This window comes from Phoenix dactylifera, unplaced genomic scaffold (genome assembly GCF_009389715.1).
Source record: "Phoenix dactylifera cultivar Barhee BC4 unplaced genomic scaffold, palm_55x_up_171113_PBpolish2nd_filt_p 000064F, whole genome shotgun sequence".
NCBI classification, from domain to species: Eukaryota; Viridiplantae; Streptophyta; class Magnoliopsida; order Arecales; family Arecaceae; genus Phoenix; species Phoenix dactylifera.
In genome coordinates this window covers 648707-719367 of record NW_024067673.1, presented here as the reverse complement: position 1 = coordinate 719367, position 70661 = coordinate 648707, and the positions used below count along the sequence as shown (strand labels likewise).

The window sequence follows — 70661 nt, the reverse complement described above, 5'->3', positions numbered from 1 at the left end:
AATCACCGTGATTCAGGAACTGAAGAAACTAGTGGCTCACACGAGTCTTCAGAGCAATACCCATTTACATTATGTGGCAGGGCTGTTTGCCAACTGGCATTGGTTTTGGAAAGGTTCAAGAGCAAAATAAAATCACACACAATCGAGAAAAGCTCTGAGATACTCTCAGCTGCTGCTGAAAAAATACATCTGCAGCTACAAGATATTGAGACTCATATACAGGCAGATGTGTAAGTTTTTAGATACTACAAATGATAACAATTATAAACAATGTTTCCTTCCTAAATAATTTTTATTGACTAACAAAAACCTTATCTTCTTCTCTGCCTGCAGGGCAGTTCCCAGAGAAAGCAACTGGAATCTAAATTTCAAGGTAAGATACCTAACAGCAGATCTTTTGGATGATAAAAAGAGAAAATAGGCCTTCAGTAATTCTATCTAAATTTCAAGGTAAGATACCTAACAGCAGATCTTTTGGATGATAAAAAGAGAAAATAGGCCTTCAGTAATTCTATCTAGACGGTCAGCTTGATAGCACCAATTATGAAGTTAAAACCTGAAACTTATGGTCAGCAGCATGCTTTGGAATGCACACCCTATGTTACTGGATATATGCCAACAGGGCAATATGTTTTTGCTCTTTGTAGACAACTGATATGGGGCGCATGTATATAAACCTTACGACAAAAAATTATTATATATGATTGACTCAAACGAAGAGTGTTGTAGTTGAAATTCAGCCTGGGGGTGACCACGCCGGAAGGGAGTCAAGGGGATGCCGGCCGGGACGGAAAAGAAGAGCCACCTTCCTGCGCTCCGAGGGATCTGCACAAAGCCTTGGCCGGGGATTCCGACGAAGGCCCTCCGATGGATAAGTCAGTCGGGCCTTTTATGTGGAGAGGAGAGCTGTCTGAGTGCCTTTCATTGCCTCTTGTAGCTCAAAATAGCTTGTAAAAGCTTAATGATACTTGTAAAGGCCTATCATTCCTTATCGAAAGCCTTTTTCCTACCTCTCTTTTATAGGATAAGAGTTTTGGCTGTTACCTAAAATCTCGGGCTGAGCTGTAATCAGCTGGCCAAAGCTGGAGATGGCGTATGCTGGCAGGTGTGGCAGAGTATGGGCCTTGGTAGGTGTGGTAGGATATGGCTCCTAGCAGGTGTAGCAGGATATGGCCCTTGACAGGTGTGACTGGGTATGGCTCTTGACAGGTGTGATCGGATATGGCCCTAGGCATGTCATGATGTGACCAACAAGTAATGGTTCGAGGAATGGGGCTGGATAGGCTGGAATGTTTGGCCACACGTGCGGGCGTGGGCGTGCGCATGGGTGCGGCTGCGGGTGAGATCAGGCAAGCTCAAAGGCCGTGGCATGTGCTCGTCGAGATCGGGTCGGCCTCCGGCAGACTGAGGTCGGCCTAGCCTGGCTCTTGGTGGAGGCTGAGGTCTGCCTGGCTCTTGGCGGAGGCCGAGGTCTGCCTGGCTCTTGACGGGGGCCGAGGTCTGTCCCTTCAGCCTGTTCGGCTCTGAGGTTTGCTCGGCCGGAATTGAGTGACTCCATGCCGGAATAGGACCATCCATTTTGCCTCCCATCATTTGCCCTCCGACTTTTAAGTTCGAGTCGTCTCTTGGCTCGAGCGAAGAAAGTAGCCAAGTCGTCGATCAGGCGTATTCTGCTGGCGTCATGGTGAGTGATATCACACTCTTGCCATTTATATTTTTCTAAGTATTTGACCTCAGCTAATGCTTTGTTTCCGGTGTCAGCGCCTTCATGTGATTAACATGTTGGTGAACGTCGCGTCTAACTACCGGGACCGGGCGAGGTCGTCTCGATCAAGGGTGGAGGCCGCCGAGCGACAGAAGTAGGAGGCCGAGGTCCAGGCGGCGGCTACCAAGCAACAGCAGCAAAAGACCGAGGAGAGGGCGAAGACGGCCGAAGCTCAGGTTGAGGTTGGGCTCGCCCGAATTCTGGAGGCGGAGCTCGAGTGCAACCAAGCTTGTTCGGCGCCCCGAGTTGTCGGAGGTCGCATTTTTGAGCTCGAGGTTGCACTAGCTGTCCAGAAGCACTAAGCCGAGCAGCTTGCTAGGTCGGCCGAGGAGCGGGTCCGGGAGGCCGTCCAAAATTACTGCCAGTCTGAGGAGTATCTGGATGAACTGGCAGAGGGGGCGACCGATGGCCTAATCCGGGGCTTTGAGAACTGCTGCGATCAAGCACAGCGACTCTGCCTTGACGTCAACTTCAACGGCCTTCATCCACTTCTGGGTGGGGCCGCCGAGGCAACGATTATGGCCGAAGCGGGCGAACTTGCTGCATCGGACGAGCTCGTCGTCATCGAGGACGGGGATGCTCATGAGACTTCTGATGTGGCCGTTGCTGACGTCGGAGCTGGGGCGGCTGCCGAGGTCGGGCCCAAGACTGCGCAGGCCGCCTGAGATTTACCCCTTGTTTTTTTTCTTTTCTTATTATTCTTGTAAAGTAAGCCACTTAGGCTTTTTACAGTTGACTATTCTTATATTCGATCAGACCTCAAGGTCGAAATCCTTTGTACTCGGCCTTTGGCCTTTTTATATCAATAAAATGCATTTTTCTGATACTTTGTGCTTCAAAGTTTTAGCAAGTGTTTGTGCTCGTCCTGCTTTAAGTCTTGTGTTGACTTTTTGTGTTCGGCTAACAGGATCCGAATTGCATAACTTAGGTGCTGGCTCAGCTTTCATATAACCAAGTAATTTTGGCTAAGTTACTATGCTCGGCACTCGTACCCTTAAACTTTTTCTGAGGTCAAGGAAGCCTTAGGCTTGCGGCCGACACTGCAGGGTGCCCCGATCTCTGGTCGGGGCTCGGTCCTCAGTGGGAACCGAGGTCGGCTCTGGCCGAGGTTGGTTCTGGCTGAGGTCAGGACGTCGTTGTTCCTGCAGCCGAGGGAACCTCTTCGGCTCACGATTGACACTGCAGGGCGCACCGAGCTCTGCTCGGTGTGTACCTACGGTCAAGGAGCCTCCTCGACTCGTGGTCGACACTGCAGGGCGTTCCAAGCTCTACTTGGGGCGTCATTATACCTACGGTTGAGGGAGCCTCCTCGGCTTGCGGTCGACACTGCAGGGCGCTTTGCTCGGGGCGTCGTTAGACCTATGGTCGAGAGAGCCTCCTCGGCTTGCGGTCGACACTGCAGCTCGTGGTCGACACTGCAGGACGCCCCGAGCTCTGCTCGGGGTGTCGTTATACCTGCGATCGAGGGAGCCTCCTCGATTTGCGGTCGACACTGCAAGGCGCCCCGAGCTCTGCTCGGGGGTCGAAGGAGCCCCCTCGGCTCGCGGTCAACACTGCAAAGCGCCTTGAGCTCTGCTCTGGGCGTCATTGTACCTGCAGTTGAGGGAGCCTCCTCGGCTCACGATTGACACTGCAGGGCGCCTCGAGCTTTGCTCGGGGCGTCTTTGTACATGCGGTCGAGGGAGCCTCTTCGGCTCGCGGTCGACACTGCAGGGCACCTCGAGCTCTGTTCCGGGCGTGTATCTACGGTTGAGGAAGTCTCTTCGGCTTGCAGTCGATACTGCAGGGTGCCCCGAGCTCTGCTCGGGGAGTCATTGTACCTGCAGTCGAGGGAGCCTCTTCGGCTTGCGGTCGATACTGCAGGGCGCCCCAAGCAGACATTGTTATACTTGCGGTCGAGGGAGCCTCCTCGGCTCGCGGTCGACACTATAGGGTGCCCCGAGCAGCGCTCGGGGCGTCGTTATACATGCGGTCGAGGGAATCTCCTCGGCTCGCGGTTGACACTGCAAGGCACTCCGAGTTCTGCTCTGGACGTCATTATACCTGCGGTCGAGGAAGTCTCTTCGGCTCGTGGTCGACACTGCAGAGCATCCGGAGCTCTTCTCGGGGCGTCATTGTACTTGTGGTCGAGGAAGCCTCTTCGGCTCGCGGTCGACACTATAGGGCGCCCGGAGCTCTGTTTGGGGCGTCATTCTATCGTTGTTATAGCTCGTGTCGCGTAGACAACCGAAGCGCGTCGGACCTATCAAGGCATTTCAAAAAAGTTGCCAAGGACTGTTTTTACTGATAATACATTCTGAGGTTCCCAGAATTCTAGCTTCGAGGGACTAAAGTCCCATCCAGAGATTCCAGCTTGTAAGCCTCGGGTTGTTAAAGAGGTGCAGACTGGACTCCTGCCTGTTGAAGGCCTTGAATGGCCGCAGTGAGTGTTTGGACTTGCAGGACGAGCAGGTTAAACTACTCTAACTGGATCTGAGGGACTTGATCCGCCAGTGCCGCAGGGGGTGGGCTTTGGAGCGAGTCGCCAGAAGTTGGTGCCCGACGCCTCGATGCAATAGAAGCTCCTTGACTCCTCAACCTAATGATCACGACTCAGGGCCCTTCCTTTAGCGCCATATGTTATGGTTGAAATTCGGCCTGGGGGTGACCACGCCGGAAGGGAGTCAAGGGGACGCCGGCTAGGACGGAAAAGAAGAGCCACCTCCCTGCGCTTCGAGGTACCTGCACAAAGCCTTGGTTGGAGATTCCGACAAAGGCCCTCCGATGGCTAAGTCAGCCGGGCCTTTTATGTGGAGAGGAGAGTTGTCTGAGTGTCTTTCATGGCCTCTTGCAGCTCAAAATAGCTTGTATAAGCTTAAGAATACTTGTAAAGGCTTATCATTCCTTACCGAAGGCTTTTTCCTATCCTCCTTTTATAGGGTGAGAGTCTTGGCCGTTACCTGAAATCTCAGGCTGAGCTATGATCAGCTGGCCAATATCTAGAGACGGCGTGTGCTGACAGGTGTGGCGGAGTATGGCCTTTGGTAGGTGTGGTAGGGTATGGCTCCTGGCAGGTGTAGCAGGGTATGGCCCTTGATAGGTGTGAGCGGGTATGGCCCTAGGCATGTCATGATGTGACCAGCAAGTAATGGCTCGAAGAATGGGGCTGGCCAGGCTGGAATGTTCGGCCACACGTGCGGGCATGGGTGTGCGCATGGGTTCGGCTGCGGGCGAGATCGGGCAAGCTCGGAGGCCGTGGCATGTGCTTGTCGAGCTCGGGTCGGCCTCCAGTGGATTGAGGTCAGCCCAGCCTGGCTCTTGGCGGAGCCGAGGTCAGCCTGGCTCTTGGCGGGGGCCGAGGTCTGCCTGGCTTTTGGCGGGGCCAAGGTCTGCCTGGCTCTTGGCGGGGGCCGAAGTCTACCCTTTAGGCCTGTTCGGCTCTGAGGTCTGCTCGGCCGGAATTGGGTGACTCCATGCCGGAATAGAACGATCCATTTTGCCTCCCATCAAAGAGTATATACATAAGTGGGAAGCAAGCATACTTGTTATTGAGGATTGGCAATGTTATTTAACGATCTCTCTTCCTTATTCTTGAAGTAGGTCCCTCGTAGGACCTCTACCCGCCTACTCGGGTCTTGCATGGATATGCTAGAAGGGGTGCTCCTAGGTGTGTTAGGGGGCGTGTTTCTTCACGAAAACAGATTCCTCGTCAAGTCAAGGGGGTGCATACACTGAAAGAATATAACCCACATGAAATTAAGGAAAAATGCTTTCTTTTATATTGGTTAGCATGTAACCTAATTCATGGGAGACCAATTAAAGCAAAACAACTTTTCGTTTACATGGAACTAAGTACCTAAACAACCCCTATTTTCGATATACTGGGAAAAGTACTAAAGAGATATGCCAATAGTTTGTTGCATGAAAGACTAACAATACCTCTTAATATGTTGCAAATTTGTACTCATAGCATATAGGAGTTGGATAGGAACAAAAGTTAAAGAGTGTTGGTGTATATAACACGACCAGGATCTTAAGTTTGCATGCTTATAGAATGTCACAATATGATAAACAACTAAATATGTCATTAAGGAAGTTGAGTACATGACAAGGAAAAGTGGAGACATACCAAAATAGGTCGGGGATGGCATGTTACTGATGCCATGAGGATAAAGTCAAAAGGTTACAAAAATGCATCAAAGGAACAAATACAAGCAGCTTAAGTGCATGTTTGTGGGTGTGTTTGTACTAGAGGTGATCACGGGCCTTCTGGCCCGCCCAGCCCGCCCGGCCCGGCCCGAAAATTTTCGGGCTTGGGCATTGAAAAAGCGCCCATGGGTCGGGCCTGGGCAGGAAAAGCGGCCCGACCAAAAAAATCGGGCCGGGCCTGGAAACTTTTAAAAATGGCCCGGTTCGGCCCGGCCCGACCATAAAACATTAATATAATATATTAAAATTTTTTTTTTGAGAAACCCTAGACTAAAGTCCTAAACCAAACCCACCCACCCACCCCCCTCGCTGAGAGCCGCCGCACCCCCCCTCCTTCCCTCGCTGAGAGCCGCCGCACCCCCCCCTCGCTGAGAGCCGCCGCACCCCCCCTCCCTCGCTGAGAGCCGCCGCACCAGGAGGAGCAGCGAGCGACGATAGCGGTCGACGACAACGACGAGGCGGTGATCGCCGCGCTCCGCGCCTCCCGCTCCAACATCGTCTCCATTCTCCGTGCCTCCGCCCGCAAGGACAAAGGCCTCGCCGCCGTGGACGCCCGCCTCTCCCTCGGCCTCGACTCCCTGGACGCGGTCACCGAGGCGGTGGCACCGCTCGCAGGCCATGGCCACCAAGGTCCTCCACGCCCGCATCAACCGCGCCGTCCCCCCTTATCTCGACTTCGTCGACTGCGTGGACCGCCTCCGCGAGACCATCGCCGCCGTGACGGCCGGGTGCGAGCCGACAGTCCTCCTCCTCTTCGAGCTCGATCCCGGCTACGAGGTGCAGGATGGAAGAGAGAGAGAGAGAGAGAGAGAGAGAGAGAGAGGTGGGGGGGAGGGACGTGGGTGTCGGGTCGGGCCTGTCGGGTCGGGTGTCGGGTCGGGCCTCTCGGGTCGGGCCCGTCGGGTCGGGCCTCTCGGGTCGGGCCTGGGACCAGATTTATAAGGTTGGGTCGGGCCTGGACAAAAATTTAAGCCCGACAGTCGGGCCGGGCCGGGTCTGGGCATAGCCATCGGGCCTAATTTCTGCTGTAGAGCCCGGCCCGAGCCCGGCCCGAGCCCGGTTTTGATCAGCTCTAGTTTGTACTCGTTAAAAGTCATTCGTAACCCACCATTATTAGAAGAACTGAAATGTTGCCAGGAGCCACCATGGGCAGCAAAGAAGAGAACTGTTTCCAATTCCAAATGGGGAGCCGGACATAAGAGCAATTTAGTGTTAGGGTTAGGGTTTTTGCCATCAATTGATGGTTGAGAAAAAGGGATATGGGTAGAGAGATTGAGGGCAGCGTGGTGGGTTATAGGAGGAATCAATGTAGGGGCTCTATAGGGGAGGAGTCCAGGGTGATGTCATTGTGCTGGGAATGAAGGGAGCTAATTTGGGCAATGGTGGTTAGGGTTTTGGTCGTCGATCAATGGTTGAGAGAAAGGGAGATGGGGAGAGGGATTAAGGGCAGCGGCGACGGGATATGGGATGTGCGAGCTCTATGTCAGAGGAGTCTCTGGTGGCATTATTGTGTCGGGAGTAGAGAGAGTTGATCCGGATAATGGTAGAATGTTGGTATGCCCTTGTCGTCACCCATGCTGCCTACTTCCAGGTGCTCACCACCATGGGGAGCTTGCTAAAGCGATTCGCTTGGGAGGAGCTTACCGTGGCATCGTCGCCCCTCAGGTTGTCGATGCTCACCTTGCCATCCGATGGCAAGAGAAAAAGCAACAACAAATACGTGGGCTCCACTTACGGCAATAGTGATGATAGCGGCGGTAGTGCCACTAGGTCATCCTCCTTGATGCCACTAGAACATTGAAAAATTGTAATCATGGAGGGTTTATTGTGATTTTTGGGCAGAAAAATAGGACATTAGTTAAATCGAGGTGTTATTTTTCACCAGTGTTAGTGAGAGAAAGTATGGATGGCTATGTATCCCGATCTGATTAAATTATTTATGTAATTTTAAAATATGCTCAACTTTTAGTCTTGTTTCTCTAGTTCAGAACAATTGTTGAACTAAGCGAGGTGTTCCTTTTTAAAATTAGTGTAGTTATAGAGGTCGGAATTTGCAGACATTTGATCTTTCATAAATATTGGATTATATTGAAAAATAAGACAATGTTGGACACAACATCTGACCAGGCTCAAGGCTTCTTGTTATATATATAAAAGAGAAGGCGCCTTCAACAACATATCCACTAAGGGCCTGCTTTCATGTCAGAATTCATAATGCGAGAATTTTATTTGCCAGGTGGGACAGTTGTAGAGGTTTTGAGAATTGCTTGTTTTGATGTCCGAATTCATTTAGGACAAGAAGGACAAACACTTGAAAGCTTTAGATCATAGAGGAGCAGAGTTCTGTAAAATCGACTCTACTTGAGCATCAATTAGAAAGTCACATACCAAAATAAGTATTGTAATTAAATCAACAGATGTCATTTCAAAGAGAATGAACTGGATGAGAATTTTAGATATTTGTCCTTTTTGGCCGTTTTTCCATTCGAAAGCAGCTTTTTGGGTTTTCCACCCAAACACACAACAAACCACTTCTATATCTTCAAAACAGCTATTGGATCTTAATAGCCAAACGCTTTTACAGCAAAAATACTGCTTTGCCTCAAAACAGCATTTGACCTCAAAACGAAGCTTTTGCCAAAAACTGCTTTTCAGCCAAAAGCTAGAGCATCCCCAAACAGACCCTAAGTGTCATTCAATCTTAGCTCAAATACAATAGCTCAATGAAGCTCAATAGTTAATTGCTAGTCTTGCAATTAATTCTGAGCTAAGATTGAAAAAAACCCACCTCAATCAAGCTTGGCTTGATAATGCTTGGAATTTGATGTTTAATATACACTATAAATAATGGTATACATGCTGTTTACCTATATATAATCAATTGTTGGAATCCAATGGCTAATGTTTGGGGTGCTTCCAATGCGAAGCAAGGCTTTGATCAATGGATTGATTAAATCATCAGAATCAGTTTAAACTTAATTCAAACTTGGACTGAGAATGCAACATGATAGATTTTGACACAATTTAATGTCACTGAGTCGGTTGAAATAGGTTCTTGTTCAGGTTGGTTCAAAATTTGGCCAAGTCAAACAACAAATGAGCACATCTTGTTGGCAAACTTCAGTTAAAAATTAGTTTCAAGCTAAGCTTGGTCAGACCACGCTTAGTGAAGCTCACTTAAATTATTCCCTGGCCCAAAATGCCTTTTTACTGTTCCATGTTGGATTTGGAAGTTGCTGATTTCATATCCTATTAAGCCTGGCTGGATTTGAAAATCGAAACATGTTTGCCTCTAGTTTTCAAATGTTTGCTGTCTTCTTTTTTTCATTCTTGATGCAGCAAGTGTTCAATTATATGCTTCTTCTCCAATTTAATTTATATTCCTCTAAGTTAGTCATTTTCAAATGCAACTTATACTTTTTGATGGATCTTTTTAGAGTGCTAAATTTTGGCATATAATACTATTTTGACTTTCTATTAGCTAAAATCACTTTAATCTATTGATGGCATAGCTCCTTTTATTACTAATTATCAGAATGCTCAATCAATTCTTTAGAGATATTTTGGTCAAGCAAAAACATCTTGGTAGAAAGTTCAAAGTTCAAACTATAGGTTCATGTGAAGTTCAAAATTTGCAAGATTGCATTGAAGGTCTGAAAGTTGAAAATTTCTGCAACTATGATCTCCAACCCAAAACAAAATTATGAACAATGTAATTTAACTGACTCGCAGATGATTGGAGATGATATAAAATAGTTCAAAAATGCATAAAAACACATAAAAGAACTTTCAGCACTGATTTATAGGCTGATGAGGGATGAAGTACTAGAATATGAAATGAAATGAAATGAATATGATAGGGTGGGCTTTAATTAGGGGCGGCAATTGGGGTCGAAGCAGGTTTGGGTCAAAAAAACTCCCAACCACAACAAGACCCATTTATAATTATCCATTTATTTTGCATAAACCTGGACCTTACCCACCAACCATTAAATTTTCGCTTGTCAATTATACAAAACTAAAGACCAAATTAAAACATAGTATTCAAACATCACAAACAAAAAACGAACGTATTTAACTTCCAATTTTTTTTATGAGGATGAAAAATTTTGAAATTTAGTATATATTATAATCAAAAACTAGTTAATGATGAGCTAAGTAAAATGTAATAATTAAAACAGAGAAGGCAATAAGAAGTTCCTTGTTTTGTGGGCTAGTGTATCTTCATGCAAGTGATTTTGCTGCCTTTGCTACACTTCAAAAATCTGATATATTTGTGATATATTTTGACTTGGTGCCCACCTGGTTTTGGAGCTAATCCTGAACCCACCTATTTATAATGGGTTGATTTCGAGTTGACCATTGCTTACTCGAGCTTAAAAAAGGCCAGCCTGAACCCATTTATTTCGGATGAGTTCACGGGTTTGGCAGGTTGGGGTCAGGTTTTGCCACCTCTTCTTTTAGTAAGTTTGAAAACTTAGCAAAAGAAGAACAAGGGCCAAGCATGATGAGGATTCTGGCCTCCTATAAATCCTAAAGTCAAATAACAAAACTAGATGTTCTTCTGGGCCCTATTCACTAATACAAGATGTATGGCTCTATTGCTGTAATCTGATCAAATGAACTATCAGAGGATGAAGACAGCTCCTTGGACCAAATAAATTAATGATTACTCAGGACAGGTCAGGAGCACCACATACTGTAATGTGGATCAAGCTGGTTCAGTCGGGTTACAAATCTTTTCAGTATATGGACAAATCTGACAGAATTAATCAAAGTTTTATGCGGAGCTCTAAAATGAGCAATTGTTGCCTCTGAAACCACGAAACTTGATGATGCTAAGGTAGGACGTGGACCAAGAATATAATTAGGACACTGACCTTGCAAGTGTGACACCGCATGTCGACAACCATTATACAACTTCTGTATAATATTTATGTACACACACTTATAACAAAGTATAATCATACTATACGGTAGCACAACCATGTAACATGAATGAATGTGTCATCATTTATGTAAAATCTTCCGACAAATTCTCAGAAAAAATAAAGAACTTATGAATAGAATGAAAGTAAATCATATTCAAATGCAACTATAAAAAGGAAATGAAAGTGAATTTTTAGTTGCCGACGCACTATATATGTGCTATCATGCCCATAACAAAGTGCAATATATTTAGAACCAGATAACAGAAAGTGCACCAAAAGACCAAGTTTGTCTAACAAGACCAAAATGCCACATCTTTGACCAGTGTGGTAGATATCTGATTATATAAATGGTTAATACCTATGTAAATTTCTTTATCCATTTATTCTACAAGATGGTTGGTCAGACCAAGTAGCATATGGGCTTCAATAAACATGGGAATTCTGTTCTTTGCATATGAAATGGATACCAATTTTATGAGTCCCTTTTATATGATTTCATCAACTTATTCAGGTCAGATTGGGAGCACAACATATTGTAGTGGGGGTCAAGCGGATTTTAGTCTGGTTATGAATATTTTCAGTATATGGACAAATCTGACAGAATTACCTTGAAAGTTTATGTGGAGATCTAAAATGAGCAATTGTTGCCCCTGAAATCACGAAAGTTCAATGTGGACCAAGCAAATATAATTAGGACTCAGACCCTGCAAGTGTGACACTACGTATTTACAACCAATATAAAACTTCTGTATAATATTTATTTACACAAACTTATAAGAAAATGAAATCATACTATTGCACAACCATATAGCATGAATGAATATGTATTGTCATTCATATAAAATCTTCCAAGAAACTCTATCTCAAAAAAACAGAGCTTATGGATACAATGAAAGCTTATCGTTTTTAAATACAAATGTAAAGAAAGACATGAAAGTGAATTTTTAGTTGCCAACACACTATATATGTGCTATCATGCCCATAACAAGGTGCTACCTTCAAGAAAAAACAAGGTGCAATATATTTAGAACCAGATAACAGAAACTGCATCAACACACCAAGTTTGTCTAACAAGAACAAAATGCCACATTTCTAACCAGTGTGGTAGATATCTGATTATATAAATGGTTAAACACCTAAGTAAATTACTTTATCCATTCTTTTACAAGATCACTGGTCAAACCAAGTCGCTTCTAGGCTTCGATAAGCATGGGAATTCTGTTTTTTGAATATGAAATGGATAACAATGTTATGGGCCCCTTTTATGTGATCCTTCTTCAAGAAAACTTAAATTATTTAGCAATAAGCTAGTAGGTATGTTATATAATATGCATATCATATAATATCATGACTCTTATATTTTAATTGCAGATTTACTGCTTTTTCCCCATTTCATCCATCTTATCATGTTGTTTTTGATACATCTTGTATTTTTCTTTCAGATTGTTCCTTATTTAAATTGGTTTAAGCTGAAATTGGTTGGATGCAGGGCAACAAGGAAAGCTGAAGTTTATACACGACAAATTTAAAGAGGAGATCAATAAGCACCTCCTGGACTGCAGGAGCACCCTGGAAGAGTTTGAAGCATACCAAACAGAACTTAAAGGATGTGCAGACCAGCAGAGTAAGTGAGGTTTACACCTTGGTCAGATGTTATAACAAAAATAAGCTTAAGGGGAATGACCTGGGGTCTTCTCTCATCCTTCGGTAGCCTGGATATGATCATGCATCATATCACGTCTTGGAATGATTAAGTTTTCTCAAATCAGTTGGGTGTTAATTTGTTTATTTCTCTTTTCTTCTTGGTATTCTTGTACTAAGTCATCCTCAAAACATCTTTTAAGTTCCCTATTTTGAATGTCAATAGAGCCACTGCTCAAGTGTTTGTGGTTTGCCTAACACCAATCCCCCAGTAGAACTTGTGGTGCAGATGTCTAACTCGTACATGTACAAATTGTGTGCCCATCTCTACATTGGCTTCTGTAGTAGCGTATGCAAATAATCATTGGACTAATCTTATGTTTTGTTTTATTTTATTCTATATTGGCGATGCCCGTAACTTGATTATGATTGCATTCCTTAATTTAAAAATGGTTTTTGATGTAATGAAAATTTTTGAAGGCCTTTCCACTGCTATCTTTAACTTTATTTTCATAGGTTCCCTCTAGGATCCTTATTTTCATTATTTTCATTTTTGAAATCAGAAATGGTGAATAATTATCAGAGAACAGATCAAAAAGATATTTCCAGGAGCTGTAAAATTGAGACCTTCCCGGTACCTTAACCTGCTCAATGAGTCACCTTTCAGCTAAATTATGAACTTATGTATTCTGAAAATAGTTTGCCAGGCTTTTGGGGATCTTACCTTGTGATTATATAAATATCTTTGTCCTTTATTGTTGTTAATAACCTTGTTGGTTTTGTGGGTTCTCGTATATGAGTAGAGGCGTCACACAGGAAGCTTCTCCTGCAAGTTGAAGAAGCAATGGAGGCTCAGCTAAATGATGCAGAAACAAGTATTTCCACAATTCATAAGGTGAGTTGTTTGTTAACTTGTAATTACTGAAAAGATTGCAGCAGTACACATTGGCATATAACATGAATATTGGTTGTTGAATGTTGTTCCTGTATCAAAATAGTTGACTTCATACTTGTACCCTGGTTTTTTTGACTTTTGTCTAAAGCTGCAAGTGGATAGGTCCAAGTGCTTGTGGCTGTGTAAATTAAGGGCATCAATCTGTATGCACCTTGGACCATTAGTGGGAGAAAGAAACTAATCTTGCTTGTCATTATTATTGACCTGAGATTTATAGGACATGCATTGGCATTTTGCTCTAAATTTGATGCAGGAAGCAAGGAAAAGGATGAATTGCTTAAAGCATGTACTGAAGGAGTTGCTGGCAGAGGGCATGATTTTTTGATCAGGTTCATCATATGAAGGATGACGGCAATAGCCACAGGCACGCTTCTGCTTAAATCACAGAAGTCCATGAGAATGTAATGATATAAAGCTTTAGTGAATCCTCATTTTTATTCCACACTTGTAAATGAAAGGTCAAGATACTAAAGAAAAAGCTGACAGCTGTTGTTTCTGACTATTGAAGTAACAACTGTGCAAATGATCTCATTTTTTGGATGCTGTATATAGGACTAACGAGTGGAATACTGCAATGTCCTTACAGTCAATGTAATCGTTATAATGGTGAGTGTTGTGGTTCAAATTTGGCCCGCGCTGAGGTCTGCTTGGCCGGAATGGGGTGGTTCCCTGTCATGAGCAGGACGATGCATTCTATCCCCTATCAATGAGAATTGCCTAACTGGATGAGATTCACATACCTACATACTTTACTGAAGATAAATTAAATTGGCTACTTGTTGCTTGTTTAAGAGTTCAATAAGGTTCAAGGAAGTTCATGTGCGTGCAACCAGTGTTTTATTTATGGTTGTGATAAGATTGATGTTTCGCAGCCTTTGAATTGTCCTCATCCAATTATGGATTTGGCTTCATGCAGGAGAATTCTGTTGTATAATTCATAAGCAGTCTTTCTGATCTTATTGCTTTCAGCACCTTGTAGATTGAGAGTTGGCTGATTGCTAGGTATACAGAAAGTATTGTATTCAAAAGCTAACATTGCATAAAATTAGATATGATAATTTGATACCTATTTGCCTAAGGACGGTGCAACAGCTGAAAAGAAGAATGATCTGCATCATTACTAGAGTATCTGGGCTAATCATGCTTATAGCTGCTGTAATCAAATTGTGGTCGCATCTCATGATCTCAACCATCTCATGGTAGATGCACAGAACAAAGCACTGCTTGATTAACTATCATACATTGATTTCACTATCGACTTTCTTTTTTTTGGTTCCGATTTGTACCACTTGACATTCGCTTCATTTTTCAGAATCCTACGAGGAGCCTTGGAAGAATGTTGTTTGTGACCACCATGGTTATTCTATTGATTACTGAAAACAGCACATGGGATGTAGACTGTTGCAGTAGACTATTGACACATCAACAATTTTTCCAGATATGTAAAATATTCTTGAGTCTTTACAAATTTTTCATGAGTCGAATGTCCCTTAAAGCTAATTAATTTTTTGTGTTAGCTAGAAATTACCGGTGATTTATGATTATGATTAATATATTTGCAAATTGTTTGTGTCTCATTCAAAGAGTACTTGTTGGTTACAAATTGGTGATATTGTTGTTGTTTGCTATATTTGTTACTCTTGTTTGTCTCAAGCTTCACATGAACAAGTATAATATATATGCTGCTTCAACATATTTTGTTTTTGTTTTCTGAATACTTGAATTCTTTTCGGATCTTTGCCTTCAGCTAAATTATTTTTGAATCTTGGACCGGCAATATTATGTTTGCAAAGGCTGCATGGTTGAGTTCTTGATTTATCAAGATGTTCTGCTACCAAAGACATGTGGTTCCTATTGTTTTTCTTTTCAACATGAATATAGCAAACAATCTACTAATGTAAAATATCTATGTATGTATGTATATGTATGTATGTATGTATATATATCTATTATAATTCAAGTTGGAACCTATCTTTTGTTCGAATTCAAGTAGTGATTGACTCAAGCTTGACACAATCTTGATAGATGTCAACTTGATTTAAGGTTATCAAGCTGATTGAAATAAGTTTACAAAATAATAAATGAACCAAGTTTCATTTCAAACTTAGGCTAAATTAGATCCGGACACAATCAACTCGCATCAGTCATATGTCTAGCATATTGTTGACCAAGCCATGTTCCTATCAGGTAGTCCAAATGGCTTGATTATGCCGTTTGCAATTGTTTTTGTGCTTCCCTATTCATTTCTGCACCATATTTTCAATAAACGCACCATCATATTCACACTAACATATGAAACAAAAGAAAAATAAAAGGTGTTGCAACGCGGAATGATAGCCATCCATAAGATAACTCCTTTTTTTTCGTTGAATAAATCAAAGCAGATGCATCATTTGAAGCCTCTGCTAATACGTATTTGCAACCAGTACTTGTGTCATGTACTCAGTAGACAGCCGGTACTATATTGCTTCCTCATGGCTTAAAATAAGGGCAATTGAGCGTCACCATTAGCGAACCCTGTCGAAAGGTACTAATCTCGTCATTTCATCCACACTCTGTCCCTTCCGTATATCCACAAATTTCCCATGGATGTCAGTTAACACATAAAACAAACGTTACACGTACATGCATACCATTCCACTTCCGTTTCCTAGAAGTAAAAGGATTAGTTTAAAGCAATGGAGTATGGCTTCACACATGATCACATCATCGGCCGACCTCCACTCCAGAATCCCAGAAGATAACCCCTGCAAGAAGACGCCACCACCAATTTAAATAAGGATAGGCTAGAAGGGGCAGTGGAGCCATAACCATATCCTTGACTCCAAGCCTCACGACAGGTCATTAAAGGAAAGGCATGACATAGGCTTAACAAGCTCTTTTATATTCCTTGTAGCTGGCCTCTTTTGATGGCAACCTTTCCGACAAGGAAAGTCTTGATGATAGTCCCCTAGGGAGAATCTCTCATTTAAAAATGATACAGTTTATGCTCAACCCAGGTACTCTGAGAAGCATCCTTTTCTGAGAAGGGAAGTCCTGAAGTTGGTCCCTTGCTTAAACAGAGAAGATTAGGGAGAATCTCTCATTTAAAAATGATATAGTTTATACTCAACATAATCTACTATGAGAAACATCCAAGTACCGAACTCCATCCATCACATTGTTATTTGGGACCCACCCAATGTGGTTCCCTGTCAGTGAGAAAGAGTGGGATTGGGTTTTTTTAGAAGTGGGTACAAAATTATCACTATCTGACAAGCGTGTGGTGGGAGTATCAGGCAGCATGAGCATGGCTTATTTTAAGTGCGAGCACCTCTCTTTTCATCCACTAATATAGTTTATCATTGTGGTAGAAAAGATTGATATAGTATACGGTTAGAGGAGAGTGAACTACAATATTAAGGTTAAAGATCTCATGGACCCTGCAAACCCAACAGCAAAATCTCAGAATCATCGTCTAAATCATGTGCCCGCAATAGGATGAGAAAACATGGAGGCAAAGATCTGAACAACAGACCCCTAAAAGCCCAACAAGTTAAACTTCATCAACTTGCATACCCAGAGATTAGAACTTCCAAAGCATCATTAAACTAATAAAAGCAGCTGCTGATGCAGGCAGATAACACGCAGTTTTCACTTTCCATGTGGACAAGAATCGCATGACACTCCATCAATCCCAATACCAAAAGCAACAATTAATACACCATCCATTAAAATAATAACGTTAAATAACATTTAAAAACAGCTTAACAAGACTGACATAGTATACAGGCAGCAAATAAATGAAAACGAGATGGAAAGAATGATTAGTTTAAACATGAACGAAAGCTTAACAGCAGGAGAAAGATGAATCCAATGGCCAATATCATTCCTAATATCCCCGTGCATTATTAGACCAGCAACTAGGAAATTAGTTTCAAACTTAAAGCCCATAATTAAGACCAACAACAACAAAGAAGACAAACCTCATATCAAATATCCATTAAAGAAAAGTAGGGGGGGGGAGAAAAACTGAAGGTCTTCATTCCTCTCGCATATCTACTGTCTCCTCTCCTCTGCCATGCATCACTCGATTTTCTCCCAGTAGATCTAAAAACGGAATCTAACAAGACAGGTCAAAAAACCACCGAGTTTCACTGCTAAGTGCTAACAACAACATTTTTCTGGAAGAAAAAGGTGACTAACAAGATTAAAAACAAGAACAGCAGCTGCAACATGTTTCATGACTCTCCCTAGCTAGTTTCTCTTCAAAGACCGCTGCATCTCGTTAAGGTTCAAGAGGAAGGAGAACCGTTCACAGCTAAATTGTTGCCGCCCCTAGTGTCGCCGCCGCTGCCAAGGCCATTCCCCTCGTCGCCGCCATCTCCGCCGCCGCCGCCGCCGCTGCCGCCACTGCCGCTGCCGCCCATCTCACTTCTCCTCGATGAGGGGCTGCCAAGATATGCGTGCTTGTTGTTATGCATCCACACCCTGAATACTCCCCTCTCGACGCCGACTTGCCGGCAGAATTCCTCGACGACCGCCTCGTCCTTCTTCTGCATCCTCCACCCTAGCCGCGCCGACATCTCCTGCATCCTCTCCTTCTGCTCCCCGCTGAATTTCGTTCTGAACCTCTTCCTCGGCATCGCCCCCGCCGCCGCATACGGCGGCGCCAACGCCTGAAAGCCCCCCGGAGACGCCGTTATGGGGGCGGCCATGGTTTGGGTGGACCCAGGCACGTCACTGCCGGCGCCGGCGCCGCTGAGGGCGAGGAGCATGTGGGGAGCGGAGGAGTAGGGGGGCGGGGAACCGGAGCTCCGGAGGCGGCGGCGGAGGCGCCGCTCCCTGTCGTCGTCCTGCGACTCCTCCTCCTCCTCGTCGTCGTCGTCTGGGTCGGTGTCGTCGTGGCGGAAGCGGGCGTCGAGGGGGAGGCGGCGGTGGAAGTTGCGGTGGCAGCCGCAGGCGGCGCAGGTGAGGGAGGTGGGGACGGCTGGGTCGGCGGAGGGGGAAGCCATGAACTCGCAGCAGCCGTCGACGGCGTGCCCGCCTAGGCTGGCGGCGTGGTTCCGGAGGCACTCTCGGTACTGGTGGTGGCCGTCCGCCGCCGGCGCCGGGGGGCGAGGAAGTTGCTTCTTTAGAGTGCCGTTGGGGAAGGAAACGGGCTTTTGGGTGTCCAGGTCGAAGCTTTTCGTGACGGAATCCATAATTGTTTCTTAGAGAATTAGTAGAGAGATAAAGAAAGAGTTCAGAGATTAGGAACGGTCGGAAGGTGGATGGCAACGAGGAAGAAAGGAGGAGAGAGAACAAATAAAATATGTGAGAAAGAGAGAGAGAGAGAGAGAGAGAGAGGCGAAGTTGAGCTGGGAAGGGAGTCCTTGGGTTGCCTCGGTGAGCCTATAGCGGTGATGATAAGAAAAGAGCACGTAAGGGGATTAAAAAGCCCAAGGAAAAAAGAAATTAAAAAAAAAAAAAAAGAGATATGTGAGAGAGAGAGAGAGAGAGAGAGAGAGAGAGAGAGAGGTGGAGGAGCGTACAAGTGTCACGGACTCTAAGCATGCATTTAATTTTTGTTGAACAAGGAATTTACTATGGTTATTTATTTATGTGTTGAACTTTTTGATGAGAATTTAAAGTGGCTGTAGTAAATGTCTTTCATTGTTGAGCGAAAGTTAGAGTAAATGCATTTCATAGTTATTTTTTTCCCTTGTTTTTTATCTGGTTAGATTTCTGCCGTACAATGGGTGGAATTTTTCAAGGTATTCTTGTTGCAGTGAAATGCATCGAAAGAAAAGTAGTGAAAAGTAAAATTACTTTTGTAAGAATGTTGAGAATTAATGGTAAACTTTCAAAAATTCTTACTTTTGAAAAAATAATTTATTTTGCATATTTCTATAATTATATATCTTAAAAATGATGATAATAAATATTAGTAAATTATTTAGCACTTGGGTAGGATACTTTTCACATTTTTTATTTTTTTATTCTTGATCTGTAAAGCCTCGAGTCTACGAGTATTAAATTGGTATGCAAGTTCGGCCGCGGTGGGTATTAGATAACAGATGTGAATTAGACTCTTCAAACTTTAAAAAAATAGTTTATGTAGTGTATAGTGAAAATCAAGATATTCAAAACATTTTTTAACTTTATAAGTAAATATTTAAATTCATTTTTGTGTTTAATTTTGGTTTATGGAGAAAGTTTTTAATTAATTTTTATTAAATGGGATAAGAGGAAGAAACATAGGCTTCCTCTATTTTTAAGGAAAGGCATTTAATTTATTTCGAAAAAAAAAATAGAAGGGAATGTTCTTGATTTCTCCTATCTACATTTCATATAGTGTCTCTTTTTGCGAGAGGAATTTCATGAATGGAGTCCTAATAAAAATAATAATTCTATATTAAAAAGAGAAAAAATAATATTAATTGAGAATTCTCGGTGGCCATACTCTTCCATTTTAAAGTCCAAACTCTAGATTTAGGTCTAGACTAGTGCAAGTCAAGTTACTAACCTAGATAAATATAACAGAGGCGAAACATCACCCTTTTGTTTTAAAAAGAAGTGAAACCATCCATAGTCCTCTCCAAGAATTATTAAAATTTTAAAACTAATTTAGTTCGATTTGAACAAAAAGATCCAATAGTTTATCCCACAACTTTTGGACCAAATTTTTCTTATATTATATTTAGAGACAAAAAATGAAGAGACATATCTCTCCTTCTCAATGGATTCCTAAGTGATTGTCCTTCTTTATAAATAAATGAAGTGATCAGGGTTGAATTAACAAAGATAAATCTCACTTTCACAAAGATGCTATGGAAACTGTTTTTTACTTTAAATTATTCCACTGTTTTCTTTTTGGGTTGAAAATTCTCTCTTTCATTCTTACCTTCCCCTCTCTAGTTTACTAACATTTTACCTATTTAGAATTTCAATCCACCACCAAAATCTCTTGGCTTGTATGGTCCCTAATCAAATGTACTATCTTTTTATCAAAATGTGTACATGAAAACCTCTATTAAAAGCCTCTCACCTTTTGATTTTTTATCTGTAAATCAAAATTTTTACAGTTGGATTTGATTTTTAGTTTTATTTAACTAGTTGGCCATATTTGCCTCCCTCTCTCTGCTTAGATCTGCAACTATTGTGAGAATTTTTCACATTCATGAGGATCCTATCCTTTCACCTATCTTGACATGAAATTGTGGAATATCGTGTAGCTTGTAGAGACTATGGGGGTCATGCCTTTCCACGATACTAAGCTTTCCAGGGCTGCTAGGAGTTCAGGAATATCATGACAGATCTACAAACAGTAATATCAACAAGTTAGGGAGGGGGTTAAAAAAAAAAGAGAGAGAGAAAAGTCAAAAAACAGAAGAAAAAGACTTGTCCTTGAACATGCGTGGTGTTAGCTAGGCATGGCATACCCGAGATTTTGTTCATAAAGGAGCTTTACTTGGTGATGAAGGTATATTTTGTTCTCTGACATGAATGATGGGTTCAAGTATCCTTTTGGCAATGAGGTCGATCCAGGTCGATCTCAACCCATGAGCCACAAGTCTCATCCCTTTGCCTACAAACCTGCATAAATTGACATCAATTCTCCTCTTCTTCAAGGTACAGCTCAGTAATTCATTTATGATACCATAATGCCAAAGTAAAGGAGAGCAGGCTTTTTGGTCCTGTTACGGTTACTATTAGAAACACTTCCACCACTTTTGATGGGGATGACAATTTACTCCGCATCGAATATCCGATCTAACCCATTTTAAATAAAGCGAATTTTTATAACAACCCAAGACCTCATCCAAAATAGCTAGCTAAAAAATATTAGAATTTCTTGATTCGATATAAGTATCCAAGATCTACCTAGTGAATAACCAATGTAGGACTAAACACATGCCTGCATAAATCCTCACATACTCCTTCCATTTAAGCTCTGACGTATCCGTCAAGCTAAATGTTCAAATCCAATCACATCTAATCAAAGCACTATGATCAGTCTGTTGTAGCCCCAATAAATCTATATTGCAGTGTTCCCTAATCCACATAGGTTATGGGTTAGATCCGCTCTGATACCAATTGTAACAACCCAGGATCTCATGCAAAATGGCTAACCAAAAGGAATTATTTGGGTTTCTTAATTCTGCATAAGTATCCAAGATCTATCCAGCAAATAACCAATATGCGTTTATATACATGCTCGCACGGACTTGCAATGGATCTGAAGCGGGTATAGATAATGATAAAAGTAGCTCTGAATCCGATTTGTATATATATATATATATATATATATATATATATATATATATATATATATATATATATATAATTAATTTATTTTTGTAACTTCATCCGATCCATGGCGGGTATAGGTAATGGTACGAGACCCCGGAACAATTTGGTCCGGGTGCATGATGCCTGCGCGCAGGATAAGGCCAAGCTGGTTTATGATGCAACCCTTGGATTGCATCATGTGTTCCAGGCTGTTGTTAGGAAGTTCCTCCTGGGCAAACCCTCCACAGCTTATCATGCTCAGCACCTAAATCTCACAATGATGGGTCCTGCCCAGCCCAGTCTGCACGCAGGCAAGGGTCAACAAAAAATCCGTCGTTCGGTGAAATGCTTTGAGCAATTAAGCTATAATTATTGTGTACTGCAATTCATTAATGGATACGTCGATGTAGAGTGATTGTTCTTGCAGGTAAAGTAGGTCATCATGAATCTTCATTCCTTTCAGATGTTTGGCAGTCTGACATCTTGTAAGATTAAATTCCATAGATTCATGTGTTGTTGCGTCAAAATTCTGTCTATCGGACATTCTTGTTAACTTCTGCGGAGCTGATTATTATCACAAGTTACTGTGATATATAGCTCCATTAACTGTTGTCAGGTATAGATTAGGAATCATACAGATTCTGCAGTTTTTTGAACAAAATATTAATACCTGTAGTTTCCTTAATTCTAAGAATCAGTTATCAGACGTGGAAACTTGTTGACCAGCTTTGCCACCCTTTTATAAGTTCCATATAACATCTGTTTCAGACTCAGATTTGTTTCCTTACAACCTTAAAATATCCAGTCCTGTTTTGTTTGATATCCAGAAGTTGTTTCATCGTTCGTTCCTTCTTTCTCTTGGACGGCCGATCATGCGATAGAGTGTTCTCTTCTTTCAGAAATAGGGAGGAGTGTTCATCTTCATTGGAAGATGAAGTGAAAACTGAAAACAGAGGTTAAAAGGGATGAGCTCTGTAGGAGATGAGGTATCAAAATACCAAAACAGAAAAATAATATAGGAGGATTACAGAATACCCAAAAGCAACTGGAGAAACACATTGATAAGAGAGAAATAAGACTGCGGTAATAACATCATTCCAGGCATAAACCTGATATCCTCGTTTATAAGCAGAGAGATACGACCACCCAGCTAGCATTCATGAGATAAAGATACAGCTTGTCAACCTCAAAATATCCTTTTTTTTTCTTCACCCGCTAATGAGATAAGGAATTGCGTGTTGCAATAGCGGTTGAGGGCTCTTGCATTGCTGCCTGATGATCGCTTCGGCATCTGTGAAGGTATGACGAATCAAAAAGTTTGGAGTGCTTTGAGATCTATACAGAGCATGATCGAAAGAAGACCAATCTTTTTTTTTTTCTTTTCATGCCAAGGTACAACAGGCCCTGCTTCTACAAGAAGCTTGACCTGTTCAAGAAATCATAACAGTCGGGCACTCCAAAATATCATCCCTGAAAAATGGTTCCCTCAACCTAATCTGCAACAATTCCACAGCTGGAATGACACAGCTGGAATGTCGAGAATTTCCAGGTCTTTTGAGGATTTTCTTTTCAAGAACTCCCAAGTACAGACAGTACTAGTCTTTCAAGTCTTGTTTTTGATAATTCCTCCTGGTCTATGGAACTGGTCTTAATACCAAAAGTAGGATTTTGAAGAGTCATTGTGCAAAAATGTGGAAAGCAATTCAGTCCATTCATCCCCCCACCACCACCCCCCCCCCCCACAAAAAAAAAAAAACCCAACCACCAAAAAAAGAGTCAAGGCATAAGCAAATTTTTGTGTGATCAACAATTTTTGTCATTACGAAATAAAATTTAAGGTAGCAGACTTTCTCACGTACAGCGAGCAGCAGAACAAAGAAACTACAAATGTCAAGAATTACAGAAATCTCCCAAGCTTAGAGGATTCAGTCGATAAAAGATTAAGCTCAAAAACAAGAATAATCAACTAATTCACCGATGAATTGCTCTCGAAGTTTGAACAAGACAAATACCAGGCATAAGTTGCAGGCTTCAACAGCTAAATTCTTGACATCTATTACAAAAGTGAAAGAAAAAAACTTAGGAGAAAGATGAAAAATTGTCATGGATCAGAGAATATATGTTCAAATACCATAAACATATAATAAGATCTCTGATTTCAATCACAATTTTAAGACTATTGATGATGGTCAAGCTACATCACATGAATGCCGTTAATGCATCTCCAAATACCACCTTAATTGAACTTATCTATGAGTTCATTGATGCGCTCTTCACGATTGCCTGAATCACCACCATCCTTGTGGGGTTTTTTCTTCAACTGCAGACGTCTCTCAGGGGCTTTAAGCTTAAATGGCCACAGGAATTTGGTCACCTCTTTAAAATGTGATCCCACCGTAGCAATCTCATGCACGATATCTTCAATACAGATGATGCCATACTTTCCAAGTGCCTGCATTACGCAGCAAAACAATTTGTAAGTATTTATTATTCCTAAATTAAAGCAGGAAACAGATGATGTGGGGCGTATCATCTTCAATGGAGAATAGGCAGCTTTAACACATTCATCGCTACCAAGTTTACTCGAGGCATAAAAATTGAATTTATATTTGTTTTCCCATTCAAAAAATGCAGGTCAGAATCAATGTTAACATCGTAGGTGCTCAGGTCAAGTCAGACTTGTCAAGTCACATGTAGCTGCAATGAGAAAAATACTTGTCCAAACCCATAGGAAGGGGGGACGACCCACCGAATTCACATCCGATCAGGTGGTGACTGTTTTCCACACTGTCTTGAATTGTGGTGCATGAGAAGTATCCAAGCATGTTAAGGTAGAGAGAGGAAACGGCCAAGGTACAGCATGATGTTATTTCTGTGTTATGACTGAGATGCAGTATAAGCCACTTAGACAAGGCTTATGACTAGGAAATCTTTCAGCATTTGAACTTTGACTTCGAGGAATTACAATGCTACCAGAAATTTCAATGCGAATCTTGTTCTTGTCCTTCCAAATAAAATTTTAAATATTTGTACAGTCAAAAATTAACAATGCGAAGCAACATGAAATGAATTATTGTTGTGATGGTTTCCGTTCCTAACCCATAGTCACAGTAAATTTACAGACCATGCATTAAAAAGTAAAACAGAAAATAAGTTATGTGGCAGGTGAAAGATTATACAGAATGCAGGAGACTATACCTGCTCAATAACATTGTTATTTGTGAGAGGAACCCTCTGCTTATCTATCATTCCACAGCCCTTCTTGTAGATCAGCTCCCTCACACTCTTCAAGTTAGGATAGCTGCGATCACATAAAATTTAAAATGAACATAAGAGAAAACAAGAACTATGGTACAATAATGAAGAACATATCAGATTTCTTACCCATAGGTGATAAATGGCTCTACACTGAGTAACATTTTCAAAGTCGCTTCACTGGCCTTCACAAATACACCACTTAAAAAATGTCTCAACCTCAACAAGTCCAAGATTTTTCGGGTTCTAGGATGCATGTCCCTTGAGCTGAATATTATCACAAAAAAGAGGGAGAAAACCGATTTAGCAGAGACAAACATGTCAAAATCAGCTTTGAACAAGAGAATTTGCAAAATAAGAGGTATTATGACATCCCCAACTCACCCACGAATACAAATAACAAAAAGTAACTCAGATTTAAGACTGTCAGAAGCCAATTTCCGCAGCTTCAGTCTTTGTTTCATCCGAATGTGGTCCAATTCCTGGAAAATGAGTGAGAAAATCAGTAAAAAAAATTCCAAATTTAATTATTTACAAAATTCAGATGCCAAACGTACAACAAAAAAAAAATCTTTGCATTGACAAGAAATGAACATGTCATCTAATTTATATGGCCTAGGTTTACCAATGAGGTAAGTATCTATGATATTAAAGTTACAGATGTTACGCAAAAAGAATTCAAATATTTTGTTTCCAATTTTCTTTATGGTGGTTGGACTTTTGTTACATAAACTGTACTTCTATATATTTTTTTAAATTATTCACAAAAAAATTTAGGTCATTATATATATATATATATATATATATATATATATCAAAATGAAAATCAGGAACCAAAGAAGACTGAAGAATTATAAACAAAGGAAAATAATAAACAAACTTACAAAATGTTGATGAAAGTATGCAAGAATGGATAATAAGCAACAAGTAGAGAAATCTTAATAGGCCAAACCGAGCACCAGCAATATTGCAGCCATAATTAATGCAATATGCTTACTTTATCACGGTATTCCTTGACAAACTCCTCGGGCCTTTTGATTGCGAGTTTCAAGTCCCTTTTGTTTCTTTTCTTTCGTGCTTCCAATTGCTCCCTCCTCTTGATAGCCCATTCTTCATTGTTTTTCCTCTTCTTTAGCACCGTCTCATGGACATAAGTGAGGGGCTGTGGCTCCTCTTCCGCCATGAAAACCTGATAACCTTCAGAGCAGCTTCAACAAAGAATCCACTCACAGTTAATACTAACCTATAACGCAAGAAATATACAGGAAAAGAAGAGAGGATGATCGGATTCGTTAACCAAATAGAATACTTTCGCTACAAATCAAATCAAGTAAAAGATGCAAATTTTTACCGCTTGATAGATGAGTAAATTTGGGAAGAAACTCAAAAATTTACATACTATATCATCATATAGTTTGAAATCATTGACGAAATAAAAAAAAAGTGATTTTGAGCACAGATGACATAATTCCAGCTCTCAAAAGTCTATAAGTTAGGGCAATAGAGATGAAGCCCCGTTCCAAAAGTAATATAAGTGAGCTATGATTCACAGAAGAAGGGAAAAGAGGGGGAACGAGCAGGTGAGGACGAGAGTACCGGCAATCGGCAGAGGGAGGCAATGGCCGGCTCCGGTCTTCGACGGAGGGGCGACGGCCGGAGGGAGGCCTTCGGCGGTTCGGCAGCCGGGGGAAGAGAGGGAGAGATGGAGAAAGGAAAGAACGAAAGAGCCCGGGCGCTCTAGGGTTTCTCTTCTTTTAATTAGGGTTTTCATCTGGTGATCTCCCGCTCCCAGCCGTTGGATCTTGAAATCGTTAGCTTAGGCCCAATTTATACTCCGTCTGTTTTATTTGGGATAAAATCAGGCCCAACGAGGCCCATTGACGGTCAGGGCTGAAATTGTCAGCCGGCCCAATTCTGCTTACACGTGGTTTTTATTTGTAGGAGAAATGAAACTAATTAACTCACTATATCATGGTAATTTTAATTAAATTTTGTGATTATGATATGAGATAATGCTTTTCTTTTACTAATTAGCAGTGTCTACTAGTTGAACTTGAACCAAATTTTATTTATAAATTTGGGAAGAAACTCAAAAAATTACATACTATATCATCATATAGTTTGAAATCATTGACGAAATATAAAAAAAAAGTGATTTTGAGCACAAATGACATAATTCGAGCTCTCAAAAGTCTATAAGTTAGGGCAATAGAGATGAAGCCCCGTTCCAAAAGTAATATAAACGAGCTATGATTCACAGAAGAAGGGAAAAGAGGGGGAACGAGCGGGTGAGGACGAGAGTACCAGCAATCGGCAGAGGGAGGCAATGGCCAGCTCCGGTCTTCGACAGAGGGGCGACGGCTTCTCTAGAGAAGCTTTTGTGAGGTATGTAAAGCACATAGCTCATTCATGCCTTCATTATGAGTATACAGAATCATTAGCAAGGTTCCACAAGTTTAGATACACTAAAATAGATTTTAGAAAGGCAGAAGAGCAGCTAATCAATGGTACAAAATAAAGCCCTGAGCTTTGAGAATTAGAGGCATTGATTAGCTGATCAGTAGTATAAACAAATTTATGATGCATTAAAAAAAAAAGTGTCATGCAATATAACCAACTTAGTTGCAAAAAAAAACTTGGGAAACAAGTTTGGAGAGGGGGAGGGGAGAGGAAGGGAGGGAATATCTCTCCCCTCAATAAACAAAAGAATATGACCCTTTATCAATTGCATGAGGACTTGAGCATGAAAACTTTGATCTGGGGGAATCTGTTATCGTACCCTCATAGGAACTGAATGCAAAATTATGGTAAACTAGCAATACAAAAGCTGAAGCATAGATCTTCCTGCAAAGTGAACCTTTTTTGTTTACATCTCAGCTCACAAGTTCAATTCTCTCTAATAAACAAAGATGCCACCTTACCAAGGTAACAATCCCAGTGCGCACTTAATAAAGCTTACAACTATAACAAAATACAGAACTACATTCATTGGACATAGAGAATCAACTACCTTGATGGGCTTATCAGGGACATCTCGAAAATGCAAGATTAAGCAGGGAGACTAAATAAATTATAATTTTATCAACTAAGCTGCTTATTAGGACAATTTCGTCTCCATACGCAGCCTGATTTCGACCATGTCAAGTTGCCAACCTTTCCACTCTACCAGCACTCAAACTCTCGACAGCCCCATCAATTAAATCACTAAGACAGCTTAGAATACTTCCAGGTAAATGATAAAAATTAGAAATAAGAAATTAAAAAAAAAGGTCCTATTGAAGAAGATCAGACTCCATCAGATCTATGAATAAAACACAAAAGAAGAAGATACTAACAGAAAAATAACCAAACAAACTTACAGTTTCTCATCGTCATCGATCTCAAGCTTCTTCTGGCACCCAGTGGTAGGATTCGCTACATTGAACTGCAAGATTAGGGGGGAAATCAACAAAAAGTGGATCAGACAGTACAAAATGAAGCGGAAATGATCCAAAACAACCAACACCGATAAAAAGAGACCACAAAATCGATGAAAAATCGCAAATTTTAGCCAAATATTCAAGGATTTGAACCAGTACCTTCATCTTGGATCGAGTTTCCCTTGCACCAGGGCTATCGAAGGAGAAGAACGCGAGAGCAAGCCACGGCTGCTAGGTTTTCCTCTGGGACTTTGGGCGCTTCTGGCTGCGTCTTATATTGGGACCGGGAGGGTTAGGATTTGGTTATGTGCCAATGATCTTAACCGTTCACTCTTAGACGGATTGGGTGATCTGTGCCGTTCGATTGCTACCACAGATTAGAACTCGAGCCAGTTTACCGGAAGCCTGTCGGAGAGCGAGCCTAATCCAGACATTAGTGGTTGGGTTATAATCAGATCTTAATCACACGCTCCAAATGCATGCTTGGATTGAATCCAAACCCGTTTTAGTTGCCCGTCAACTTAAGAACCCAAAATATCATAATTAAAAATATTAAATAAATTTAAAAAAGCAAAAATTTATAAAATAGAAAAATATAAAGAATTGCAATGATATTTTCAATCAAACTTTTTTATTATTTATATAGGAAAATAATAAATTTCATGTCACTATACATTTTTCAAAAATGATCCAATACATTTATTCATTAGACTTTATATAGCCCTCTCCATCACAAAAAATAAACAAAATTATATTGCCAGGCCTCACCATCCCAATATATGCAAATGTTTTATCCAAATTCTAAATCCAAAACATGATTGATTATGAATTACAAACATCATAAGAATCATAATTTTGCAAACACCATCAAGATACAGTACTTTCCTACTTAACGAGATTACCGTGGTGACCAAGTAAATAGTTGGCTGATAACCCTAATTCAAGGCTGCCGGAGCTAAGATAGCTATACTCTGTTTCATAAGTCGATACATAATTTGATGAGGAAACAGATTTGAGATAATAATACCTCACCATATTACAAAATTGATTAGTGTACGAAAAATATACTTTGCAAATTTAAAAAATGAAGCTTTTTATGGCACCTAAGAAGTTCCAAATGGTCTCGAGGAAGAAAGCTCAGTGGTTAATTTTGGATATGAAAAATGCTGAATTAAATTGAGAAGAGTTGAACAACCCTAAAGAATCAGGGATGGTAGTTGGTACCGGTTTAGGAAGCTGGTTTGGTGGTGGATCGTAAGTGAATTTTTTGGTAGTAACCCTCAAAGTAAGGGCTATCCATCTATTTTCGTGAGAATTTCTTAAAACTTGAACAGTGAGTCAGAACATCAATCTTACTCCCATTCCCATCAAATCTTATGTCAAAAAATGTAAATATAGCCCAAAAAATATAACGGATGAGGAAATTTATGCCAATTCCGAAAGTAGGGTAAATCTCAACATTATCTATTTCCAACATATTCAAATTGACAACAACAACGACATTAACCTTGTTTGGGGAGCTGTTGGCAGTAGAGCTTTTGGAAGTAGAGCTTTTATAAAAAGCTATTTGCTGTTTGGTAACTACATTTTTAAAGTGCTGTGACACTTTAACATATGTTTGGTAAACAAACTGAAAAAGTATTTTTGTATGACAAGATTATCATAAAGAATATTGCATAGTATTATATAATAGGGCATAATAAAATATAACATATATTAATATATAAATATATGATATAGTATAATATTACTGTAATGTAATATAATTTTATTATAATATAGTTATATAACATTGTATACTATAGCATAATAATATAGTATTAAATTATTTAATGTTGCTGGTGGTCCAAACCGAGAACGATTGACACGACGGTGTGAACGGGGTTCCGCCTGAGTTGTCTTGGTTGGTGCTGGTTGCGCTCCACCTTCCGCCAAGGAACCTGCAAACAAGCCTTGCACCACCACCAGGGTGGTGATGGCCCTCCGACGGTCAAGTCAGAGGAGATTGGAGGAGGAGAGATGATAATCACAAGTGGGAGAGAGTGCTCTGGGAGGTATTGCTTACCCCCCCCCTTCTCCCCCCAGCCGCATATATACCTGGCTGGGAGGTCTCTCAGGGGGGTTTGTCGTCGTGGGGCACGATAGAATGGCCACTGACATGGCCGTTACGGGGCGTCGTGGAGCAGCGCTGGGTACGGTCATGGCAGGGCGTAGTGGAGCTCCGCTTTGTACGGTTGATACAGGAGATCGTGGGCAGCATCGGGTACAGCCGTTGCAGGGAGTAGTGGAGCAGGAGGCCGCGGCGTGCCTCTGGAGAATAGCCTGTCGTTATCAAAAGATCTCCGACTCGGGGTCGGAATGCTGGATCATAGGGCAGCCGACCCGGGGTCGGGCTGCGAAGCCGAGGAGGTCCGACTCGGGGTCGGAGTGCTGGATCATAGGGCAGCCGACCCGGGGTCGGGCTGCGGAGCCGAGGAGGTCCGACTCGGGGTCGGAGTGCTGGATCATAGGGCAGCCGACCCGGGGTCGGGCTGCGGAGCCGAGGAGGTCCGACTCGGGGTCGGAGTGCTGGATCATAGGGCAGCCGACCCGGAGTCGGGCTGCGGAGCCGAGGAGGTCCGACTCGGGGTCGGAGTGCTGGATCATAGGGCAGCCGACCCGGGGTCGGGCTGCGGAGCCGAGGAGGTCCGACTCGGGGTCGGAGTGCTGGATCATAGGGCAGCCGACCCGGGGTCGGGCTGCGGAGCCGAGGAGGTCCGACTCGGGGTCGGAGTGCTGGATCATAGGGCAGCTGTAGCTTTCCTGGATACGCGTGCCGATCACGTGGGGCATGGCGGCTCAATTCCCCCATAACAGTAGCCCCCCACTTCCGAGCCTGGAACCAGAAGGGGAACAGGTGAAGGGAGTGATGTTTCGAGATTGCCGCCATCCTTCGGAGAGGCGCGCGCGCTTCAAGCTTCCCGCCTTCTTTATGGCGTATGGCGGTTGCTGCTGAGGGTCTCCTCTGAGGCCGAAGGCCGGATTGTGGCGAAGGTCTTGGAGGCCAAGGCTCAGATTATGGAGCGAGCTGAGGCGGAGCTGGCCGAGAAGAGGGCGGAAATCGGGCGTCAGGCGGTAGAGGCTTATCGCCAGTCCGCCGAGTTCGCCCATGATATGTCGGAGGCAGTGCGGACCTATCGCCAGTCTGACGAGTTTGTCCATGACGCGTCGGACGCGGGGGCCGAAGCCTTCACCTTGGGCTTCGAGGAGGGCCTGGCAAGGGTGTCGGCTAAGTATCCCGAAGTTGACCTGAGCGAGATCTCCCTCCTGGACTCCTCTCCGGCGCCATCGCCTGCTGGTTCTCCTGCTGCTTCCCTACCTCCCGCGGACGAGCCCGGCGTTCCCGACCCGGGAGTTCCTCCAAGCTGACCTCTTGTACCTTTCATTGTCTTTTTTATTTTTGTATGTCGGCGTTTTGCCCAATTGTATGGGCCTCGGCCCTGAAAATTAATGCACGTTGAATATTTCTTCATCTCGCCCTCGTCCTCTTTTTTTTTTTTTTTTTTTTTTTTTTTTAGCTCTTGGTTGCTTCTTGCTGACTTTTGATTCCCGAAGTTCTTCCGGCGCTAGGCCAGGCATCCGAGGGTTAAACCTCAGGAAACTCTTCCGGCGCTAAGCCAGGCATCCGAGGGTTAGGCCTCAGGAAATTCTTCCGGCGCTAAGCCAGGCATCCGAGGGTTAGGCCTCAGGAAATTCTTCCGGCGCTAAGCCAGGCATCCGAGGGTTAGGCCTCAGGAAACTCTTCCGGCGCTAAGCCAGGCATCCGAGGGTTAGGCCTCAGGAAATTCTTCCGGCGCTAAGCCAGGCATCCGAGGGTTAGGCCTCAGGAAACTCTTCCGGCGCTGAGCCAGGCATCCGAGGGTTAGGCCTCAGGAAACTCTTCCGGCGCTAGGCCAGGCATCCGAGGGTTAAACCTCAGGAAACTCTTCCGGCGCTAAGCCAGGCATCCGAGGGTTAGGCCTCAGGAAATTCTTCCGGCGCTAAGCCAGGCATCCGAGGGTTAGGCCTCAGGAAATTCTTCCGGCGCTAAGCCAGGCATCCGAGGGTTAGGCCTCAGGAAATTCTTCCGGCGCTAAGCCAGGCATCCGAGGGTTAGGCCTCAGGAAACTCTTCCGGCGCTGAGCCAGGCATCCGAGGGTTAGGCCTCAGGAAACTCTTCCGGCGCTGAGCCAGGCATCCGAGGGTTAGGCCTCAGGAAATTCTTCCGGCGCTAAGCCAGGCATCCAAGGGTTAGGCCTCAGGAAATTCTTCCGGCGCTAAGCCAGGCATCCGAGGGTTAGGCCTCAGGAAATTCTTCCGCTCGCTGGTCGGCCAAGGCTGGCGCAAGCCGAAGCGACCGGTCGGGGCTTCCGGCTAGTCTGCTCCCGGGATGATCATCGGGTTAGCCAGGCATCTGAGGGTTGTCAAGCCTCAGGGAAATTCCGCTCGTTGGTCGGCCAAGGCTGGCGCAAGCCGAGGCGACCGGTCGGGGCTTCCGGCTAGTCTGCTCCCGGGATGATCATCGGGTTAGCCAGGCATCCGAGGGCCGAGCCTCGGGAGATTCCACTCGTTGGTCGGCCTAGGCTGGCGCAAGCCGAGGCGACCGGTCGGGGCTTCCGGCTAGTCTGCTCCCGGGATGATCATCGGGTTAGCCAGGCATCTGAGGGTTGTCAAGCCTCAGGGAAATTCCGCTCGTTGGTCGGCCAAGGCTGGCGCAAGCCGAGGCGACCGGTCGGGGCTTCCGGCTAGTCTGCTCCCGGGATGATCATCGGGTTAGCCAGGCATCCGAGGGCCGAGCCTCGGGAGATTCCACTCGTTGGTCGGCCTAGGCTGGTGCAAGCCGAGGCGACCGGTCGGGGCTTCCGGCTAGTCTGCTCCCGGGATGATCATCGGGTTAGCCAGGCATCTGAGGGTTGTCAAGCCTCAGGGAAATTCCGCTCGTTGGTCGGCCAAGGCTGGCGCAAGCCGAGGCGACCGGTCGGGGCTTCCGGCTAGTCTGCTCCCGGGATGATCATCGGGTTAGCCAGGCATCTGAGGGTTGTCAAGCCTCAGGGAAATTCCGCTCGTTGGTCGGCCAAGGCTAGCGCAAGCCGAGGCGACCGGTCGGGGCTTCCGGCTAGTCTGCTCCCGGGATGATCATCGGGTTAGCCAGGCATCTGAGGGTTGTCAAGCCTCAGGGAAATTCCGCTCGTTGGTCGGCCAAGGCTGGCGCAAGCCGAGGCGACCGGTCGGGGCTTCCGGCTAGTCTGCTCCCGGGATGATCATCGGGTTAGCCAGGCATCCGAGGGCCGAGCCTCGGGAGATTCCACTCGTTGGTCGGCCTAGGCTGGCGCAAGCCGAGGCGACCGGTCGGGGCTTCCGGCTAGTCTGCTCCCGGGATGATCATCGGGTTAGCCAGGCATCCGAGGGCCGAGCCTCGGGAGATTCCACTCGTTGGTCGGCCTAGGCTGGCGCAAGCCGAGGCGACCGGTCGGGGCTTCCGGCTAGTCTGCTCCCGGGATGATCATCGGGTTAGCCAGGCATCCGAGGGCCGAGCCTCGGGAGATTCCACTCGTTGGTCGGCCTAGGCTGGCGCAAGCCGAGGCGACCGGTCGGGGCTTCCGGCTAGTCTGCTCCCGGGATGATCATCGGGTTAGCCAGGCATCCGAGGGCCGAGCCTCGGGACATTCCACTCGTTGGTCGGCCAAGGCTGGCGCAAGCCGAGGCGACCGGTCGGGGCTTCCGGCTAGTCTGCTCCCGGGATGATCATCGGGTTAGCCAGGCATCCGAGGGCCGAGCCTCGGGACATTCCACTCGTTGGTCGGCCACTTGTCGCTCGCCGCCCATCGGGGTTTCTCTGTGCCCAGCCGCGACCGTGTTTCTCCTCTCCTCCAAGCGTTGCCTGGGGGGAACACGAGAAGGGTATTAAACGCTAATTAATGCGTTACCTGGGAAATCGGATCGCCAGTTGCAGCATCGGTGGGTCGGGTCGACGTTGAGGGCGTGAGAAACGACCTCCGGGTCGATCTCAGGTACATCGGCCGCCGACCAGGCAAACACATCTGCATTGGCTCGGAGGAATTCCACTAACCGGAGCCGAGCTTCCAAGTCGAGGTTGGCACCGACCCGGACCGTGCGGTCCGGGCGGCCTTCTTCGAGGGGAACTTCGATTACGCCCTCGGCCGGCTCCCCGTGCCGCAAGGCCACTTCGTCTCTGGCGTCAAGTGACTCGACGCTTAGGGCCTCCATGGGCTTCTTCCCTTTGAGAGTTGCTAGGAAACACTGCCGTGCGGTCGGCTGGTCACCTCGGACCTCTCCAATCCCGGCCGCTGTGGGGAACCGCATGAGCAAATGGTAGGTAGAAACCACCGCGCGAAGGGCGTTCAGTCCGGGTCGTCCGAGGATAGCGTTGTAGGCCGAGGGGACACGGACGACCAAGAACCCGAGCCGCACCGTGGCTTCTGCGGGTGCAATGCCCGCAGTCACAGGCAGCTCGATGACACCTTCGGCCGAGATAGCGTCTCCAGTGAATCCTATGAGGGGGGTGGATGTTTTGTGCAACAATTGTCGGGAAAAGCCCATCTTTTGGAAGGCCTCGTAATACAAAATATCAGCTGAGCTTCCACTATCCACAAGAACACGCCTTACATCATAGTCCGCCATAGTGAGAGAGATCACCATGGCGTCATCGTGGGGAGTCTGAACCCCCTTTACATCTTCATCACAAAAAGTGATTACATTTCCGACCCGCTGCCTCTTCGCGACGGCCACTCCTGATACTTCCGCCGAGCCCCCTGCGTTCCTCACGGGCCGAGAGCAGCCCCTAGTGATGGTGTGGATCACTCCCGCAACGGGTCGATTCTGCTCCCGAGGCTCCTGAGGGGCCGGGTCGGCTGGACGCGGGTCTGCGGGGGGACGTCGGTCGTTTACATATCGACCGAGACGCCCTCGGCGAATGAGAGCCTCGATCTCGTCCCGAAGCTGGAAGCAGTCTTCGGTATCGTGGCCGTGGTCTCGGTGGTACTCACAGTACGCCCGAGAAGGCTTCCTCCCAGGGATCTTCTTCATCTGCCTCGGGACCGGGAGGTCCTCCCGCCCCTTGACCTCCATGAGGATCTGGGCCCGGGGGGCCAGGAGTGGGGTGTACCGGTTGAAGCGTCGGTGCGGAGAACGAGGGCGTGTGGCGTCGTGGTTCCTTGCTGGTGACGGGCTTCTGCGCCGGCGTTGAGGCGTCGGGCTCCTCCTCTGGGGTGCCTCTTTTCGCCTTTTCTTCCCGGGCTTTAGAGGGGCCTCGGCGGCCTCCTTGTTCCGGTGGGAGGCTGCCTCCTCGGCGTCTGCATACTGGTTTGCCCGAGACAACAGCTCCGGGAAGCTCCGCGGCAGGCGTTTGTCCAGGGAGAAGGTGAGTCTGCCCTTCCGGAAGCCTCGCTTCAGGGCTGAGAGAGCCACCTCCTGGCTCAAATTCCGGACCTCCAGTGTTGCCTTGTTGAAGCGGGTGAGATAATCCCGCAGGCTCTCTCCCTCGTTCTGCCGGACATCGAAGAGGGAGTCGGAGACCAGTCTTCGCCGGCTACTGACGGCGAAATGGCTGATGAAGAGACGGGTGAACTGGTGGAAGGACTGGATGGAATTAGCCTCCAGGCCGGCGAACCACGCCCTTGCCGGGCCGCGGAGGGTCGCCGGGAAGGCCTTGCAGAGGAGAGGATCCGATGCTCCATGGAGGAGCATAAGAGTCCTGAAACTCTCCACGTGGTCCCGTGGGTCCGCCGCCCCGTCGTAGGGTTCGATCGCCGGCATTTTGAACCCCGGCGGGTTTAGGGTTCGCAGGATCCTTGAGGCAAGCGCCGGCTGGGAGGAGATTTCCAAGTCGGCGAAGGGATCTTTGGAGTGGCCCTTCAGGACCTGGAGCTGTCTGTGGAGATCGTCCACCCGCCGGTCCAGGGAGCGCGACCGGTGGGTGGGAGACAAGGAGCGGCGCGAGGGGGACCGACTGGAGTGCGGGCCCCTCGAGGACTGGGGTGTCTGAGAACGCGCCCGGGTCCGCCTCTCGTACCCCGCGCAGCTCCGATGAGAAGGTCCTGGCAGAATGGACCGCACTCGAGAATCCTCCCCGCGCCGGCGCTCCTCTCCATGGGAGAGGAAGGAGCGCGGGTTGTGAGGAAGAGGCGAGTGCTCGGGGAGCAGCGGCTCCTGAGCCCGCTGCGGCACCCGAGAGATCACACCCTGCAGATTCTGCACTGCCTCCGCGAGGGTGCGAACCTGCTGGGCTAGCTGGTCGAACTGAGCAGGTTCGACCGTCTGAATGGGAGGAGAAGCGGTGGAATGCTGCTGAGAGTGTGTTGGGGACGCAGCAGCCTCCCGGCCAGAGGCGCGAGAGGCTCCGCGACCGGAAGCATTGGAAGCTCCGCGACCACCTCGCCGTGCCATTACGATCGTTCTGAGATTCGGCCCTCCTTCTAGCGCCAACTGTTGCTGGTGGTCCAAACCGAGAACGATTGACACGACGGTGTGAACGGGGTTCCGCCTGAGTTGTCTTGGTTGGTGCTGGTTGCGCTCCACCTTCCGCCAAGGAACCTGCAAACAAGCCTTGCACCACCACCAGGGTGGTGATGGCCCTCCGACGGTCAAGTCAGAGGAGATTGGAGGAGGAGAGATGATAATCACAAGTGGGAGAGAGTGCTCTGGGAGGTATTGCTTACCCCCCCCCCTTCTCCCCCCAGCCGCATATATACCTGGCTGGGAGGTCTCTCAGGGGGGTTTGTCGTCGTGGGGCACGATAGAATGGCCACTGACATGGCCGTTACGGGGCGTCGTGGAGCAGCGCTGGGTACGGTCATGGCAGGGCGTAGTGGAGCTCCGCTTTGTACGGTTGATACAGGAGATCGTGGGCAGCATCGGGTACAGCCGTTGCAGGGAGTAGTGGAGCAGGAGGCCGCGGCGTGCCTCTGGAGAATAGCCTGTCGTTATCAAAAGATCTCCGACTCGGGGTCGGAATGCTGGATCATAGGGCAGCCGACCCGGGGTCGGGCTGCGAAGCCGAGGAGGTCCGACTCGGGGTCGGAGTGCTGGATCATAGGGCAGCCGACCCGGGGTCGGGCTGCAGAGCCGAGGAGGTCCGACTCGGGGTCGGAGTGCTGGATCATAGGGCAGCCGACCCGGGGTCGGGCTGCGGAGCCGAGGAGGTCCGACTCGGGGTCGGAGTGCTGGATCATAGGGCAGCCGACCCGGGGTCGGGCTGCGGAGCCGAGGAGGTCCGACTCGGGGTCGGAGTGCTGGATCATAGGGCAGCTGTAGCTTTCCTGGATACGCGTGCCGATCACGTGGGGCATGGCGGCTCAATTCTCCCATAACATTTAATATAACATATCAATATATTATGATATAATGTAATATAATATTATATTTATAGTATAATATAATAATAAAGATACAAAATATTATAATTATTAGCGTACATTATTTTTTTATAATATAACATAATATTAAATTATTTTAACATAACATATTAATGTATTATGATATAATGTAATATAATATTATATTTATACTATAATACAATAATAAAGGTATAAAATATTATAATTATTAGCGTAAATTAATTTTTTATAATATAACTTAATATTAAATTATTTAACATAACACATTAATGTATTATGATATAATGTAATATTATATTATATTTATAGTATAATACAATAATAAAGGTATAAAATAATAATAAAAAATAAAAAATATTTTTTTTGCAAGAAAGGAAGTCTGATCCATGACTAGAGTTCTTTGTTAAGGCTCAAGCAAATTTTTAGATTTATAACGGGACAAAGTATGTAATTGTTATATTTTATTATGGATATTTTGGTAAAAAAATAGCTTCCCAATAAAGCTCAAAATAATTTTTTCGAAAAGCTCTAAAATGAAGCTTCTCTCAAAAAGCTGTTTTTAGCTCTCTCTTTTTTAACTAAAACAACTTTCGAAATTTTTTACCAAACACATTTTTTCATCCAAATATGCTTTTGGAGGACCGGAAAATATTTTTTTGATCCCCAAAAGCTCCTCCAAACGGAGCCTACACGTACAATGTTGATTGGAGCGTACTAGCAAAGTTAATTACGTCTATTAATTATATCTAAAGTAACCAAGATTTTAGCATAAGAGCAAACAAATGGTGCTTAGTCTGTCGAAGGCTCGTGAGGTATTCACTTGGTTCATTTACACAACAACAGATCTCTACCCATGACAAATTGGAATTGTTCCTCTGACGATCCTGCTTTCGTCCCAAGAAGAAAGAACTCACACAACAACTAGATGCTAGCAGGCAGATTCTGCATTCTTGACATTTAAAGAGCACAAACAAAATCTCCGCTTGTCTCAATATCATCAAGGTCCGCATCTGCATCCATGTCATCTAGGTCCATGCTGCTGCTGCCAACAAAGTGCTCGCCACCAAGTTTTGGACCCTCAGGAGGCTTCCGTGCCTCTTGTATGATGGTCATGATCTCTTCGACGCTTTGGAATGGGGTGTTGGTGTTGGAATTCTGCAGTCCGCTCTGGTACTCATCTGTTAGCTCGATTGGCAGGTTCCTTAGAAACCATGGGTGGATTTTTATTTCTGGAATGGTGATTCTCTGCAAGAAAGCACCAAACAGAGTAATAAGACCATCAACTGCCACAGATGAATGCCTAAGAGATGTACTGATACATTTAGTCGAAACAAAAATGGTGCCAAAAAAAAATAAATAAAAGCAATGGAATAAATGGTTCGGCAAAAATTGGAAGAGCGATATCCCAAAACAGTGACAAAATCAGCTTTCAGAAGTCATAAAATATATAAATTGCTATCTCCATTCCATATATGCATGGCAAAGCTCGAAAAGCGTCCAAGTCCCTCAGAATGTTTTACCTGTTCAGGATTAGCAACAAATATCCGAGACAAAAGATGTCTACACTCCATTGATACTCGTACATAATCTGGAATAGAGTACTGGACGCTAAGTATCCGCTGCCAAAGTAAAAGATTTTTCTTTAGTTAACAATGCTAAAACATGTTAGGGTAAATATTAGCTTGAACTGAAATTTTCAACGATCAAGGAAAAATCATCTCCATGAGACCAGCAGATAAAAGACAATATCACACTCTAATTATGGTCCACTCAGACTATATAAGAAGGTCAGATAGAGCAGGATCTCTTTCCAATTCTGTTTCTAGAATTGCTGCAAGAAGCACCAAGAATTTTCCGATCATCTTTCTAGCTCTGAAAGGGTGCTAGATACTCACCCCAATTGTCTTTCGAAAATTCCTTGGATCATCTGGGTCCTCAAAGGGATAAGCACCGACAAGCATTACATATAATGTTACTCCACATGACCAGACGTCTGCAATCTAGAGTTTTCACCGACCAGTTGATTAGTTTCAGTAAAAAACTCTTAGACAATAGAGGAAAATGTAAACCGAACTAACCTTTCCATCATATTGCTTTCTTGAAAAAACCTCTGGCGCAATGTAAGCTGGTGTGCCGACAGTGGATTTTGGTTGGGAATGCAGCACCGAAGACTGAAAGATGAGAAAGATATGGTCATGTATTTGTCTTGAGCCGAAATTTCTGGCCTTACAACATTTAATTACCTTTGAGTAACCAAAATCACATATCTTAAGGCGGGGTGCTGTGCTACCATCCAATAAAGTATTTTCTAGCTTAAGATCTCGATGACATATTTGCTGCCACGTCAAAAATCATAAAGCTATCAAAACATGTAATAGGATATGGAGTTTTACTAGGGCAGGACAAACACAAATAAATACCATGGAATGACAATAGCTGACTCCTGAAATCAATTGTTGAAAGAAAAAACGTGCCTGTTTCAAATGTGACAAACAACATTCAAATCAAATATAAACTTTACTTATATATCATATAAACAAAATTGAAGACAATGAGAGCACATTTCTACCTCATCCTCGCTGAATCTCCCTGCACTGCATATCCTCTCAAAAAGCTCACCACCAGCAGCATATTCCATAACTATGGCTAGATGTGTTGGTGTCAGCAAGACCTGGAACGAAATTTTTTGGACACGGGATTTTTCAATAAAGCAACACAGAGCCAATTATAAGAGAGAGGCGTACTCACAAATGGTCAGATTTAGCAGGCTAGACCTCAACATGAGAGAAACTAGAACTATGATGCTTTGGAAACAAATAAGTTATTGTTCAGGTAGTTTTTCAAAATCACATATCTAATCTGGCCTACCTTATAATGGCATGGATTCAGTGGGAAATTTTTTTCAGAAACTCCTTTCATGGTGCCTTGAGTTATGAGAGGCCATTGTAAAGATGGAAAAGTTGAATAACTTCTTTCATGATGTAATTAATTGTTACATCAAAAAATGTAATTAATTGGGCTTTGTGCAAGTTTCTGCTTCTCCCACCTCTATAATCTAAGCCTAAAGAGTCAAAAGTCCATTCAGTGGTTGAACAAGCTCTTCCATTATAGGAGATATCAGGCTTGGGAGGGACAGCCTATGTAACAAAGAGATAAAGTGAATTTAAAGGCTTACTTACTAAGGCTGCTATTTAAGAGAGGTAATATTTATCTATACAACTCATAATATCATAGAGAACTTTACATTATCATGCTATCATTAGCAGCCTAGAAATAGAATGAACGACATGTAAACCATCATGGTTTATGGTGAAACACTATGTAAATCCTATTAACTCTGGGATATACAATATTACATTTTTAGGAAAAAAGCACTGCTTTAAATGCACATAGATACTGTGAATTTTAGGAATAGATAATTGGTTTTTCAGTATGCGGTATTCTATCAAATAAGCAGTGTATCAGTAATTTAGAAATGGGGAATGTCCTGAAAGCCCACTATCCAAAAATAAACTCATATAAATGATAATGGACAGAAGGAGGTTAATGTTCTAGCATGTGCCTGTAAATCAGGCAACAATCCAAACGCAATGTAACTAATAGACTAGTATTCTGACAAGTCTTAAGACATACCTGTAAATATATAAACATAAATATAAATATAAATTCTGAAAGGATTAACAGAACATCTTTCAGAAATAGAAAATGCTGCTATTCAGAAACAGATTATGGTTAAACCATACTCTTGTGTTCGATACAACCTTACCAACAGATTCTAGCAAGCTATATAATGTCGAGCCAGATTACTATACAGTTCACAATAGAAGCTCCGAGTAATGTATAACAAGGTTCTTAATATTGAGATATCATCATCACAAGGGACAAGTAACAACGATAGATTATTTACCTACTTAATGAGATTACCATGGTTGACCAAGTAACCAGCTTGCTGATAACTAGTTTAAGATTGCCTGGAGATAAAATAGATAAACTCTGTTTCATAATTTAATACCCAATTAAATGAGGGAAAACTTTCACATAATAATACTTCACTATATAACAGGACTGAATGAGCACATTTAAGTTAGTGTATGGAAAATGTGCCTTGCAAATTTAAGAAACTAAGCTTTTTATGGCACATGAGAAGCAAAAGTTCTCCAGGAAGAAAACTCAGTAGTTAATTTTGGACATGAAAAATGCTAAACTAAAATGAGAAGAGGTGAATAACCCTAAAGAATCAGGGCTGGCACCAGTTTAGGGAGCTGATCTTGTGGTGGCCTCCCCACAAGTGGAAGTTTTCTGGGTGGTAATTCCTCAAATCAGGGTTATTCATCTGTTCTTTGTGTTGATTTAACATCAATCTTTTGGGAAACTTGCAGAGAAATTCTTGAAAAAGTAAGAGTTGGGACATCAGTCCTACTCTATTCCCATTAAATATTAGGTCAGAAAATGTAAATATAGTCAAAGAAATAAAATAGACGAGGAAATTTATATGCTGAAAGTCTCAACATTATCTATTTCCAACAACACTAGACTGAAAATGAAGAAGACATTAAAATATGAGCATGCAATTTTATTTGGACTGTTTTAGCAGAGTTAATTCTATCTAAAGTATCTAAAGTAACCAAGGTTTTAGTGTAACAGCAAACATCATTAAACTGTGGGAAAGAGGAAAACAAAGGTGCACCATTTGGGTTCTATAATCCTCTCGCTATCCCCTCATGATATCCCTTTGCATTGTTAGTGCAAGCAAGGAATGTTTCTGACTCATTTATAGAAGAGAATTTTTTTTATTACAAAGAGATTTACAAGCTACATGACATGCATTGAGCAATAAATATCAAACATTGTTGAAAAAACAAAAAAAAAAAGGCATCTTAGGCATATCGTAGATTCATAAAATATTCAGAAAAATCAAGGACATGTGACAGCACCATCAGCAAGCAACTTCAAGTTCCAAAAACAGAATAAAGTTATAGGGGCCCCAACGTCATTCAGTTAGCAAACTGAATCAAATCAACCAACTTCTACAATGTTGCAAGAGAATTGAATACCAAGAGATTTAGGCCCTGTTTGGGGGAGCTGTTAGTAGTAGAGGTTTTAGAAGTAGAGCAGTTGGAAATAGAGCTGTATGACGCAGAGCGTTTATAAAAAGCTATTTGCTGTTTGGTAACTACATTTCTAAAGTGCTGTGGCACTTTAATATGTATTTGGTAAACAAACTGAGAAAGTATTTTTGTGTAACAAAATGACCATAAAGGACATTACCAGTATTATACAACTGAGCATAATAAAATATAATATGTATTAATACATAAATTTATAATATTAATGTAATGTAATATAATATTATTATAATATAGTATTATAACATTATGTATTATAGAATAATAATTTAATATAATATTAAATTATTTAACATAACATATCAATGTATTATGATATAATGTAATATAATATTATATTTATAGTATAATACAATAATAAATATATAAAATATTATAATTATTAGTGTAAATTAATTTTTCATCCTTCTAATGACCATTTATCTCTTTAACAAATTTTCTAGCTAGGTGATAAAATTGGTTAAATAATTACTAATATTTTTATTTATTTATTTATTTATTTATTTAGATCAGATTATTTGCCACTCACTCATTATTTTTCTTTTTATTTATTTTATTTAGTTATTTATTTATTTATTATTTTATTTCATTGAAAGATAGAGGGGTTGACGGCCATGGGTGGTGGCCGACATGGTGGCTACCACCGTGGGCAGCCATGAGCTCCCAAAACAAAAAAAAAAAAGAAAAAAAAAGAAGAGGAAGAAGGAACAGAGGCGGCGGCGTTGAGAAGAAGAAGAAGATAGAGAGGGAGAGGGAGGGGATGGGTGAGAGAGGAAGAGGTGGGATGAGGGTTTTGGAGGGAAAAGTGAGATTTAAATGGGGTATTTTGGTCCAAAAAACAGCTTCCCGACAAAGCTGAAAACAACGTTTTCGGAAAGCTCCAAATTGGAGCTTCTCCCCCAAAAGCTATTTTCAGCTTTCCGCAAAAGCTGAAAACTGAAAATTTTACCAAACACTATTTTTTATTTAAAAGTACTTTTGGATGGTTAGAAAGTGCTTTTTGGCCCTCAAAAAGCTCCCCCAAATAGGGCCTTAGTGGACATACATGTCATACTTCTTATATCTTGTTAGATTTCAAAACATGTCTGGCTAGCATACAATTAAAAAATGTGAAATTATATTTACACCAAAAAAAATATTGGCAGGTACATGTCATCTTTTTTTTTATAGCAATATGGTGGAAATGTGCCACCACCAAAGTTAGAACCTTGGACCTCCCCCAAGAGCAAGCCCATAGGACAGCATCCTCGTAAGTCGTAAACATTAAGAGACAGAGTGTGGAAAGATTTCACAAAATTAGTTAGGACAGAGAACTTCCTTGATGTCAATTATAGAACAGAAACTAATCGAGACAGGCAGAAACAAAATCAGGAAATGCCAAAATTCCACGGAATAATATGCGTACAGTTTCGTGATAAGGGATAAGATATCTGCAATCAAAAAACTAAATCTTATGTCTCTGTTATGCTTGTCCTCATTATCGTCAACTGGAAATTGTTTTGATTTCTACAAAAATCGTTTGTTCTTTCATATCCTCGAATTATCTTGTGCTCTTTCTGCAAAAGCAATGGAGAATCGTAACACAAGTTCACAACTCCAACTTTGACAATAGAACCCCACCAAGTCCTCTATGAAGAGAACATCATCAAGAAGTCTTTTATTATACACATTAAACAGGTACTTCTCTTGTTAAAATATTGAATCCAGTAATTGACCGAAACTTGATGATAACCAGGATCGGCAATATCATCAGAGTAGACAGAGATAATGCATCTAATCGGTGTAAAGTACATAAGTCGACTCATATAATCTTCATGGGGCATACAAGGTAAGGCAAGAGAAAGATGCTCAAAGTGCCATCTTAACATGACACGGAAAAAGGTCCATTTAATAGGGATAGCAATAAATACCTCCTTGAATCTAACTATATTTGGATGTCTCAATGATCTGTGATTCATGATCTCTCTCTGAACATGCTCATCAATCTGTCCACCGAAGCAAACATCTGATTTATAATTGAACAGTACTTGCAACTTAAAAGGTATCAGTAAAACAGCAGATAACAAATACTCAAGAAAAGTCACAAACTGCGCAACCTAAGCAAAATCCAGTTATCGAGAAAGTAGAGAAATAAAAAGGACGAGGAACCTTCTGTCATCACAGCAGAAGTCTCCTCACTCCCACAAAACAAACACCTTCGTCAACGGCGATGAACAAATTGAAAAGCCTTCAAAAAGATTGCCAATTTGGCAATCTACGCAATCACCAGATAACAAAATTGGATTTTTAAGCAGAATCGAGCCAGAAAACAGGGAAAGGAAAAGAGGTGCAACCTTCTGTCCTCTCTCTATAAGCTTCACGGCATAGAGTTCCTTGGTCCAAACATCTCTAACCAGCTTGGCCACCCCAAAATTACCAGATCCGATATCCCTCAATACCTCGTACCGCTCCATTTCGATTCAGAGAACGAATAGAAATTGAAGAAATTAAGCATCAATCGCACAGAGAAAAGACCCACCACCCCACAGCTCTCTCTCTCTCTCTCTCCCTCCTTTTATTCTTTCCTTTTCTCTGGCAGGAGGGAACAAAATGACAGAAGAACAGGAAAGAGATTGGGAGCTTTTCGGTCGCAGATTGCCGACTAGACGTATCTATCTATCCATCTGTCCGATGTAAGTGTTTTACAGCGGGGAGAGCTTGGAAAGTGCGACTTCCGCCATGAGTTAAAAAAAGAATTCTGCCGCACTGCTTTGCGGCGATAAGGTGTACCACCCTCCATCAATCCTTGTTCCCCCCACCATTGGTGGCCCACTGAGGTATTTGTAGGTTTGGTTCGATTACTTGTACCCTCCCTTGAACTTGGCTTATTTGGTCAGGCTGTATACTCATTCGAGCCTATTTTACGGATAAATTATAAATTTAAACCAGTTCTAAGATTATAAATCTCATCATGTATAATGAGAGAGATGAAGTCCAAGGACCCATGCGCAACCCTCTAAATTCTAAATCTGTGTCCGAAATGATTGATGTTGTTTTGCAGATTGAATTGTACTCTGCATAGGTCTCAAAGCATTTTCAAATTTTTTTTATTTATTTGTTTGTAAAAATCATGATAGATTTATGAGTGAGAAGATGAATCCTTCTTTTGTATGATGAATATCTCTATCGGTCATGTACTAAAAAGAAAAAAATAATTTATATATTTTTGACATAGAAATAAAAGATTGGTGTGATACATAGAAGATAGGTGGCATTAGGTATGGCATAAGCACCATTATTTTTCCCTTTAGCATTTTGGGGAAACAAGGCATGCATATTGTACTTGCAAAATATAACTAAATTATAGGAGGGTGCTACTAGCTAGCTCTATATTGAATATTTGAAGTGGCTTCACATTTTGTTGTTTATCTTGCTGATAATGTCATAATGTGATATATATTAAGGGCTACAGATAGGTGCAGCCAGCTTTATTTTGAGTAAGTTCAATGGGTTGGTTCAGTATAATTTGTGCCGGTCAATGGGACCTGGGTCAGTCTTAGCCGGTCCACTACCGGTCTGATCTGGGCCTAACCGGCTCAAGGGGAGGAGCACGGGGAATTCGTGGCCCTACACCAGGCAGCACGGCACTGGTGAGAAAATCAAGTGGTAGAACGCGGTTGAAATAGCGCCACGTTTCTGTTACATAACGGCGTTAGCAGTGTCGTCGGGGTGCGTACTTATTCGCATCGAGGTGATTGCCGTGACAGCAAATTTTCTCCTTCCCGAGACGGCTTGTGGCCACGAGACTCCCACGTGGATCCCCGAAAATCATACGTCCATTTCGACATTGAAATATGACACGCTGCCACGCGGCACTCTGCTGCCTCATATTGACCTGGTCTTGCTCAGGTCACGCCAGACCACGGTCAACGATGCCATTAGTCTTTCCTCGCACCCAGCATCGCCTTGGCTCCTAGGAACTCCCGGTCTCGACGGCCGTCATTGGGCCCGCAAGGTATTCGACTCCGGGTGGCGGAGCAGGACCGCCGTGGAGAAATTATATCCTTCGCCACAACCGCACGTTTTTACGAGCTCCGTCCATCAAACGGTGCATAAAATATGATTGGTAATATGCACACACGTCATGTACAAGTGCAGTTCGTAAAAATTTATTAATAATCGAATTATATTATTATTAAAATATTCTTAATATGCATATGACCAACCGCGAAATATTCTTTTTATTTATAAAAATAATTAATGGAAGACAAAAAGTTAGAAATCGGTCATCAAATCAACACTCGTTTACTGACCTGATACAGATGGCAACCATGAGCTGCGGGGGAGATGAGGCTCGGTGAATCAACGAAGATGGATGATCGATAGCAGTAATATCTATTTTAGAGAAATGTTAGATTAATTGTTTATCTTTAAAGGTGAATAGACTAGAGCTCTTTTATGTGTATCCCAGTGTAACTAAATATGAATTATGTGTATAAAAAAAAAGTTAGTTATCAGTATTGCAAGAAAAAATTAAATTATTTTTATAGAGGTCTTGTAACTTTCTATTCCTGAATTTAAATATATGATAGGCTACAATTTATATATATATATATATATTTGAAATATATGTCACACTTCGGATCCAAAATTGAGAACCGGAGGTTGCGGCTAGGAACCCTCCTCATAAGCATGCAAGGCATCTCAACATCATATCATTAACAAGCATTAGAATAAATTTAAATAACTAATATTCAAATTTAAATTTAAATAACTAGAACCAAATTTTAATATTTCACAGAACCAACAATATTTAAAAGATTTTATATCAAACTCTAGTCAAATCTTGATATAAATTAAAGATGTCAAATTTTGTCTCTAGTCACTCTTCCGATCATAACCCCATACCATTTTAGTTCTTAGAATCTAAAAGAAAAACAAATAATAAGCCGACAGCTCAGTAAGTAACGAAAATCCTAACTAGATAACTCATATAATATTATAAGATATAATAGTGTTGCCCAAGGTGACAAGCCAAGAGGAGGGGGGTGAATTAGTTTTTCTAAATTTTTAATCCTTTAATTAAATCAATTGATGAGTAAGTGGTTTAGTTAATATTAATTGAGTGCGTGTAGTGAAGTTAGAACAATACATAATACAAATACATAAGAAGTATAGTGGTTCGGTGGTCTTCTAAGTACCTACGTCCACTCCCCAAGCGTCTCCTTGGAAATTCACTATAATCCCACGGATTACAGTTGGATGGTTTTTCGGGCTCACAATCCAAAAACCTTTACACTTTGGTTTTTCGAGATCACCAAAAATCTATGTCGGTTTTGCGGGCTCACCAACAAACCTTCACCGTTGGTTTTACGGGCTCACCAACAAACCTTACAAAGTAATAAAGAAGAAAGAGTTTGAAACTCCTAGAAGAGCAAATATAACAATTTTACACTAATAGAAGAGATGAGAAAATAGTTATCGCTTTGAGGATGTTCTTCTCTTCTTTCCCAAGGTTCCTTCACTTCACAATGATTTGGTGGAGCTGTTGAATGCACACTCAGATTGCTCAACCACCTCTTTTTTGAGACTTAAATGGAGAACATTGATGAAGAATGCTAGGGCTTGCTTTTCTTGAATGAACTTTGATTTCTTGGCAAAAGATGCTTCCTCTGATGAATAGTGTCACTTTAAATACTTGCCCACCTCTATTGGTCACTCCCCATTGGTTAGATTTGAAAAACTATCCGTTATTAGCCGTTGGGAGGTCAAAAAGCACTTCTGCAGAACTAGCCGTTATGCCTTTGCCCGTGTTGGGGTCGACCCAAACTTTTCTGGAGTCGACTCAACTTACTGTTCATCAAACTTGGGATCGACTCAACTTCCTCTAGGGTCGACCCAACTTTCTCTGGGGTCGACCCCTGCTACAGTAGGGTCGGCCTTCTCAGGAATCACAGAACTTTGTATTTTCGGCTATTTTCACTGGGGTCGACTCAAGCTTTCTTTGGGTCGACCCATACTACAGTAGGGTCGACTCAAGTTCCATTGGGGTCGACCCTCTCAGAAATTCCAGCAACCTGGTTTTGAACACATAACCTTGGGGTCAACTCATGTTTAGTTGGGGTCGGCTCCATTGGGGTCGACTCAAGTGTTCCTGGGGTCGGCTCAAGGAATCTTGGGGTCGGCCCTCTCAGTAAATTTCAGAGAGTTGTTTTCTTGAGGCTTCAAACTGGGGTCAACTCAAGGTTCTTTGGGGTCGGCTCCTCACCTGGGGTCGGCTCAAAGATACATGGGGTCGACTCCACTTACTGTTCATCTGAGCCATTTTTGCAGGAGTGTGCCAGATGGTTCCATGGTGTGCCAGGGTCGACTCTACTTAGCTTGGGGTCGACTCAATCCACACTTTTCTGCATCTTAAGGTTAGACTAATTCATATAATCAATAAAACATATTTCAAGCAATTTTGAGTGTATGCCACGATAGAGCTACATACTCTTAACAATGAAAATCACTGTTTTGCCCTTAAGAGTATATTTCACTTGAAACTTTGCTGAATTAGAATTAAGAATTCTCTATCCCTTTTCTACTACAAATTTTATCTCGTTGTTAATCATTGGAAGACGTCTTGATCTCATTTATGAATTAGAATTAATATATTATGAATGTATCGAGGGTGTCGTATTCATTAGTGATGTATCACGTTAAATTGTATTATTAATTTGATATTTCCTCAATGGTTGTGTTAATCATCGAAATAACACTATCATCCTCAATCTCCCATATTTTGATGATTACAAAACATTGAGCATGAGCAGATTGACACTTATATTAAAATTAGGAGTTTTGTTTTAGAAAGAGCTCAAGTTGCTGAATTTCAGCTTTTCAAATTTGAAAGTGAAGACTCCCCCTCTTTCATCCAAATATTACCAATTTGAACTTTTGATTTTCTCTCCCTTTCTTTTGTATTTTATTAAAGATGAAACTTCAAAAATTTGAGATTAAGCAAGAGTTTCAGGTTATGTATCGAGGCATGAGAAGTATGTGCCAAATTCAGAAATTTTGATTGAAAATTCAGACTTTCTTGTTTTGAAAATTTTCATTATTACATATTGTTCCCCCTTAAGTGAATATCATCTCTTCCAATAATTTGCAAACTTATTTCTCCCCCTATATCATAGCTTCTTTCTTTTCTTACTTCTCCCTCCTTTTGTTATCATCAAAAGAATGTATAGCAATAGATAGGTAGAAGCAATAAACGATAAAATCCAAATTTCATTGATCAAAAGGAAACATTGTAGTACACTAATGCCAAAAGTACAATGTTCTTTAATTAAGATGCAAAGTACATCAACAAAGCAAAATGCATATGAGAACTAGATAAATCCTAGGCACTAATCATGATGGACTCCTGTAGTACTATCATCGGGCCTAGGGGAAATCTAAGGGCTGTGATCTTGTCCTCATCCTCCTAGCATAAGTGGCGAGGAAAGGTCTGGCCTGATGGGACTGAGTCTATCATGGACCTCGGTGAGCTGGATGACTCTATGCCGAAACCTCTGACTCAGCTGCTCGGCACAGATGGACCATGAGCCTCTCTATCTCTCCAATGCTGTCACCTGGTCTCTGAGGCCTCTAATCTCAGCAGTCATACTGTTCATCCTACGCATCATGCTATCAGAGAGGGTCCTCACTTGAGCTGACACAAGCTCAGTCATCCTATTCCAAAACTCTTCTGTACATCCCGTAGGTGTGGATGACGAAGGCCCAGCTTCTGAAGGTGCTGTAGGATGATCCGCAGGTATCTCAGGCTCAGGGATAGAGTCTCCAATTTCTGGTGCATCACCCTCCGGTGCATGTATCCCTGCACCTTCACGCACCCACTGACCGTCCACCTTCTCATAACCCATGGAACTAAGAACCGTGCAGTGTAGGTGTTGGTAAATAGTAGATGTTTGGATATCTCTCCCTCCACACATATGTCATGCTACCTGAATATCAGGGTGAGTATCATACCGTAGGGCAAAGAAACTCTTGATTTGCATATGGTCTCTCGCATCTGCCTGATCATCATAGCTGGAAGATTCAGGGGAATGCCCTAAATGACATGCTCCATAATGACCATGTCTCGCTCAGATATGTGATCAAATCTCCCACTCTTCGAAAACAATATCCGACCTATGAAGTTATGCAATAACCTCATCTCAGCTGATAGAGAGCTAGCTACTAAGTTTTCTGAATAGTCAAAGTCATCTCTCTCAAAAATTATTTGTAGAGCCCTCAACTTGTTCTCTGGTCTTTCTGGTGTGGCTCCTTCGCAGGGGAGATGAAGCAACTCACTTAGGCTTTCTTCTGAAATACGAACCCGCACTCCTCGGACCTCAGACACAAGCCCTTCCGGTCCAACTTTTAGGAAGGCATAGAACTCACGAACTAAGCCCGGGTAGGTCACCAAATCTAGGGAGCAAAGATACTCCCATCCTTGCCTTCGGATCCAGCCACCCAACCGGAACCCTTCTTGATCCAAAAATTTAGAATGGATCCTTCTTCCCATGGTTACCGGTCTCTCCGCATATTTAGCAAGTTGAACTGAAGGGGAAGGAGGTGGAGGAGGCTCTACACGTGTCTCACCTTGTGGAGGCACTGTAGAAGAATCTCTAGCATGCCTTTCTACAACGGTTGGCCGTGAGACTCTCCCGGATCTCTTAGCAACGGCTCGCTTGGGTCCCATTTTCACCAAGTGCTTCCTTAGGTCTTGATCTAACGGCTTAAGGAAGCAATCGAGTACTGTTTGGAGATGATTGGAAAGGACTGAAAAGTGAAAAATAGGATTTTAGGAAGAGGGCAAGGGGAAAGAATGCCCTAGAATGGCTCACGGGTCTCCTTTTTAAAAATGGATCCCGCCGTTAGGTCGACCCCAGATCTTTCTTAGGTCAACTCAAGGAGGGGTCGACCCCATTCTGGCTCGGGTTGGCCCCAGTTCAGGCCAATTTTTTTTTTTAATTCCTCCTTCTTTCTGATCCTTACCAAATCTTTATGGGATATTGATATGTAAGTAAGAAATCCATAAATAAATGATTTTACTAATATTTCATGGAATTTTCAAAATGGGAGGAGAGTATCATGAGACAACTTGCCTTTTTTTTGTTTAATCAAAGGGATCACATATGCCTAGTTTCTTTCTAAGCATGCAGAATCTATATTCACTTAAAAGATTTTGTGAATATGTCAGCTAATTGTTTCTCGGTACATACATGTCAATACATACATTGCCATTTTGCACATGATCTCTAATGAAATGATACCTTATTTCAATATACTTGGCTTTAGAGTGCTGAACCGGATTTTTGGTAAGGTCAATGGCACTAGTATTATCACACTTTATAGGAATGTTGTCTAGTTTGATTCCATAGTCCTCTAATTGTTGCTTGAGCCATAGTACTTGAGTACAACAACTTCCGACAGCTATATATTCGGCCTCAACCGTTGATAATGCTACTAAATTCTGCTTTTTGCTAAACCATGATACTAAGTTATTCCCTAAGAATTGACATGTTCCACTAGTGCTCTTCCTATCTAATTTGCATCCCGCAAAATCTGCATCAGAATATGCAAGCAAGTCTAGACAAGAGTCTCTAGAGTACCATAATCCTATGTTTGTGGTTCCTCTTAAATATCTAAGGATTCTTTTGACAACACTTAGATGTGACTCCTTAGGATCTGATTGGTATCTAGCACATATTTCCACACTAAATACTATGTCTAGCCTACTAGCAGTGAGGTAAAGCAAAGATCCAATTAAGCCTCTATAGAGCTTTATATATACACTTTTTTCTTTTTCATCTTTGTCTAGTTTACTAGTGGGGTTCATTGGGGTGCCTATTCCCTTGTGATTTTCATTTCCAAACTTTTTTAATATTTCGTTTGTGTACTTAGTTTGATGAATAAAGATATCTTCCTTAGTTTGCTTGATTTGCAATTCAAGAAAGAAATTTAGTTCTCCCATCATATTCATCTCGAATTCTCCTTGCATTAATTCAGTAAATTCTTTGCAAAGACTATCATTAGTGGCACCGAAAATTATGTCATCTACATATATTTGTACTACTAGCAAATTTTTATTTTTTCTCTTGAAAAAAAGTGTTTTATCTACACTTCCTCTACTGAAATCATTATTTAACAGAAATTTGCTTAGTCGATCATACCAAGCCCTAAGTGCTTGTTTCAATCCATATAATGACTTATGTAATCTAAATACATGATCAGGGAATTCATGATTCTCAAAACTAGGGGGTTGCTCCACATTTACTTCTTCTTCTATATAACCATTTAAGAATGCACTTTTTACATACATTTGATATAATTTGAAATCCATGAAGCATGCAAAAGCTAGAAGTAATCTAATAGCTTCTAATCTAGCCACGGGAGCAAATATTTCTTCAAAATCTATTCATTTTTCTTGATTGTATTCCTTAGCTACGAGTCTAGCTTTATTTATTATCACTACCCTATTTTCATCTAATTTATTCCTAAAAATTCATTTTGTTCCAATTACAGAATTATGCTTTGGTCTCTTAGTTAATGTCCATACATTGCTTCTTTTGAATTGATTTAATTCTTCTTGCATATGTCATTCTCAGCTTCTTCATAAGTCTTAGGTTCTATTTGTGAAACAAAAGTAAGATAGTCATTTAAATTTCTAAGAGAGGATCGAGTTCTTACCCTTTGAGATGGATCACCAATGATTAAGTCTTTAGGGTGTCCATGTGCGTACCTCCATTCCTTTGGCAAGTCTTGAGATTGTGGTGGCACACGATCATCTTCCTTTTCTTGATTTGGCACGTCATTAAGATTCAATTTTTCGAACTCAATAATTTCTACATCATCATCAAAAGTACTTTCTCTCCTAGAAGACTTATTATCAGACTCATCAAAATAATATTAATTGACTCTTCAACTACAAGAGTTCTTTTGTTAAATACTTTATATGCTCTGCTAGAAGTAGAGTATCCTAAGAAGATACCTTCATCTAACTTGGCATCAAATTTACTTAGATCCTTCTTGCCATTGTTTAAAATAAAACATCTACACCCAAATACTCTTAAATATTTAGCAGTTAGTTTCTTATTCTTCTAAAGTTCATAAGGAGTTTTCTTTGTTATAGGACGTATTAAAATACGATTTAAAATATGGCAAGCAATATATATGGCTTCAGTCCAAAAGTACTTTGGAAGATTTGACTCACACAACATCGTGCGTGCCATTTCTGCCAATGTCCTATTTTTTCTTTCAACAATCCCATTTTGTTGAAGCGTTCTAGGTGCTGAAAATTGATGGAAAATACTATTTTTATTACAGAATTCTTCAAAGACTTGATTTTCAAATTCAGTTCCATGATCACTTCGAATTGCAATTAAGGTGAGCTTCTTTTTAGTTATGATATTTTTATAATATTTCAAGAATGCTGAAAATGCTTCATTCTTATGTGCAAGAAATGAAATCCATGTATATCTTGAGAAATCATCTACTATAACTAGTCCATACTTTTTTCTTCTAGACTTGCAGTTCTAGTAGGCTCAAATAGATCCATGTGTATGAGTTCGAAAGTGTTGCTGGTGGTCCAAACCGAGAACGATTGGCACTGCGGTGTGAACGGGGTTCCGTCTGAGTTGTCTTGGTTGGTGTTGGTTGCGCTCCACCTTCCGCCAAGAAACCTGCAAACAAGCCTTGCACCACCACCAGGGTGGTGATGGCCCTCCGACGGTCAAGTCAGAGGAGATTGGAGGAGGAGGAGAGGTGATAATCGCAAGTAAGAGAGTGCTCTGGGAGATATTGCTCACCTCCCCCCTTTCTCCCCCCAGCCGCATATATACCTGGCTGGGGGGTCTCTCAGGGGGGTTCGTTATCGTGGGGCACGATGGTGTGGCCACTGACATGGCCGTTACAGGGCGTCGTGGAGCAGCACCGGGTACGGCCACGTCAGGGCATAGTGGGGCTCCGCTTTGTACGGCTGATGCAGGAGATCGTGGAGCAGCATCGGATACAGCCGTTGCAGGGAGTAGTGGAGCAGGAGGCCGCGGCGTGCCTCTGGGGAATAGCCTGTCGTTATCAAGAGATCTCCGACTCGGGGTCGGAGCGCTGGATCAAGGGGCAGCTGACTCGGGGTCGGGCTGCGGAGCCGAGGATATCCGACTCGGGGTCGGATTGCTGGATCAAAGGGCAGCCGACTCGGGGTCGGGCTGCGGAGCCGAGGATATCCGACTCGGGGTCGGATTGCTGGATCAAAGGGCAGCCGACTCGGGGTCGGGCTGCGGAGCCGAGGATATCCGACTCGGGGTCGGATTGCTGGATCAAAGGGCAGCCGTAGTCTTCCTGGGCGCGCGTGCCGGTCACGTGGGGCATGGCGGCTTATTTCCCCCGTAACAGTAGCCCCCCACTTCCGAGCCTGGAACCAGAAGGGAAACAGGTGAAGGGAGTGATGTTTCGGGATTGCCGCCGTTCCTCGGAGAGGCGCGCGCGCTTCGAGCTCCCCGCCCTTTTTATGGCGTATGGCGGTTATTGCTGACCTGGCAGTCTGAGGATTTCGGCGGACATCCTTCCTTAATGGTGTCGATTCGCCTTTGGGGCGCGAGCGACCCTTCGGCAGCCAGGCGTCCTCTGGCGTCATTGAGGCGTCACTTGCCTTTCCGCCTATTTATTCGGGGGCCTTTCCCCGTCCGTCTTCTTCTTTACAGATATTTTCAAGTTTCCCCTTTGCGCTGCTGTTGCTGCCGTCGGACTGTTCGCTCGTTTCTCCTTTGGCGCTCTCGGAGCCGTTCTTACCTCTTTTCCGGTGAGTTTTCCCCATTCTTCTGCTTAGGGCTCTCCATACTTTCCCCTCTTATACTAGTGTACTCCAGTCGCTCCGGTCTTTCCCCCCTTCCTGTCCCCGTCCTGACCGTAGGTTTATTGGCCATTAGGAATGGGCGAAGTGAGAGCAGACCAAATTAAGTCGGAGCTGGTCGCCACAGACTTAGACAGACTTGTGGCTCGGTACCACCTTCCCGAGGCCTGCAACGCCACGCTCCCGGGGCCTGAGGAGAGGATGTCCCATCCTCCTCCAGGGAAGATCGCCATCAATGAGGGCATTCTCCAGGCCGGGTTCCGCTTCCCCCCTTCGGATTTGGTCATGCAGGTGCTACGGGGTTTAAGAGTGGCACCGACGCAACTGGTGCCGAACTCGTGGCGGGCCCTGACGGTCTTCCAGGTTCTCTGCCGTATGCACGAGATCCCCGCCACCCTGAATGTTTTTTGGGAGTTCTACAGCCTGAGCGGCCACCCCCAGGACAAAGGGTGGTGGTGCTTCGCAGCGCGGCGAGGATGCGGCCTTGTCAAGGAGGCTCCTACCTCCATTCACAAATGGAAGGAGCGCTTCTTTTTTGTTGATGCAGATCCCTCTTGGGAAATCAGGGCGACCTGGGAGACCCCGATGAAGTCTCCGATCGGCCTATCGAGACTGTCAAGGGAGGAGTCCGATGGCTTGGCCGCCTTGAAGGGGTTGGTTGCCGAGGGCCAGCTCCCCCCGGTGGCCCGCCTTATTTCCGAGGATACTTTGGTGAATGTCGGTCTGAGCTCGGTCCCCACCGACCGTGAGTCCGCCACCGATTCTTTCTTGACTTTTTCCCTTCTTTCGTCCCGTTCTTTCCTTTGGTTTCTCCGTCTCCGACTATCCCGTCCTTTTTGCAGAGATCGACGACGTCATGCGGTCGGTGAAGACAAAGGCTGTTGGTAGGGCGTCCCTGCTGGAAGCAGCCCAGAGGAGGAAACGAGCTCTTCCGAGCGGGGCCCCACCGGCGAAGAGGTCCCGTAAGGAGGTGCCTCCGACGCCGACCGACGAGTCCGGGCCCACCGATCAGGGAGACGTCGTGGGCACGGACCGGCAGCTGACGCTGTATCAGCCCTCCGGTGGTAAGATTGTCGCTACTCCGGAGGTATCATCCGAGCCTGTCCGAGACGGACGGGTCGGACGTGATCGGTCCCCGACCCGGCCTCCGACTCGGTCGGCTCCTGATGACTCGAGGAGGGACGCGCCGAGGCCCCGACCGAGCAAGACCCTATCAATTCCTGGGGTGACCCCCGCCCCGAGCGCGATCGGCCGGACTCTTCCCCAGGCGATGGATAGGGGTAAGGCTGCAGAACCACCGTCCAGCTCTGGGGAGAAATCGGGGTCTGCCTTCACTACCGATGGCGCCCGAAATCTCATCGAAACAGTGCTGCTGGAGAAGGACCGTCGGCGGGTCCGGGAGTTGGAGGTCTCTGACGTTGGGGCTGCCAGCTGTGTCTGTCTCATGTCGGTGAGTGTTCTTCTGGCCGCTTTTCACCATTTATTGGCTCTGTTGTTCTCCGCCTGACTCTCTTATTTTTTCTATTTCTTAGCTCGCCCAGTACATGATCCGTCTGGAGGAGTGCTACAAGGAACAGGCGGGGCTTCTGGCGAAGGCCGAGGACCGGCTGAAAGCAGTGGAAAAGGAAGGCCAGGCTGTGGCAGGCAGGACGACCGGGGACTTCGAGGCGAGGCTCCGGGAGGCCGAAGAGCGGGCACTCGGCTTTGCTGCCCTCGAGAAGCAACTGTTGGAGGCTCAGGAGCAGCTCAAGGTTGCCTCGGGTCTCGAGGGCGAGGTCAAGAAGGCGGATGAGCGGGCCGAGAAGCAGTCCCGGAAGGCTGCCGACTACCGGGAGAGGTGGGAGAAGGCCCAGCGGTCAGCCGACGACGCCCGCAACCGAATCCGGTCTCTTGAAGCTAAGCTGGGCGAATTGGAGTCGGCCTTGGAGAAGTTCCGTGCGAGCGATCAGGAGCTTCATTCGCGCCTGACGGAGGCTGAGGCTGCTCGCATTGCTGCCGAAGCGAAGCACAAGGAGGCTCGGGCTGAGCTGCTGAGGGTCTCCACCGAGGCGGAAAGCCGGATTGTGGCGAAGGTCTTGGAGGCGAAAGCCCAGATTATGGAGCGGGCAGAGGCGGCGCTGGCCGAGAGGAGTGCGGAAATCGGGCGTCAGGCGGTAGAGGCTTATCGCCAGTCCGCCGAGTTCGCTCATGATATGTCGGAGGCAGTACAGACCTATCGTCAGTCCGACGAGTTTGTCCGTGACGCGTCGGACGCGGGGGCCGAAGCCTTTATCTTAGGCTTCGAGGAGGGCCTGGCAAGGGTGTCGGCTAAGTACCCCGAAGTTGACCTGAGCGAGATTTCCCTTCTCGACTCCTCTCCGGCGCCATTGCCTGCTGGTTCTCCTGCTGCTTCCCTACCTCCTGCGGACGAGCCCGACGTTCCCGACCCGGGAGTTCCTCCAAGCTGACCTCTTGTACCTTTCGTTGTCTTCTCTTTTTTTTTGTATACCGGGGTTTTGCCAAATTATATGGGCCTCGGCCTTGAAACAATGAAAATTAATGCTAGTTGAATGTTTCTTCATTTCGCCTTCGTCCTTCTTTTTCTTTTAACTCTCGGTAGCGTCTTGCTGACTCCTGGCTCCCGAAATTCTTCCGGCGCTAGGCCAGGCATCCGAGGGTTAGGCCTCAGGAAACTCTTCCGGCGCTAAGCCAGGCATCCGAGGGTTGGGCCTCGGGAAATTCTTCCGGCGCTAAGCCAGGCATCCGAGGGTTAGGCCTCAGGAAACTCTTCCGGCGCTAAGCCAGGCATCCGAGGGTTAGGCCTCAGGAAATTCTTCCGGCGCTAAGCCAGGCATCCGAGGGTTAGGCCTCAGGAAATTCTTCCGGCGCCAAGCCAGGCATCCGAGGGTTAGGCCTCAGGAAATTCTTCCGGCGCTAAGCCAGGCATCCGAGGGTTAGGCCTCAGGAAACTCTTCCGGCGCTAAGCCAGGCATCCGAGGGTTAGGCCTTAGAAAATTCTTCCGGCGCTAAGCCAGGCATCCGAGGGTTAGGCCTCAGGAAATTCTTCCGGCGCCAAGCCAGGCATCCGAGGGTTAGGCCTCAGGAAATTCTTCCGGCGCTAAGCCAGGCATCCGAGGGTTAGGCCTCAGGAAATTCCACTCGTTGGTCGACCAAGGCTGGCGCATGCCGAGGCAACTGGTCGGGGCTTCAGGCTAGTCTGCTCCCGGGATGGTCATCGGGTTAGCCTGGCATCCGAGGGCCGAGCCTCGGGACCTTCCACTCGTTGGTCGGCCAAGGCTGGCGCAAGCCGAGGCGACCGGTCGGGGCTTCCGGCTAGTCTGCTCCCGGGATGATCATCGGGCTAGCCAGGCATCCGAGGGCCGTCAAGCCTCAGGAAATTCCGCTCGTTGGTCGGCCAAGGCTGGCGCAAGCCGAGGCGACCGGTCGGGGCTTCAGGCTAGTCTGCTCCCGGGATGATCGTCGGGTTAGCCTGGCATCCGAGGGTTGTCAAGCCTCAGGAAATTCCGCTCGTTGGTCGGCCAAGGCTGGCGCAAGCCGAGGCGACCGGTCGGGGCTTCAGGCTAGTCTGCTCCCGGGATGATCGTCGGGTTAGCCTGGCATCCGAGGGTTGTCAAGCCTCAGGAAATTCCGCTCGTTGGTCGGCCAAGGCTGGCGCAAGCCGAGGCGACCGGTCGGGGCTTCAGGCTAGTCTGCTCCCGGGATGATCGTCGGGTTAGCCTGGCATCCGAGGGCCGAGCCTCGGGAAATTTCGCTCGTTGGTCGGCCAAGGCTGGCGCAAGCCGAGGCGACCGGTCGGGGCTTCAGGCTAGTCTGCTCCCGGGATGATCATCGGGTTAGCCTGGCATCCGAGGGCCGAGCCTCGGGAAATTCCACTCGTTGGTCGGCCAAGGCTGGCGCAAGCCGAGGCGACCGGTCGGGGCCTCCGGCTAGTCTGCTCCCGGGATGATCATCGGGCTAGCCAGGCATCCGAGGGCCGAGCCTCAGGACATTCCGCTCGTTGGTCGGCCAAGGCTGGCGCAAGCCGAGGCGACCGGTCGGGGCTTCCGGCTAGTCTGCTCCCGGAATGATCATCGGGCTAGCCAGGCATCCGAGGGCCGAGCCTCGGGAAATTCCACTCGTTGGTCGGCCAAGGCTGGCGCAAGCCGAGGCGACCGGTCGGGGCTTCCGGCTAGTCTGCTCCCGGGATGATCATCGGGCTAGCCAGGCATCCGAGGGCCGAGCCTCGGAAAATTCCGCTCGCTGGTCGTGCGCTTGTCGCTCGCTGCCCGACGGGGTTTCTCCGTGGCCAGCCGCGATCATGTTTCTCCTTTTCTCAAGCGTTGCCTGGGGGAACACGAGAAGGGCATTAAACGCTAATTAATGCGTTACCTGGGAAATCGGATCACCAGCTGCTGCTTGCGAGGAGTGTTAGTTGAGCGGCCGCGATACGCGGGTTCTTCGAGGAGGATACGGCCTGGGCGCGAGCGGAGATATGTGGACCTAGGGGTACATGACACCCGGATTGTCCTGCACAAAGAATGCGGTTTAAGGAGAATGACGCTTAGGAAATCGCGGGGAGATACGCCTCGGGAGCCGGAACGGCTCCGGTTTCAATGCGCCTGCATTTATTGGAGCCACCCGCATCGGAACGACCAGGGGGCCGCAGTTTGGCTATAAATACAGGTGCAGGTACGATGGAGTTTGCCAAGCCGGAGCTGTTCAGGTTGCCATGGATCGCGGACCTCCTCCTTGGCATATGACTGAGAGACTCCTGCTGAAGGAAAGGGGAGACGCTCCCCTTGCGACTTCAGCCAACTAGCCGTTTCATCTGGGATCAACAAGGAGGGTCTTCCCGGCGGAGCTCCGCTCTAGGCGTTTCATCCGGGATCACATCTCCCCTCCTTGAAGTTCAGCCTCCCGATCGAGCTCTGCACCAGACGCTCAGTCCGGGACCGCGCCTCCATATGCTCTTCCCCCTCGTATTCCTTCTCTTTCCTACCACTGGGGAGGATGGGAATATCCTTTGGAGGCGGCGTTTCCCTGGGGGCAGCGGGAGCTTCTTCTGCAGCGGCTCCTCGTCTTTTTGGTGAGGTGCTGGATGGCGCCTCCGATTAGAAGCACCCACTTCCGGTGGGATTGCAGCTGCTTTGGATTGAGGGTTTGGGATCCTCGGTCCTCAGCTCCACAGATTCTCCACCTCTTCTTTGCTTTCTTTACTCCCTAATTCCCCTCTGGGAATTCCTTGTAATCACACGAGCACGCCATTGTAACCAGAAATTATTGAAATGAAAAGTGTTGCACCTTTTCAAATTGTCTTTCTGGCCTTGTTGTTCTACTGGTAATACATCCGCAGGTTAGCGGAATTCCAGCCCCTTGGAATTTTTCGGCCATCTAGGGCTTCCAACTGGTAGGAGCCAGGTCGGTTTACCCAACGAACTTTATACGGGCCTTCCCAATTCGGCGCTAGCTTCCCACCTTCCGTAGGTTGAGATGCCTTAGCTCGCCTCAGCACCAGATCTCCAATTCTGAAAAGCTTCGGTCGGACTTTGGAGTTGTAATATCGGGCCACCCTCCGCTGATACATTGCCATCCGAACCTGCGCCATTTCCCTTGCTTCTTCCAAGAGATCCAGGTTCCCTCGGAGTTGCTCCGAGTTGGCCTCGGGTCGGTGTGCGGCTACCCGAGGTGAGGGAAGTCCGAGCTCTACGGGGACAACGGCTTCCGTGCCATAGGTTAGGCTGAAAGGCGTCTCCCCGGTAGGAGTCCGATGCGTGGTCCGATACGCCCAAAGGACATTCTCGAGTTCCTCGACCCAAGCTTGCCCCGTCCGTCCGATCCGCGCTTTGATACCTTGGAGGATTGTCCGATTTGTGACCTCGGCCTCGCCGTTGGTTTGTGGATGCGACACGGACGTGAACCGATGTTCGATCCCGAACTCCTCGCAGAAGTCTCGGAAATGCTTGTTATCAAACTGTCGACCGTTATCCGAGATGAGGACCCGAGGTACCCCAAATCGGACAATGATGTTCTTCTTTACGAACTTCCGGACTTGCGCCTCCGTGATGGTGGCCAGTGGCTCTGCCTCCACCCACTTGGTGAAGTAGTCGATGGCGACAATCAAAAATTTCCGCTGGGCCGAAGCGATGGGGAATGGTCCGAGGATATCCATTCCCCACTGTGCAAAGGGCCATGGGGCGGTGATTGGCGCCAAGGGAACAGAGGGGACTCTCTGGATGTTGGCGTGGCGCTGGCAGGCGTCGCATTTCCGTACGTGATCCTTTGAGTCTTCCAATAAGGTCGGCCAATAGTAGCCTTGCCTCATGATCTTATGTGCCAGGGACCTAGCCCCCAGGTGCGATCCGCAGATGCCTTCGTGGACTTCGCTGAGGGCGTAAGCTGCCTCCGAAGGGCGGAGGCACCTTAAGAGGGGGGCGGTGAACGAGGTCCGATACAGCCTTCCTTCGTAGAGTACGTAGTGGGTGGACTTCATAACAAGTCGCCGAGCTTGATCTTCATCTTCGGGGAGGATCCCTTCGGCGAGGTAGGCTACAAGCGGGTCCATCCAAGATGGTTCCGGATCAATTGCCATTACCGCTTCAGCCTCGCCGATGCTCGGGGCATCTAGGGTCTCCAGGTATATCGCCCTTGACAAGTTGTGTGCCTCAGCGCCCACCAAGCGGGACAACCTGTCGGCCCTAGCATTTTCGCTCCTTGGGACCTGCTGAATGTCAATACTGCCGAGGTCGGGAATGAGTGCTTGCACCTTCCGGACGTAGCTCTGCATGGTCGGGCTCCGTGCCTCGAACTCCCCTCGAACCTGCCCGACCACCAGCTGGGAGTCGGTGAAGACCTTCAGACGCCGGATGCCGAGCTCCTTGGCGAGTTTGAGTCCCGTGACTAGGGCCTCGTACTCCGCCTCATTGTTGGTCACTGGAAATCCGAACCTCAAGGCATACTCGGCTATCACTCCATCGGGATTGGTAAGGACCAGCCCAGCCCCTCCACCTTCAGGGTTCGACGACCCGTCAATGTGGAGCGTCCAGATCGGGAGATCGAGGCTGGGTGTTTCCGGCGGCCTAGGTTCCGTCTCCTGCACAGTGCACTCAGCGAGAAAGTCCGCGAGCACCTGGGCCTTGATGGCGGGCCGGGGCTGGTAGCGGATGTCGAACTCACCAAGTTCTACTGCCCACTTTACCAGCCGTCCCGCATTCTCAGGATTGCTGAGGATCTGCCGCAGTGGTTGATCGGTCAAAAGGGTGACAGAATGAGCCTGGAAATAGGGGCGAAGCCTCCTGGTCGCAGTCAGCAGCGCGAAGGCGATCTTTTCAGCCTTCGTGTACCGCGTCTCGGCATCCCGGAGGACTCGGCTGGTGTAGTACACGGGCTTCTGAAGTTTTGCCTCTTCCCGAACCAGTACTGCGCTGACTGCGGTTGGGGAGACCGCCAGGTAAAGGTAGAGCATCTCCCCCTCTTGCGGCTTGGACAGCAGGGGAGGAGACGCCATGTACTCCTTGAGCTGGTCGAACGCCACTTGACATTCAGCCGTCCAGAGGAAGTCTTTCAGGCGCTTCAACACCTTGAAGAACGGTTGGCAGCGTTCGGCCGATTTTGCCACAAATCGTCCGAGCGCGGCGACCCTCCCAGCGAGCTCCTGAACCTCCTTCACTTTGGTCGGAGGGGACATATCTTGGATGGCCTTGATTTTGTCCGGGTTGGCCTCGATCCCCCGCTGGTTGACAATGAAGCCGAGGAACCTCCCGGCCGAAGCACCAAAGGCGCACTTCGCTGGGTTTAGCTTCATACGAAACTTCCGCAAGGTGGCGAAGGTCTCCTCCAGATCCGCAATGTGCTGATCCGCATGGCGGCTCTTTACCAGCATATCGTCCACGTACACCTCCATGTTCCGGCCGATCTGCTCCTTGAAGATTTTATTGACGAGGCGCTGGTAAGTAGCGCCAGCGTTCTTCAGACCGAAAGGCATTACCTTGTAACAGTACAGCCCCCTGTCTGTTATGAAGGCCGTTTTCTCCTCGTCCTGTGGAGCCATCATTATTTGGTTGTAGCCGGAGAAGGCGTCCATGAAAGACAGCAGCTGATATCCGGAAGTCGCGTCGACCAGTTGGTCTATTCGCGGAAGCGGAAAGCTATCCTTGGGGCACGCCTTGTTCAGGTCGGTGTAGTCGACGCACATCCTCCACTTTCCGCTCGCCTTCCGGACAAGTACGACGTTTGCCAGCCACTCGGGGTAGCTCACTTCCCTTATGAAACCTGCCTCCAAGAGTTTGTCTACCTCCTGGTCGACCACCCGAATCCGATCCGGGGCACAGTGTCTCTTCTTTTGCTTTACTGGTCGGTGGGTCGGGTCGATATTGAGGGCATGAGAAATGACCTCCGGGTCGATCCCAGGTACATCGGCCGCCGACCAGGCAAACACATCAGCATTGGCTCGGAGGAATTCCACTAACCGGAGCCGAGCTTCCAAGTCGAGGTTGGCACCGACCCGGACCGTGCGGTCCGGGCGGCCTTCTTCGAGGGGAACTTCAATTACGCCCTCGGCCGGCTCCCCGTGCCGCAAGGCCACTTCGTCTCTGGCGTCAAGGGACTCGACGCTCAGGGCCTCCATGGGCTTCTTTCCTTTGAGAGTTGCTAGGAAACACTGCCGTGCGGTTGGTTGGTCACCTCGGACCTCTCCAATCCCGGCCGCCGTGGGGAACCGCATGAGCAAATGGTAGGTAGAAACCACCGCGCGAAGGGCGTTCAGTCCGGGTCGTCCGAGGATAGCGTTGTAGGCCGAGGGGACACGGACGACCAAGAACCCGAGTCGCACCGTGGCTTCTGCGGGTGCAACGCCCGCAGTCACAGGCAGCTCAATGACACCTTCGGCCGAGATAGCGTCTCCAGTGAATCCTATGAGGGGGGTGGATGTTTTGTGCAACAATTGTCGGGACAAGCTCATCTTTTGGAAGGCCTCGTAATACAAAATATCAGCTGAGCTTCCACTATCCACAAGAACACGCCTTACATCATAGTTCGCCATAGTGAGAGAGATCACCATGGCGTCATCGTGGGGAGTCTGAACCCCCTTTACATCTTCATCACAAAAAGTGATTACATTTCCGACCCGCTGCCTCTTCGCGACGGCCACTCCTGATGCTTCCGCCGAGCCCCCTGCGTTCCTCACGGGCCGAGAGCAGCCCCCAGTGATGGTGTGGATCACTCCCGCAACGGGTCGATTCTGCTCCCGAGGCTCCTGAGGGGCCGGGTCGGCCGGACGCGGGTCTGCCGGGGGACGTCGGTCGTTTACATATCGACCGAGACGCCCTCGGCGAATGAGAGCCTCGATCTCGTCCCGAAGCTGGAAGCAGTCTTCGGTATCGTGGCCGTGGTCTCGGTGGTACTCACAGTACGCCCGAGAAGGCCTCCTCCCAGGGATCTTCTTCATCTGCCTCGGGACCGGAAGGTCCTCCCGCCCCTTGACCTCCATGAGGATCTGGGCCCGGGGGGCCAGGAGTGGGGTGTACCGGTTGAAGCGTCGGTGCGGAGAACGAGGGCGTGTGGCGCCGTGGTTCCTTGCTGGTGACGGGCTTCTGCGCCGGCGTTGAGGCGTCGGGCTCCTCCTCTGGGGTGCCTCTTTTCGCCTTTTCTTCCCGGGCTTTAGAGGGGCCTCGGCGGCCTCCTTGTTCCGGTGGGATGCTGCCTCCTCGGCGTCTGCATACTGGTTTGCCCGAGATAACAGCTCCGGGAAGCTCCGCGGCAAGCGTTTGTCCAGGGAGAAGGTGAGTCTGCCCTTCCGGAAGCCACGCTTCAGGGCTGAGAGAGCCACTTTCTGGCTCAGGTTCCGGACCTCCAGTGTAGCCTTGTTGAAGCGGGTGAGATAATCCCGCAGGCTTTCTCCCTCGTTTTGCCGGACATCAAAGAGGGAGTCGGAGACCAGTCGCCGCCTGCTACTGACGGCGAAATGGCTGATGAAGAAGCGGGTGAACTGGTCGAAGGACTGGATGGAGTTAGCCTCCAGGCCGGCGAACCATACCCTTGCCGGGCCACGGAGGGTCGCCGGGAAGGCCTTGCAGAGGAGCGGATCCGATGCTCCATGGAGGAGCATAAGAGTCCTGAAACTCTCCACGTGGTCCCGCGGGTCCGCCGCCCCGTCGTAGGGTTCGATCGCCGGCATTTTGAACCCCGGCGGGTTCGGGGTCCGCAGGATCCTCGAGGCAAGCGCCGGCTGGGAGGAGATCTCCAAGTCAGCGAAGGGATCTTTGGAGTGGCCCTTCAGGACCTGGAGTTGTCTGTGGAGATCGTCCACCCGCCGGTCCAGGGAGCGCGACCGGTGGGTGGGGGACAAGGAGCGGCGCGAGGGGGACCGACTGGAGTGCGGGCCCCTCGAGGACTGGGGTGTCTGAGAACGCGCCCGGGTCCGCCTCTCGTACCCCGCACAGCTCCGATGAGAAGGTCCTGGCAGAATGGACCGCACTCGAGAATCCTCCTCGCGCCGGCGCTCCTCTCCATGGGAGAGGAAGGAGCGCGGGTTGTGAGGAAGAGGCGAGTGCTCGGGGGGCAGCGGCTCCTGAGCCCGTTGCGGCACCCGAGAGATCACACCCTGCAGATTCTGCACTGCCTCCGCGAGGGTGCGAACCTGCTGGGCTAGCTGGTCGAACTGAGCAGCTTCGACCGTCTGAATGGGAGAAGGGGCGGTGGAGTGCTGCTGAGAGTGCGTTGGGGACGCAGCAGCCTCTCGGCCGGAGGCGCGAGAGGCTCCGCGACCGGAAGCATTGGAAGCTCCACGACCACCTCGCCGTGCCATTACGATCGTTCTAAGATTCGGTCCCTTCCTCTAGCGCCAACTGTTGCTGGTGGTCCAAACCGAGAACGATTGGCACTGCGGTGTGAACGGGGTTCCGTCTGAGTTGTCTTGGTTGGTGTTGGTTGCGCTCCACCTTCCGCCAAGAAACCTGCAAACAAGCCTTGCACCACCACCAGGGTGGTGATGGCCCTCCGACGGTCAAGTCAGAGGAGATTGGAGGAGGAGGAGAGGTGATAATCGCAAGTAAGAGAGTGCTCTGGGAGATATTGCTCACCTCCCCCCTTTCTCCCCCCAGCCGCATATATACCTGGCTGGGGGGTCTCTCAGGGGGGTTCGTTATCGTGGGGCACGATGGTGTGGCCACTGACATGGCCGTTACAGGGCGTCGTGGAGCAGCACCGGGTACGGCCACGTCAGGGCATAGTGGGGCTCCGCTTTGTACGGCTGATGCAGGAGATCGTGGAGCAGCATCGGATACAGCCGTTGCAGGGAGTAGTGGAGCAGGAGGCCGCGGCGTGCCTCTGGGGAATAGCCTGTCGTTATCAAGAGATCTCCGACTCGGGGTCGGAGCGCTGGATCAAGGGGCAGCTGACTCGGGGTCGGGCTGCGGAGCCGAGGATATCCGACTCGGGGTCGGATTGCTGGATCAAAGGGCAGCCGACTCGGGGTCGGGCTGCGGAGCCGAGGATATCCGACTCGGGGTCGGATTGCTGGATCAAAGGGCAGCCGACTCGGGGTCGGGCTGCGGAGCCGAGGATATCCGACTCGGGGTCGGATTGCTGGATCAAAGGGCAGCCGACTCGGGGTCGGGCTGCGGAGCCGAGGATATCCGACTCGGGGTCGGATTGCTGGATCAAAGGGCAGCCGTAGTCTTCCTGGGCGCGCGTGCCGGTCACGTGGGGCATGGCGGCTTATTTCCCCCGTAACAGAAAGGTCTAGTGGTTGATACTACATTCTTTGATTTGAAAGATGATTTTGTTTGCTTTCCTAATGAGCATGGTCCACAGATTTTATCTTTTTCAAAAATCAATTTTGGCACATCTTTTATCAAATCTTTTTTGACTAATTTTGATATTAAGTCGATACTAGCATGTCCTAATCTACGATGCCAAAGCCAACTTATTTCACTTTTTCTTTCTTCATTAGTGATTAAGCATAATCCATTTTTTTTGCCTAAATCATGAAGATCTACCATATAAATGTTTCCATGCCTATGTTCCATAAGTACAATGCTATTATCTTTAAGATTTGTGATTATGCATACTGAGGCTTAAAATGTGACTTTAAGATCTGTATCCCAAAATTGACTTATGCTAAGTAAGTTATGTTTCAGACCATTAACTAATAAAATATTTTCTATAAAAATGGATGGAGTAATATAAATTTTATCCTTTCCAATGATAAGTCCTTTTCCATTGTCTCCATAGGTTACCACTTTATCCTCCTTAGATTCCAAAAGTGACAAATTGTTCTATGTCATCTGTCATGTGTCTTGAACAGACGCTATCTAGATACCATCGTCTATCCCTCTTATTAGCTGTAAGACACTCCAGCAATCAAAATCAAGAATATGCTTTAGGTACCCAAATTATGTTGGGTCTTTTAGAGTTAGTACTTGATGTTCCTTTTGGAACCCAAATTTTCTTGGATTTTAGCTTACTCTTATCACCCAATTTGTTATAGTTGGACTTTCTAAAATTACATTCATATGCTTTGTGTCATACTTTATTGCAGCAATGACAAGTTATATTTTCATTTTTGGAATCTATAAGTATGATATTCCTAATGCACAAATATAACTTGTCATTCCTGCACAGAAATGGATTGAAATGAGAATCATTCCTAATGCCAAAAATGAAAATATAACTTGTCATTGCTGCAATAAAGTATGACACAAAGCATATGAATGTAATTTTAGAAAGTCCAACTATAACAAATTGGGTGATAAGAGTAAGCTAAAATCCAAGAAAATTTGGGTTCCAAAAGGAATATCAAGTACTAACTCTAAAAGACCCAACATAATTTGGGTACCTAAAGCACATTCTTGATTTTGATTGCTGGAGTGTCTTACAACTAATAAGAGGGATAGACGATGGTATCTAGATAGCAGCTGTTCAAGACACATGACAGATGACATAGAACAATTTGTCACTTTGGAATCTAAGGAGGGTGAAGTGGTAACCTATGGAGACAATGGAAAAGGACTTATCATTGGAAAGGATAAAATTTATATTACTCCATCCATTTTTATAGAAAATATTTTATTAGTTAATGGTCTGAAACATAACTTACTTAGCATAAGTCAATTTTGGGATACAGATCTTAAAGTCACATTTTAAGCCTCAGTATGCATAATCACAAATCTTAAAGATAATAGCATTGTACTTATGGAACATAGGCATGGAAACATTTATATGGTAGATCTTCATGATTTAGGCAAGAAAAATGGATTATGCTTAATCACTAATGAAGAAAGAAAAAGTGAAATAAGTTGGCTTTGGCATCGTAGACTAGGACATGCTAGTATCGACTTAATATCAAAATTAGTCAAAAAGGATTTGATAAAAGATGAGACAAAATTGATTTTTGAAAAAGATAAAATCTGTGGACCATGCTCATTAGGAAAGCAAACAAAATCATCTTTTAAATCAAAGAATGTAGTATTAACCACTAGACCTTTTGAACTCATACACATGGATCTATTTGGGCCTACTAGAACTGCAAGTCTAGAAGAAAAAAAGTATGGACTAGTTATAGTAGATGATTTCCTGCACAGAAATGGATTGAAATGAGACTAGCACAAATATATTCTTTAAGTATTTTTGCTTTTTATTTGTTTTATATCCTAACCCAGCTTTATCATATACAACTTTTTGACTATCAAGAATCATATTTAATTTAGTTGAGCTAAGTGTAAACTTGTCCACTAATGATTTGTATTTTTCTGCATCTTCTTTTAGCTTAAATTTTTCAGCAATTAGACTTTTGGTTTTATTAGTGAACTTCCTACTTAATGTTTCATAGTCATTAGATAGTTTCAGCTTTTCTTTGATGAGAGCTTGATTTTCATCTTTTAGAACTTTATTTTTATTGATTAGCTTCTTATGTTCTTCCATGAGTTTTAAAAATGCATCATGTAACTCTTCTACTATAAAATCACATTCAAGTTCAGAATCTACCTCATCGTCATTGGCCATGTAGCAGATTTGGGCCGTCTCTTGTTGATTTTCCTCCTTCCGAACTTGACTCCTTACTTTCACTCCATTCAGCCATGAGGTTTCTCTTTTTAAGCTTTCTTGCCATTCATTTCAATTTCGGGCAATCTATCTTGAAATCTCCGGGCTTGTTACACTCATAGCAAATTGGCATTTTCTTTTTTTTTTCTTTATCCATTTTCTTCTCCTTGCTCGAGCTACCTTTGAGGAAGGGCTTTCTTTTATGAGATTTCTTTTTTCCTCTTATAAATTTTTTGAATTTTCTTGCGAGTATAGCTATTCCTTCTTCATCATATTCCTCCTCATCATCAGACTCTTTTGATTCAATTTCTTGTTTTGGAGTCGTAGACTTCAAGGCAATGGACTTCTTTTTCTTGACCTCCACTTCTGAGTTTTGCTTCATGGTCAACTAATGGGTTATGAGTGATCCTAGAAGTTCTTCCAATTGTAGTGTATTGAAGTTCTTTGCTTCTTGAATTGCAGTTATCTTGGCTTCCCAAACTCTTGGTAGTGACCTGAGAATTTTTCGCACTAGTTCAGAGTTAGTATAAGACTTTTCTAAACTCTTTAGTCCATTTATGATTTCCGTGAATCGAGTGAACATTTCAGTTATGGACTCTGTGGATTCCATTTTAAACAATTCATACCTATGTACTAATATATTTATTTTTGACTCTTTAACCTGATTAGTTCCTTCATATGTGACATCTAGTTTATCCCAAATTTCTTTCGCGGAGATGCATGTAGATATTCTATTAAATTCACTTACATCTAGTGAGCAGTAAAGTACATTAATTGCTTTAGCATTTAATTGTGCTAGTCTTCTATCACTCTCATTTCAATCCATTTCTGGTTTAGGAATGATTATACCCTCTATACTAATTGTGGGTGTGTGTGGTC

At 45.5% G+C, this 70661-nt stretch overlaps 3 protein-coding genes across 9 annotated transcripts; all 3 read right to left on the bottom strand.

Annotated features, from left to right (window-relative positions):
* Positions 1–17327: 17327 nt before the first annotated feature.
* On the bottom strand, positions 17328–18876 carry LOC120104650 (zinc-finger homeodomain protein 9-like). The gene has a single exon (XM_039116144.1). The coding sequence runs from the start codon at positions 18661–18663 to the stop codon at positions 17755–17757; it is 909 nt and encodes a 302-aa protein (XP_038972072.1). The 5' UTR covers positions 18664–18876; the 3' UTR covers positions 17328–17754.
* A 4797-nt stretch (positions 18877–23673) lies between these two features.
* LOC103697086 (60S ribosomal protein L7-2-like) lies at positions 23674–28683 on the bottom strand. Of its 3 annotated transcripts, XM_008778866.4 has the most exons (8): positions 28567–28658; positions 28348–28412; positions 27293–27401; positions 25986–26196; positions 25373–25470; positions 25118–25255; positions 24932–25034; positions 23674–24185 (listed from the first exon to the last, which is right to left on the bottom strand). In XM_008778866.4, exons 4-8 carry the CDS (start codon positions 26169–26171, stop codon positions 23970–23972), a joined length of 741 nt encoding a protein of 246 aa, XP_008777088.1. In that variant the 5' UTR covers positions 26172–26196; positions 27293–27401; positions 28348–28412; positions 28567–28658; the 3' UTR covers positions 23674–23969. The 3 variants fall into 3 exon arrangements, with proteins under 3 accessions (XP_008777088.1, XP_008777087.1, XP_008777089.1); XM_008778865.4 differs by lacking the exon at positions 27293–27401 and having other exon boundaries at positions 28567–28683; XM_008778867.4 differs by lacking the exons at positions 27293–27401; positions 28348–28412; positions 28567–28658 and adding an exon at positions 26585–26859.
* A 9810-nt stretch (positions 28684–38493) lies between these two features.
* Positions 38494–45556, bottom strand: LOC103723820 (serine/threonine-protein kinase SAPK2). Of its 5 annotated transcripts, XM_008814868.4 has the most exons (9): positions 45241–45554; positions 44818–44892; positions 40351–40452; positions 40202–40255; positions 40025–40117; positions 39860–39952; positions 39677–39781; positions 39302–39400; positions 38494–39026 (listed from the first exon to the last, which is right to left on the bottom strand). In XM_008814868.4, the coding sequence occupies exons 1-9, from the start codon at positions 45358–45360 to the stop codon at positions 38739–38741; spliced, it is 1029 nt and encodes a 342-aa protein (XP_008813090.1). In that variant the 5' UTR covers positions 45361–45554; the 3' UTR covers positions 38494–38738. The 5 variants fall into 5 exon arrangements, with proteins under 5 accessions (XP_008813090.1, XP_026656047.1, XP_008813093.1 ...); XM_026800246.2 differs by having other exon boundaries at positions 39860–40117; positions 45241–45556; XM_008814871.4 differs by lacking the exon at positions 39677–39781 and having other exon boundaries at positions 45241–45555.
* Positions 45557–70661: the final 25105 nt, after the last annotated feature.

What these genes read in the sequence shown, in the direction of transcription:
- LOC120104650 (XM_039116144.1), bottom strand. Translation starts at nt 18,663, where the DNA reads ATGGATTCCGTCACGAAAAGCTTCGACCTGGACACCCAAAAGCCCGTT.
- LOC103697086 (XM_008778865.4), bottom strand. An exon ending in ATCGATGACGATGAGAAACT is followed by an intron (nt 26,197 to 28,347) that starts GTAAGTTTGTTT and finishes TCTTTGTTGAAG; the next exon opens with CTGCTCTGAAGGTTATCAGG. An exon ending in ATAACAATGTTATTGAGCAG is followed by an intron (nt 24,186 to 24,931) that starts GTATAGTCTCCT and finishes TGCGTAATGCAG; the next exon opens with GCACTTGGAAAGTATGGCAT.
- LOC103723820 (XM_026800246.2), bottom strand. Translation starts at nt 45,360, where the DNA reads ATGGAGCGGTACGAGGTATTGAGGGATATCGGATCTGGTAATTTTGGG. An exon ending in TTATAGAGAGAGGACAGAAG is followed by an intron (nt 44,893 to 45,240) that starts GTTGCACCTCTT and finishes TTCGGTGGACAG; the next exon opens with ATTGATGAGCATGTTCAGAG. An exon ending in TCAGCTATTGTCATTCCATG is followed by an intron (nt 40,118 to 40,201) that starts GTATTTATTTGT and finishes TTGACGTGGCAG; the next exon opens with CAAATATGTCATCGAGATCT.